The 72,089-nt window shown below is 35.0% G+C and overlaps 3 protein-coding genes and 3 pseudogenes across 3 annotated transcripts; all 6 read right to left on the bottom strand.

Annotated features, from left to right (window-relative positions):
* Positions 1-7,401: 7,401 nt before the first annotated feature.
* Positions 7,402-8,400, bottom strand: LOC126080178 (olfactory receptor 4A5-like). Its single transcript, XM_049891456.1, has one exon. It carries the CDS (start codon positions 8,398-8,400, stop codon positions 7,402-7,404), a length of 999 nt encoding a protein of 332 aa, XP_049747413.1.
* Positions 8,401-19,090: 10,690 nt separating this feature from the next.
* On the bottom strand, positions 19,091-19,998 carry LOC126080177 (olfactory receptor 4A47-like; annotated as a pseudogene).
* Positions 19,999-22,177: 2,179 nt separating this feature from the next.
* Positions 22,178-23,185, bottom strand: LOC126080176 (olfactory receptor 4A5-like). The gene has a single exon (XM_049891455.1). The coding sequence runs from the start codon at positions 23,183-23,185 to the stop codon at positions 22,178-22,180; it is 1,008 nt and encodes a 335-aa protein (XP_049747412.1).
* Positions 23,186-32,268: 9,083 nt separating this feature from the next.
* On the bottom strand, positions 32,269-33,186 carry LOC126080175 (olfactory receptor 4A15-like; annotated as a pseudogene).
* A 23,693-nt stretch (positions 33,187-56,879) lies between these two features.
* Positions 56,880-57,803, bottom strand: LOC126080174 (olfactory receptor 4A5-like). Its single transcript, XM_049891453.1, has one exon. It carries the CDS (start codon positions 57,801-57,803, stop codon positions 56,880-56,882), a length of 924 nt encoding a protein of 307 aa, XP_049747410.1.
* A 9,066-nt stretch (positions 57,804-66,869) lies between these two features.
* On the bottom strand, positions 66,870-67,587 carry LOC126080173 (olfactory receptor 4A47-like; annotated as a pseudogene).
* Between the last annotated feature and the right edge of the window lie 4,502 nt (positions 67,588-72,089).

Genomic DNA, 72,089 nt, shown 5'->3' with positions numbered 1-72,089 from the left:
TCTCACAGATAGGACCAGAACTTTTCAGCAATTCAGTCATTCAAAAAGCATATCCAAAGACCATTTCTTTCCTCACTAGAAGAATGCCCCTACATCTCCCCAACCTCAGTCCAGAAAATCATGACTTTCCGTAAATTCCAACAAGCAATGACAGATATGTATCAACAGAAAATATAACATGAAACCATCTACAGGACTAGATGCTAATTACAGAGAGTCTCCATCCTAGACAGGAATTTGAGTTTTCAGAAATCTCTTGGGTCATTCTATCAGGAAATAATTCTTCCGTTTATATGTGCAGACATAGTATGTGGCTTTTTATATCAATACTGTTTTAAATGAAAGATAATGCAAGTTCACTATAAATTAGATTGTTAGAATATTTGGAACAAATTCAAATGAAGTTACCTCTCCTGGACACTTTTCTTCCCTAGACAATCCCTAGAGGGAAAAGGCTTGAGTCTTGCCAAGAAAAGTAGTGGAAAGCCAAGTAATGTGAAATGTCTGTAATGAGAAGAGAAAATTCTAAAATAAAGTGAATAATAAATTATGAGTTTTATATTAGTAAATCTTTAGGTAAGGCAGATAATGTTTATTCCAAAATGACTGGAGAACAAGCAGCAGATTCTCTTGCCTAACCATATTCCTAGCAGAAGAAGGCCTTACTCTGACTGTTAGAGCCTCTATACCCAATAAACCCTATGGCTCAGAGGCAGAGAACATTGGGACTAGGTAAGTTACTGAAATTTACCTTCCAATTTTTGAAAAGGCAGATAATCACAGTTCTGCACTTCTGGATTAGAGCAGATGTTGTTGATCTAAGCCTGAATCTAGGTCAGCTGGAACCATAACGATTTATTTCTCAAACACAGTCAGCAGTTGTTTTCATGAATAGTCACAACATGATCCAAGAGGATGTATCTTAACTTAATCACTTTATTCTCAGTTGTATCAAGACTCAACTTGACTAGGACTTAAAACAGGTACCTTAACTTTGAGTGAGCTAAATTTTATTTGCGTGCATGGCTCTATTGCAGAAATCGATATACTCTATCAACTAACCCTGAAGCTTGCCATAACCTTGAAGTTTAAAGTTACCATGACCAATTAATAAGTACATTTATAGTTCAGAAAGTTTTTAGTTGAATTTTCTGTCATTTGCAACCAAAAGCCACCTAACTGAAACACCCCGATCTTAAAGGTGTGTATGAATTTAGGTTAGTTTATGTGTATGAGTGTGTTTTTTAAGCAGTATCACTTGATTTTAATTTTTACATCATAGCCTGTCTTATTAGCAACAACAGTTCATTAATCTTTCAAAATTTAAATGTATTTTCCATATTTTTCTGCTTCCAAATGAACTTTTAGAATTAGAGAAATGCTAGGCATAGTTATATGCAGAAAAAAGTGAACTATATATTTACATTTTTCCCCAAGGATTGACTTAGCATACTGTCACATTTTTGTGAGATAAAATCTACACACAATCCTGTTCAAACTTAATTCATTACATTCTTCTGACAATCCATGCTATATTAAATATCCTTTGCTAACGCCACAACTCGGATGTACTAATTCTCCTTTGTCTTCTTTTTTTTTTTTTGTACAGCTTTTGCATTAGAAAGACATAATCCTAGTGCTCAGATAACTTTGGAAATGTCTATTACATGAATATTTGCACATGGAGACACTGGCAGAAGCCTAATACTGCCACCCAGTGATGAACGCTAGGAGGCGGGATTAGTAAGTTCCCTGATACACTGGTAACATGCATGCTATTTGAAAGACAGCTAGTGTAAGGTCATTGGGTTTCATAGTGACACAAGGAAGTGCACCATGAGTGCCCTTATGTCATGCTTGATGTCAGAGGGTCATTCACTTAAAAATTAAGCAGCATAACAAAAGTCCTTAATAAAAACAAAATTGTACATACAGATATATGGCCAGGAATGAAGCTAGGGGGAAGTATATCATATTCATAAGTATAATTTGCAGAACAAATGAAACCTCTGTCAAGATTTCCATTTCTGATGTTGAGTGATATGAATGCAATGCTCACTTCCTGAAAGAAAAATTTTTTTTTTGCTTTCAAAAGAGAGTTCTTAAATAGAAGTATGTAATGTAGTAGTCAAAGAGTTCAGCTTCTAACCCCAAAATTCAGCATTTTGAATCTACCGACTGCTCCTTGGATACACAATGGGGCAGTTCTGCTCTGTCCTATACAGTGGCTATGAATCAGAATAGACTCAATGGTAATGGATTTGGTTTCTTTTGGGGGGGGGGACCAGGTATAAATAACATTAGAAATATTTGATTACTGAAATAGTGTGTGTTAGTGGCAGAGAAATAAACCAAAAAAATAAAAAAGTGGAAGAAAAGATTGATTATTTTAAAGATGTATAAAATGACATATTAACAGAAAAAAAAATTAAATTTGTACTTAAAATAATTAAACAGCTAGGCTGGCAGAATACTTTACCAATTTGGAGAAAATAGGTTTAAATATTCTCTCACCACAAATAAAAATAAATTCTAGATTGGTTGAAAACAGAATTATTTGAAAAGTTATTTATAATACAATACCAAATATAAAGATTAAAATGTATAAAGTCTGTGAAAGAAAACAGAATTCTCCGAGTAAATGAAGAAGTCAAAAAGTAAAAGAATTTTTAAATATAACATCTGTATATAAAAACACTCATAATTATAATATGAAAAACATGCTAAGGTAAACATTTGTAGCAAACATCAAAGAAAACTGGTACATATATGCAATATATAAAAAGTTCATCTGATTCCAATAGAATGAGAATTCAAAAAAAATTTTTTTTAGTTTCTGGTGTGAATTCTATATCCCACACATTGCACAAGCAAGAGAGAGCACAAAAATAATTAAACTTTCTACCTTCAGGTTACTTATAAATCAGCTATATTGAAGGCAAACATATGTACACCACCTTCTCCGAGGAAAAATTAGAGAAGACAATGAAGAAAAATTAAGAATTATGTGGGACACAATCAAGAGCAAAAATTTGCATGTGATTAGAGTTTCAGAACAGGGAGAGAAGGTGGAAAACACAGAGAAGGTTGTTGAAGATTTACTGACAGAAAACTTCCAAAATATCATGAAAAGAATATCAAGAAAACCTGACCATCTAATAAGCTCAAATAGCCCCATACATGATGAACTGCAAAAGAATGTCACAACAATACATCATAATCACACTTGCCAAAACCAAAGACAAAGAAAGAATCCTGAGAGCAGATCTAGAAAAACAAAAAGTCACTTATAAAAGGGAAAAATAAAATTAAACTCTAATTACTTGGCAAAAACAATGCAGGTAAGAAGGTGATGGGATGACATATATAAAACCCTGAATTGATAAAAATACAAACAAAGAATAACATATCCTGCAAGACTCTCCAATACAATTGTAAAATTAGTACATACCCAGATAAACAGAAATTGAGATAATTCTGAAAAACCAAACCAAACTTACAAGAAATATTAAAGGCAGACCTTATGTTAGAGAACTGGCAACATCAGACAACACCAGAGTCTAGGACATAGGTCAGCATCAGCCAGATACCAACCTAGGCAAAGAACTCTCAATATTAAAATAAAGCTAAAGACTTAAAAAGGAAAACAGAAATGTCAATCAGTAAATGATGACAGTGTCAAAACAATAAAAAGGAGAATAAATGGGGTAAACATAGAATTTTCAGATGGAGAGGAAGTCAAGGCAATATCAAGTAATAAACAATTGATTTTTTTTTTCAGACTTAGGAAGGTAAGGGTAAATTTCAAGAAAACCACAAAGAAAATTAACAAACCTAACCATCCAAATAAGAAAAAGAAGAAATACACAAAAATTCAGTAAACACAAAACCTACACAAACGAAAGAAAAGAAAATTCACAAAAAAAAGGAACTCAGCACAGGAAAGTAAGAGCAACAAAGAAAACATCAGCACCACAAAAGAAAAGCACAATATGAAGGCAGTAAATGCATACCTGTCTATCAATAGTCACACTGAATGTTAATGGCTTAAATGCACGCATAAAGAGGCAGAGAGTGTCAGAATGGATTTAAAAAAAATGATTCATCAATATGCTGTCTACAAGAGACATATCATTGACACAAAGACATAAACATAATAAAAATTAAAAGAAAGAAAAACTATATCAAGCAAGCAGTAACCAAAAAAGAGTAAGTGTAGCAATATTACTCTCAGATAAATAAGAGTTTAAGGTAAAATCGATCATCTAGACAAGGGAGGACATTACATAATGACAGAGGTGACAATCAACCAATAACACTTAACCTTAATAAACATCTATGCACTCAATGACAGGGTTCCAAAATACATACAAGAAATTCTAAGAGCAAGGAAAAAAGAAATGCTCAGTTCCACAATAATAATAGAAGACTTCAACACATCTCTAGGTAAAGGACAGAACATTTAGAAAGAAACTCAGCAAAAATACAGAACATCTAAAGGCCATGATCACCCAACCTGACCTCAGAGATATATGTAGAACACTCCACCAAACAGCAGCAGAGTGTGCATTTTTTCAAAGTATATGAAACATTCTCTAGAATAGACCACATTTTAGCACAAAACAAGCCTCAATAAAATCGAAAACATCAAAATAATACAAAACATTCTCTCTAATCACACCACCATAAAAGTAGGAATCAACAATAAGAAGAGCAAGGGAAAAATCAAATACGTGAAACCTGAATAACATCTTGCTTAAAAACCACTGGCTAATAGAAGAAATCAAGAGGAAATCAAAAAATTCCCAGAATCAAATGAGAATGTAAACGTATCCTATCGAAGCTTTTGCAACACAGCAAAGGCAGTGTTCAGCGGTCAACTCATAGCAATACACGCACTCATCAAAATAGGAGGACAAATCAAAATGAAAATGTTAGCACTATGACTCAAATAGAAAGAGAATAGCAAAAAGAGGCCAGAGGCAAGAGGAGAAAGGAAGTAATAAGGATTGGAGCAGAAATAAATGAAATATCAGGAAAAAAAAAAATAACCAACAAGACAAAAACTTCGCTCCCTGAATAGATCAAAAAATTCGGCAAACCATTGGACAAGCTGACAAAAGACAAACAGAAGAGGAAACCACCCAAATAAGATGAGATGAGAGACTTTACTACAGAAATAACTAAAATAAAGATCACACCAGAATACTATGAAAAATTGCACTCCAACAAATTTGAGAAACTAGAGGAAATGGACAAATTTCTAGAAACACACTACCTACCTAAACTAACAAAAACTGAGATAGAAAATCTGAAAAATGCATAACAAGAGAAGAGATAGAATGGGGTAAAAATAAAAAATTAAATTAAAAACTCCCAACAAAGAAAAGCCCTGGTCTGGACAGCTTCACTGGAGAATTCTACCAAACCTTCAGAGAAGAGCTCACACCAGTGCTATTCAAACTATTTCAGAGCACAGGAATGCAGGAAATCTCCCAAATTCATTCTCTAAAGCCAGTATAACCCTGATACCAAAGCCAGGAAAACACACAAATTTAAAAAATAAAAATACAGACCAATATCTCTCATGAACATAAAAGCAAAAATGCACAGCAAAATTCTAGCCAAAAGTATTCAGCATCACATTAAAAAGGTAATACACCCCTACCATGTGAGAGTCATACCAGGTATGCAAGGTTGGTTCAACATTAGAAAATCAATCAACATAATCCATCATATAAATAGAACAAAAGAAAAAGAATCACATAACACAATAGACATTTGATAAAGCTCAACACTTATTCCTGATAAAAACTCTCAATAAAATAGGAATAGTAGAGAAATTCCTCAACATAATAAAGGACATCTATGCAAAACCAAAAGCCAACATCATTCTCAGTGGAGAGAGGCTGAAAGCATTCCCTCTTAGAACATGCACAAGACAAGGAGGCCCTTTATTGCCACTCCTATAAATTTTTTTTTTTTTTTATTTAACATTGTGCTGGAAGTCCTAGCTAGAGGAACAAGGCAAGAAAAAGAAATAACGGCATCCAAATTGAAAAGAAATTGGCAAAACTATCCCTATTCGCAGATGATATGATCCTACACATAGACAATACCAAATTGTCCATAAGGAAACTACTGGAATAGGAAAATCTAAACAATATACATTAAGGATACATACATACATAATTAAACTATTTTTAATCGTGATTAAAAACTTAGGATTGGTATTACTTCTGAGAAGAGGTGGAGAAATGTCTTCAGAGAAGTGAAATCAGGTAGTTTCAATGATATTGATAATATACTAGGTAAGAGGCTACAAGATTTATAAATAATTGCATATGTTGCTGGATATACATGAAAAATTATACACTAAAATTTAAAAATAAGAAAAGTTCTAAAATCTTTCTTTTAGTTAAAAAGGTAAAATCTTGTTAAGAGTAGATTGTGTTCCATATTACATTAAGAAAATTTTTTCTGTTTTCTGGTTTGGGGATGTGTCTGGATGGGCTGTAGACTGAGAAAAACTTATTTTTTTTTTACATGAAAATGAAAAAACCAAAACATTATTTTTACCAAAACAAATCATTACTAAGTGTTTACATTAAAACATATTTAAATTTAATACAAAGAGAACATGCTGCTTATGTAAAATGACACATTTCTTTTCATAAATTCAATTTCATGGAGATAAAATCAGAACCTCTATCTAATCTTTTAAGAATTGCAAAAATGCACATAATTGCTAATGAGGAAAACATTGTTTATAACTTGGATTAATGTTATTTTCAAACCCACGTGAGCATACTATCTGTCCTCTAATCAAGAGCTAGAATGAGTTTTCTTCATCAACCACATCCTATCTACCAAAATTGCTCACCGATGGTGTCTCAAACCAAACACAATATCATGTCCCACTAAAATATGCAGAATTACAAATGCATGGGCATTGCCCAGAGGAATAGAAGTAATCTTAAACACAAAGTACATAGTGGAGCTTAAAAAAAACTGTTGTGCTAATAGAATAATGAACAGTAAAATTTTAAAACCGTACTTTTGGCCTCAGAAATTTGTTCTAAGTATTGGCCTAATTGTTTTCTCATTAATTTGAATAATACAAAATTTTCCAAAGTAGCTTGTTTTTACTCCTTTTGAAAAGAAAAAAAAAAATTCTTCAAAGTCTTGTTTCAGCATGTACTGAGAAAAATAAAATTACAATGTGAGCTTAGTTTTACTTTTATTTATAAAATAAAAAATACAAATGCTCTTCATCCAGCCTCCAGAATGCCTCTATTAGTTTAACTGTAATGTCAAAGAATAATTTATTCTACATTTTGGATGCCTTTCTATCAGTAAAGAGAAGTATTCCTAGAGAATCCACTGAATTGACTTAATCGTTCATTGAGATAATTTTTGCCTGTTTCTTGCTTTAGAACTAGCAATGATATTTTCAGTGTGGATGCAAATTCTTATTCTACCTGTGGTTAACTTTCTACTCCAGATTTTTTCCATAGCATTTTTCATCTCAGAATTTCTCAGGGTGTATATCAGAGGATTCAACATGGGAGTGATAACTGTATAAACCACAGTCATAGATTTGTCAATGGGAAAGTTGGAAACAGGTCTAACATACATGAAAATACAGGGAACAAAGAAGAGGACAACCACTGTGATGTGGGAGCTGCAGGTACACAGGGCTTTGTGCCTCCCCGCCTGACTGTGAGTCTTCAGGGAGTTTAGGATGACCCCATAGGAGGTTAGTAGAAGGATAAAAATTACCATACAGATGGCTCCACCATTGGCAACTACAATGAGGCCAATAAAATAGGTGTCAGTGCAAGCAAGTTCCAATAATGGGTACATGTTACAGCCAAAGTGATTAATGACATTGGGGCCACAGAAGGGGAGGCTGTACACAAAGAGAAGTTGAACCAAAGAGTGAAAAAAACCTCCAACCCAGGCCGCCACCAGCAACAGAATGCAAAACCGTTGATTCATGATGGTCAAGTAGTGCAGTGGCTTACAGATGGCCACATAGCGGTCATAGGCCATTGCCACCAGAAGAAAGACCTCAGAACCACTAAATAAGTGTTCTATAAAGAGCTGGCCCATGCAAGCTGGGAAGGAAATTGTCTTTTTTTCACAGAGTAAGTCTAGAATGATTTGGGGGGAAATGGCAGTGGAATAAACAGCATCCATGAGTGACAGATAGGCAAGGAAGAAGTACATGGGAGAGCCCAGGGAGGGGCTGACAATAACAGTCATGACAATAAGCAGGTTGCCCACCATTGTCACAATGTAGATGAGCAGAAACATGACAAATAACACTTTTTGGCCCTCAGGATCCTGAGTGAGTCCCAGGAGAACAAATTCTGTTACATTGTTAGTGTATCCCATTTACTCTTCTATAAGACCTGCTACAGAGATGAGAGCTCAGAAAAACAAGACCTGTAATGAAATCATGGACATCACTGTGAATACATGCATTAGGTCGTGGAGCTCTTCTTCACTCTTAATCTTGTACAGTGGCTAATTCACAATAAACATTTAGAAATATCTACTGAGCTTCTTTCAAAGATTCCAGTATGTCTTCACTTAAGAATTCTACTTATTCTCAGATGACTGGATTGGGCCTATGATTACGAGGTTCTATCTCTAAATCTTAGTGGACCTTCTATAGAGAAAATCAGAGGTCCAACAGTCTTTCATTCATTTACTACTCCTTTTTTAGAACATGACAGTGCTTGGCACAGAGATCAGCAATGACAAAGAGGGAAAGGATTTCTGCTCTCAAGAAACATTCTCTAGTGATGAAGATAAACTCTAAACAAATAAATTGACATAGAATCAGTACTTAGAGTTGGTAATATTTGTGGTGAGTCCCTTTACAATATGATCTATAAAAAAAAAAATTAGCACCAAAAATAACCCCTTTTCAGGAATATCTCACTAAATATTATGATATTCCACTCTTAGAAGTTTGGTCCTTTCTGCCTCAAATGTTTTTCTGTCTTTATGAATATCTCATTAAATTTGAAGGGGCTGGGATTTGAAATGTATCAGATAACTACGAAATTATTTAGGATATTATTCCCTGTACCAATTATTGGGCCATAGATTAAATGTCTCTTCTTAAGGATCCATAGCGCCTTCCATTTTCACTTTGGTTATCCCACAACTCCTAACACACTTCTGTACCCTACTGACATACAGTCAGTATCTTGAGTTGGTTGTATTTGTGGTGAGTACCCTTGCAATATACTCTATATTTTCAGCAAACATTTTTGAACTGAAGTTAACTGACATATAACAACTAACAACTAGTACCTTAGTAGCCAGCATTTTTCAAATCCATTGCATGTGAGCTGGGTAGCCATGGGGGAGAAAATAGATGCTGTAAAGAGAGGTAGAGGACAACGGGAGAGGGTTTAATATATAATACTTCTTAGGCACTGAGAGTGGTTAGAATTAGAACTTCAATATCCAGATTCCGAAAAGGAACATAGTCAAAGGAAAAATCCAAACTCAGTGTAAGAAGGTATGAGTTTTATTTATTTTCTGTATTAAGCCACAAATCTGTCTCAATTTACTCATTGAAAAATAAAGATTCAAACTAGATGATCTTAGAATCCTTTCTAGTCCAACTGTCTGTGACACTATCAGTGAAACCCCATCTTATTTTATTCTGCTGGATGCTTCTATTTATATATTTGTAACTAAACAACAATCTCCAAGCTCATCAATGTTACTTTAAAAAATGCTAGTCAGTGTTGGAATTGGATCATTCAAGTGACCAAATAATGGTTAGCTTTCTCACTCAGTGTGCGCCTGTTTAAGGCCCAGGACACCCTTGGAAAGAGCGCACAGCACAGTGAGGAATAATGCGTACTCTGGGGCAACACTGTCTGTGTTTGAATTCCACCTTCACCGCTTACTGTCTCTGTGACCTTGTGCAACTTCATAAACCTCTTTGTGCCTCAGTTTCATAATTTGTAAAATGGGAAACCAGTAGTACATATCTCTGAAATTTGTGTGTGTGTGTGTGTGTGTTTATATGTAAAGTGCCTAGAGCACTGCTGGATCCTGATAAAGAATCAATAAACAATAGCTTTTTATTATTGTCCTTGAATGTTTCTCTATGGACATTTTATCAGAATAAATCTTCTGGATCTTTTTCACATTAGGAATAAGCATACTACTTATAAAAATAATAGTGTATACCTGTAACTCACAGACACACATTTTTGGACATAGAATAAAACTGTACATTATAAGAACTATCTATTTTGTTGTATATGTGTCAATAATATCTACCTGTCATGGTATGTACATTGATGAATGTTAAGCAGAAAAAAAGGAAAAACTTGTACCCATGGATCAGATGGAGACCTAAAGAGTAGAAAATGAAAGAAAAGAAGACTCAAAACAGGAACCAGAGAAATTATATTTAAAAAAATAATATACACAGGAAATGGGGATATTAATGGGTTAAGTGGGGATAGCTTTCTAAAGAAATCTTCAGAAAGACTTCTTCTAGTGAAAGAGTGCTGGAAGGTCAACCTCTGAGGCTTCCTGAATTTATTCAGGAGGCTTTCTGGGAAGCCATTACAAATAAACACAGAGCCCATCCTAGAAAATAAAGAATAAAAAAGGAAAGGAAGGGGAAAAGGGAGACAAGAAAGAGTAAAACAAACAACAGAAAAAAGAAGAGCAGAGGATAGAATATGGGAGGGGAGGAGAGAAGGAAAGAGAAAGGAAGGGAAGGAAAAGAAGAAAAAGAAAAGAAAATTCAAAGGAAAAAAAAGAACATTGATCCCTCCGAGGACCTAGCACTTCTGGTTAAAGACATACTCAGATAAGACAGAACAGTACATATACAGATACAAACACAATCTCTAGGATTATTCATTCTTGCAGAAAATTGCCAAATTACTACTCCTCAAATGTAGACAAGCTGATTTCATTTATATTGATTTGGTTGAGGGGAAAGAACCTGTGCAGAAGAATTCTGAGCTTTCTTTTAGAAACCAGCTGTAACGAGCACTCTATATGTCTGGGTGATTCAGGAGTTCTATCATTTTTGAAGCTGTAGATTAATAAAAGCACAGCTATTGAAGAACATAATGGTAAAGATAGTTTATATCTAATTGTTTTTTAACTACTTATTTTCTGCAAGGTCTAGTGTCCTTAATGTTATTAATAATCAATGCTGGATTGCACTGAAATAAATATTCTATTGGCCAGCTAAATTATTTCCATGTAAAACAATCAGTATGTGAAGTATCCACTATAATTTCACTCCTCAAAGATTTGATACTATAAAGACTAAAATAATTACTAGGCTGTCAACTTGAACCACTAAGTTTACACCTTTCTAGACAAAAAATCATTTAACTTATTTTTATATGGACTTGGCTTTTTACAAATATTAATTACAATGCCATAGTAACAAAAATAACCTCTATAAAAAAGTAACAAAAATAACCTCTATAGTACATTACAATTACAGATTTATAAGTCTCTCTAAGCGGCAGTAGGCAAGGTACTTCCTGTTCACCAGTTTCTTTTAGTATAAATTTTTAAAAAAACATATATATATCATTATGGTTGTTGTCAAAATTTTGTATATATACAAAAAGATATACATATGTATATATAATATATACATATATATATATCAGGTTGTTGTCATCATTTAAAACATTCACACTTAAAAGCACATATCAAACTTCCAGACATAACAGACATTTTTTTACACCCTGACACACTTGATATAATACATAGTTTTAAATTTTCTAGTTCAAATATGGAGCCTTGGAGGTGCAGTGGTTAAGAGTATGGCTGTTAACCAAAAGGTCGGCCTTTTGATTCCACCAGCTGCTCTTTGGAAACTCTATGGGGCAGCTCTACTCTGTCCTTCAGGGTCGCTATGAGTTAAAATCCACTTGACAACAATGGGTTTGTTTTTTTTATTTATCTCAAATATATCTAAATTAATTATAAATCTTTATTAACATATCACATATCCTACGAACCAAGGTTACAAACCTACTGACTTCCTTTCAATGCACAGCATGCTTCTTTTGTTATCTGGCAAACGGACAGTAAATGTCTATCTGATAAAATACTAAAGCGAAATAGACTGTGTATGTTCTGGTTAATTTCTGTGTTTCTCTTGCTTAATTTTACCAATTAGCAATAAACCTAAATAGATATTTTTAAGAAACTACCTCTATTTCTATATATATATAAAAAAAATACCATGTAATATTTTTAATGAGTGTCCTCCTTCAGATGTTTCAAAATCTCACCTCTTGGTTCTTGTCCTTGGTCCTGAAAATCAGGACTTCTTTCATTGAGAGTAATTGTAGATACCTCATGTATTTATCTGAAATCACGGAACACATGGCAATGTGCATCTGATCAGTGGGCCCAGAAATAGTTCCAAGTGGTTACACTCTTCACACTTCCACACAAGCTGCCCATCATACCATTTTTTTTTTTCAGATAACTGTAGAAGTGTATATATAGATGTCTGGAAAATGAAGATATTTAAAAATAATAGTAAACAGTTTAACGTTCTCACCTGTTGGGAAAATGGGCTAGAAGAACAATGAGGATGCTATGTTTGCATGACTACGTAAAAACTGGGCAAATTAATGAAAATTAACCTGGCCAAGCTCGTTGTTTAGTGACACAAAGTAAAAATCACTGAAATTAGTTATTTGAATTTTTCTTTCTTAATCAATTATAGTGAAGCAAACAAAAGTTTTTGACTGAGGATTTAGGGTCATACTCATGTCTCCCTCCTCATTAATTCTGTACCTAGCAAGGCAAAGGCTGGGATTTAGCTTCCTGGAAAAGCCAACAAAAGAGCTTCTCACATATAGGAACAGAACTTTTCAGCAATTCAGTCATTCAAAAAGCATATCAAAGACCATTTCTTTCCTCACTAGAATAATGCTCCTACATCTCTCCAACTGCACTCCAGAAAATCATGACCTTCCAGGAATTCCTACAAGCAATGAGAGACATGTATCAAGAGAAAATATCACAAAAAACCATTTCCAGGACTAGATGCCAATTAAAGAGAGTCTCCAGCCTGGACAGGAATTTGAATTTTCGGAAATCTCTTGGGTCATTCTATCTGGAAATAATTCTTCCATTTATATGTGCAGACGTAGTGTGTGGTTTTTTACATCATCACTATTTTAAATGAAAGACAATGCAAGTTCATTATAAATTAGTTTATTAGAATATTTGGAACAAATTCAAATGAAATTTCCTCTCCTGGACAGTTTTCTTCCCTAGACATCCTAGAGGAAAAAGGCTTGAGTCTTGCTAAGAAAAAGTAGCAGACAAGCAAGTAATGAGAAAAGTCTGTAATGAGAAGAGAAAATTCTAAAATAAAGTGAATACTAAATTATGAATTTTATAGTAGTAAATCTTTAGATAAAATGTTGTTGTTGTTGTTAGGTGCCATCAAGTCGGTTCCGACTCATAGAAACCCAATGCACAACAGAACGAAACACCGCCTGATTCTGAGCTATCCCTACAATAGTTGTTACACCTGAGCTCATTGTTGCAGCCACTGCGTCAATCCACCTCCTTGAGGGTCCTCCTCTTTTCCACTGACCCTGTACTCTGCCAAGCATGATGTTCTTCTCCAGGGACTGATTCCTCCTGACAACACCTCCAAAGTATGTAAGACGCAGTTTCACCATCCTTGCCTCTAAGGAGCATTCTGGCTGTACTTCCAAATCAGGTTTGTTCTTTCTTTTGGCAGTCCAAGGTATATTCAATATTCTTCGTCAACACCACAATTCAAAGGCGTCAATTCTTCGGTCTTCCTTATTCATTGTCCAGCTTTCACATGCGTATGATGTGATTGAAAATACCATGGCTTGGGCCAGGCCCACCTTAGTTTTCAAGGTGGCATCTTTGTTCTTCAACACTTTGAAGAGGTCCTTTGCAGCAGATTTGCCCAATGCAATGCGTCTTTTGATTTCTTGACTGCTGCTTCCATAGCTGTTGATTGCGGATCCAAGTAAAATGAAATCCTTGACAATTTCAATCTTTTCTCCATTTATCATGATGTTGCTCATAGGTCCACTTGTGAGGATTTTTGTTTTCTTTGTGCTGAGGTGCAATCCATACTGAAGGCTGTGTTCTTTGATCTTCACTAGTAAGTCCTTCAAGTCCTCTTCAGTTTCAGCAAGCGAGGTTGTGTTATCTGCATAACGCAGGTTGTCTATGAGTCTTCCTCCACTCCTCATGCCCCGTTCGTCTTCCTATAGTCCAGCTTCTCGTATTATTTGCTCAATATACAGATTGAATAGGCTTGAAGAAAGAATACAAGCCTGACTCACACCTTTCCTGACTTTAAACCAATCAGTATCCCCTTGTCCTGTCCGAACAACTGCTTCTTGATCTATGTAAAGGTTCCCCATGAGCACAATTAAGTGTTCTGGAATTCCCACTCTTTGCAGTGTTATCCATAGTTTGTTATGATCCACACAGTCGAATGTCTTTGTATAGTCAATAAAACACAGGTAAACATCCTTCTGGTATTCTCTGCTTTCAGCCAGGATCCATCTGACATCAGCAATGATATCCCTGGTTCCACATCCTCTTCTGAAACCGGCCTGAGTTTCTGGCAGTTCCCTGTCGATATACTGCTGCAGCCATTTTTGAATGATCTTCAGCAAAATTTTGCTTGGGTGTGATATTAATGATATTGTTCTATAGTTTCCACATTTGGTTGGATCACCTTTCTTGGGAATAGGCATAAATATGGATCTCTTCCAGTCAGTTGGCCAGGAAGCTGTCTTCCATATTTCTTGGCATAGACAAGTGAGCACCTCAGGTGTTGCATCTGTCTGTTGAAACATCTCAATTGATATTCCATCAATTCCTGGAGCCTTGTTTTTCACCAATGTCTTCAGAGCAGCTTGGACTTCTTCCTTCATTACCATTGGTTCCTGATCATATGCCACCTCTTGAAATGGTTGAACATTGATTAATTCTTTAGATAAAGTAGATAATATTTATTCCAAAGTGAAGGGAGAACAAGTCCCAGATTCTCATGCGTTACTATATTCCTAGTAGAGGAAGGCCTTACTCTGACTCTTAGAGGGATTATACCCAATAAATCTTATGGCTCAGAGGCAGAGAACATTGGGACTAGGTAAGTTACTGAAATTTACCTTCCAATTCTTGAAAAGGCAGATAATCACAGTTCTGCACTTCTGGATTGGAGCAGATGTTGTTGATCTAAGCCTGAATCTAGATCAGCTGGAACCATACTGATCTATTTCTCAAACATCATCAGCAATTGCTTTCATGAATAGTCACAACATGAAGATTTAACTCCCAATCTAAGAGTATGTGTCTTAATCACTTCATTCTTTGTTGGACCAAGACTCAACTTGACTAGGACTTCAAACTGGCACCTTAACTTTGAGTGAGCTAAATTTTACTTGCATGCATGGCTCCTTTACACAAAATTGATACACTTTATCAACTAACTCTGAAGCTTGCCATAACCTTGAAGTTTATAGTTACGATGACCAATTATTAAGTACATTTATAGTTCGAAAAGTTTTTAGTTGAGTTTTTTGTCATTTGCAACCAAAAGCGTCCTAACTGAAACACCCTGATCTTAAATGCATATATGAATTTAGGTTAGTTTATGTGTATGAGTGTGTTTTTTGGGCAGTATCACTTGACTTTAATTTTACATTGTAGTCTCTGTTCTTATCAGCAACAGTTCGTTATATCTTCCAAAATTTTAATTGAATTTCCATCTTTTTCTGCTTCCAGATGAACTTTTAGAATTAGAGAAGTTTTTTTTAGGCATACTTATATGTAGAAAAAAGGTAAATATGTATTTACACTTTTCCCCAAGGATTGACTTAGAATATTATCACACTTTTGTGAAATAAAATTTAGACAGAATCATACTCAAAGTAAGTTAACTCATTACATTCTTCTGACAGTCCATGGTATTTTAAATATCCTTTGCTGACGCCACAATTCAGATGTACTAATTCTCCTTTTGTCTTCTTTTTTCTTTGTACACCTTTTGCATTAGAAGGCCATAATCCTAATGCTCAGATAGCTTTGGAAATGTCTGTTATACGAACATTTGTGCATGGAGACACTGGCAGAAGTCTAATACTGCCATCCAGTGATGAACACTAGGAGGCAGGATTCAATAGTTCCCTGATACACTGGTAACATGCATGCTATTTGAAAGACAGCTAGTGTAATGTCATTGGAATTCATAGGGACACAAGGAAATGACATCATGAGTACCCTTTACATCATACTTGATATCAGAGAGTCATTCCCTAAAAGACTGAACAGCATAACAAAACTCCTTAATAAAAACAAAATTGTACATACAGATACATAGCCAGGGATGTGGCTCAGGGGAAGTATACCATATTCATAAGCATAATTTTCAGAACAAAAGAAACCTCTGTCAAGATTTCCATTTCTGTTTTTGAGTGATATGACTGTGATGCTCACTTTCTGAAAGAAAAACAAAATCCTTTGTTTTCCAAAGAGAGCTCTTAAATAAAAGGGTGTGGCATAGTGGTCAAAGAGCTCAGCTGCTAGCCAAAAAGTCAGCATTTTGAATCTACCAGCTGCTCCTTGGAAACTCTATGGGGCAGTTCTGCTCTGTTCTACAGATTGGCTATGAGTCAGAGTAGAATCGATGGCAACAGATTTGGTTTCTTTTTTGGGGGGGACCAGGTATAAATAACATTAGAAATATTTGATTACTGAAATAGTGTGTTTTAATAGCAGAGAAATAAACCAAAAAAAGAAAAAGTAGAAGAAAAGATTTGATTCTTATAAAGATGTATAAAATGACATATTAACAGGAAAAATTTTTCAATTTCTACTTAATTAATAAGCTATGCTGGCAGAATATTTTACCAATTTGGAGAAAATAGGTTTAGATAGTCTCTTTCCAGAAATAAAAATAAATCCTAGATGGGCTGAAAACAGAATTATTTGAAAAGTTACTTACAAAACAAAACGAAAAAGATTAAAATGTATAGTCAATGAAAGGGAATAGAATTCCTCAAGTTTAAGTAAATGAAGAGTTCTAAAAGTAAAAAAAAAATTAAATAGAATGTATATAAAAAACCGTCATAATGATAATATGAAAAACATGGTATGCTAAACATTTCTAGCAAATATCAAAAAAACTAGCACATATATTTAATACATGGAGAGTTCATCAGTAAAATTCTGATTCCAATAGATTGAGAATTCAAAAATACAAATAATTTAAAAGTTTCTGGTGTGATTTCTATATCCCACACATTGCACAAGAAAGAGAGAGCACAACAATAATTAACTTTTCTACCTTCAGGTAACTTATAAATCAGTGAACATAAATAGATAACTAGAATTTTTATCTCTTTGCTTGAGATAACTATGCAAATTTTAAAATTGACAAAAGTGAAGGATTTAGTTATGTTAACTCAGACCAACCAAATGTTTGACATTATTTGATGAATTGTGTTAGGCTTAGGAAGGGTTGAGTTGGTATAAGGAATAGCCGTGTAATAATACTGGACATAAATACCAGGATACAAAGTCATGCATACAGTGTACTTTGCCAGTGAAATGGACCCAATCCCCCATCGCATTAGACCATCATAACACAGGCCTAAATAGGGGAGGCAGGGACCACGAGTGTCTTTGACCACAAGTTTCCTACTATCAAAGGGTAGATAATATTTTAACCCTGTTTCAATAGAGAAATGTTCACAAAAATGTAATGAATGAGGCCTCTGTCAAATAAAACAATATATTCCAATCTCTTTATTACCTAATAACCTGCATTTCCCTAGGAAGAGATGTGAGGATGGAAATGGCATGAATGGTCAGCATCTTTGTTGACAATGAAATCACACAAAATAATCCAGTGCCAAGTTCTGGAGTGTACACGTGAAGCTCATTGATTATGGATTTTGCTAATTTTCTAAGTGAAAGTCAGCCTTTTGGAAACCTTGGTGTCATAGTGGTTAATAGCTAAAGCTGCTAACCAAAAGGTGGGCAGTTAGATTCCACCAGGCACTCCTCGGAAACCCTATGGGGCAATTCTACTCTGTCCTACAGGCTCTCTATGAGTTGGAATCGGCAACAGGTTTGTTTCTTTTTTGTTGTTGTTGTTTAGGACCTTTTGGAAGACCATGAAACACTATGAGAAAGAAGGAGAAGGGATATTGAAAAATAACAAAGGCTCCATCAGGTATTTTAAATGATTTTGGAAGATGAATGCTTCATTTTTATGAAAATATAACACCAAACAAAGCTGCCCCACTTGAGGAGATGACTTCCCAATTTGGAAAACAAGCCAGATTGAGTCATTTTTCTGCTTATCTGCCTTGTTCATTCACATTCCTTTTGTATCTTTAGCCACCTTATGATTAATTTAGAATTCTGAAGCATTCTTTCTATAAACCTTAACATGCTAACCTATATAAGCAAAACTACATATTTAAAAGATCTTTCAGATATAAAAATAAAAATATAAAATTTTAATGTAATGTGACCTATCTCTGTATGGGGTGGAGTGAAACATATTTTTATGTCATATTTAAAAATGTATTATTCTGAAATAGGCAATAACACTATTAATTGTAAAAAAAAAAAGGATTAGTTTTACTTAAGAAAGAGACATTAGAGAATCTTCTATCATCTAAAATAAATTTCTGGCATCAGCTGTAGCATAAGTCATCACATGCAACATTAATCTATAGGCTCAACAGAACTATTCTACACCAAGAAAAAAAAGAAAATGTATATATTCCCAGGAAATGAAAATCTTAAAAATATATTTTCAACAAAAGAAATCATCGGAAGCATCCTAATAAATGTTTTACATCATGTACAATCATGATGACACGAGGAAATATTTACTACAGTTAAATAATTACACGCAGCTTCCCTGGAATTGACTGGATGGCAGTGGATTTCAGTGTTTTGTTTTGTTTTCCTGGTAGGGTGGTAGGGACAGTTTTTTTTTTTTTATTGAAAGTAGGTGATGCATTTGTTTAAGACCTCATTTTCTTTTTCTGGTCGAGAGCTTCTTCATGGTATTTTTCATCTCCGATTTTCTCAGAGTATAGATTAAGGGATTCAACATAGGGGTGAAAACAGTGCAAAACACAGTCAAGAATTTACAGTCAAGTAAGGTGGAAGGAGGTTTCACATACAGGAAAACACAAGGGGCAAAGAAGAGGACTACCATGGTGATGTTGGAGCCACGGGTAGGTAAGGCTTTGCACCTTCCTTCCGGACTAAGGTTCTTCAGGGAGTGCATAATGACTCCATTAGAGATGAGTAACAGCATAAAAATGACCACACATATTTCCCCATCATTGGCAACCACAGTGAGACATAGATGTCAGTGCCGGCAAGTTATAATAAGGGGTACATGTCACAGCAGAAGTGGTCAATGACATTGGTAGTACAAGAAGGAAGATTGTAAACAAAGAGAAGATGAAGTACAGCATGCACAAACCTCCAACCCTGGTCATCGACAGCAACAGAACATGCACCCGTTGGTTCATGATGGTCATCTAATGCAAGGGTGTGCAGATAGCCACATAGCGATCATAGGCCATGACCATCAGAAGTAAAACCTCAGAACCACCAAATAAGTGTTCTGCAGAAAGCTGGGTCAGGCAATCTTGGAAAGAAATGGTTTTCTTCTCATAGAGTAAGTCTATAATCATATTTGGATTAACTGCAGTAGAAGAAACAGCATCCATACATGCTAAGCAGACAAGACAGAAGTACATAGGGGCATCCAGTGTTGGGCTGACCACTACAGTCACACCAATAAATAGGTTGCCCACCATTGTCACAATATAGATGAGCAAGAACACAACAAATAATATTTTCTGACCCTGAAGACTGAGTGAGCCCCAAGAGGGCAAACTAGGTCACATTTTTCCTTTGTTCCATAAGTTCTTCTGTGTGTCCTTACTTCAGAGTTCAGGACAAATTTACATGTAATTATAATGACTAGTGACTTTATGAAATCCCCAGATAATCTATTTATTCATTCAACAAATAGGCATTATGATTATGTTTCAGCCCTGTACAATATTTTTAGAATACAAGGCTGATTAAAATATGACCCATAACCTCGGTGATCTTATCAAATAACGAAAGACAAAAATGTAATTAGAAACATAGGGGAAAGGCATAGATTATGAAATAAATAGGGTTACCACACTAACTGGCCACATCTGGTAGAAAATAAAATTGTGTATATATGGTTAGCGCTATTTATAAAAATAAAGTATAAATAGAATAAAGTTTAATATAAAAATAAAGGAAGATTTACTTAATAATTTCATGTTAGTAAATGGGATTATTGTCTACATTCTAGAAATGGTAGAATCTTTTTAACTAATAACTGAAATCCCCAATGGACATATTTCACAATTTCAAAAACTGGTACTGACTAAGTACTGCTGAGCAACAAATAAATAAGCATAAAACTATGTATAATACTACCATAAAACAAAATAAAAATAATTATATGAGCATGAATAGAACATGGAAAGATACAATTTTTGTTGTAAAAAGTTTACTTTTTTACTGGTGATGTGTGTGTAGGAGTGAAAGAGATGAGAGAAGAGATCCCAAGGAAAAAAGAACACCACACACACACACACACACACACACACAAACTATATAATAAATATCATCAACATTAACCAGCCCTGCTATCTCTTAAAATAATCCTAGTAATGATATCCAGTTACTCTTGAAATTTCTGTTGACATTTACTTCAATATCTGATGCCATAATTCTGCTGGACCTCTTCTTCACAGTACATGGATTTTCTGTTTCTATGGCTAAAACCTCTGTGTGTGCACTAGATCCCATCCTCTTTGTCACTCCTCCTCCTTTAAGGGTACATACATAGTTAAACTATTATTAAAGTATGATTAAAAATTTAGAATTGTGATTACTTCTGAGAGGAGGTGGAAAATGGCATCAGAGAAGTGAATCAGTAAGTTTCAATGATTTTGATAATATTCTTAGTAAGAGGCTACAAGTTTATAAATAATTGCATATGTTGCTGGATATTCATGAAAAATTACACATTAAAAATGAAAACTAAGAGAAGTTCTAAAATCTTTCTTTTAGTTAGAAAAGTAAACTCTTGTTAAGCATAGATAACGTTCCATGTTACCCTGAGAAAATTCTTTCAGCTTTCTGGATTTGGGATGTTCCAGGATGGGCTGTAGATGGAGAAAAACTTATGTTTTTTACATAAGATAGAAAAAAACAAAATTTTATTTTTACCAAAACAAATCATTACTAAGTGTCTACATAAAAAAGTAAGTTTAATACAACTTTTGGGAACATGCTGCTTGTGTAAAATAACACATTTCTTTGCAAATATTCAATTTCATGGTGATAAAATCAGAAGCGCTGTCTACTCATTTAAGAATCACAAAAAGTGCGTATACTGACTAATGAGGAAAACATAAAATATGTTTATAACTTAGATTAGTGTTATTTTCAAATTCAAACTGAAAGAATACTGTCTTCTAGTCAAGAAAACTAGAATGAGTTTTCTTCATCAACCACATCCTATCTACCAAAATTGCTCACTGATGGTGTCTCAAACCAAACACAATATCATGTGTCACTAAAATATGCAGAATTGCAAAGGCATAGACATTGCCCAGAGGAACACAAGTAATCTTAAACACAAAATGCATAGTGAGGTTAAAAAAAGCTCTTGTGTGAAGAGAATAATGAACAGTAAATTTTTTTAAAAGCACACTTTTAACCTCAGAAATTTGTTCTAAGTATTGGCCAAATTGTTTTCTCATTAATTTGGATGATATAAAATTTTCCATAGTAACTTGTTTTTTCTCTTTCTAAAAGGAAAAAAACAATTTCTTTGAAGCCCTTTTTCAGTATATACTGAGAAAAATGAAATTACAATGTTAGCTTAGTTTTATTTTTATTTATAAGAGAAAAAATATGTTTCCCTTTTATCCAGCCTCCAGAATGTCTCTACTAGATTAATTCTAATGTCAAAGAATAATTTATTCTACATTTTGGATGCCTTTTTGTCAACAAAGAGAAGTATTCCTAGAGAATCCATTGAATTGACTTAATCATTCATTGTGATCATTCGTTGCCTATTTCTTGCTTTAGAATTAGCAATGTTATTTTCAGTGTGGATGCTCATTCTTACTCTACCTGTGGTTAAATTTCTACCCCAGATTTTTTCCATAGCATTTTTCATCTCAGAATTTCTCAGGGTGTATATCAGAGGATTCAACATGGGAGTGATAACTGTATAAACCACAGTCATAGATTTGTCAATGGGAAATTTGGAAACAGGTCTAACATACATGAAAATACAGGGAACAAAAAAGAGGACAACCACTGTGATGTGGGAGCTGCAGGTAGACAGGGCTTTGTGCCTCCCCTCCTGACTGTGAGTCTTCAGGGAGCTTAGGACGACCCCATAGGAGATTAGTAGAAGGATAAAAATTATCATACAGATGGCTCCACCATTGGCAACAACAGTGAGGCCTATAAAATAGGTGTCAGTGCAAGCGAGCTCCAATAATGGGTATATAGCACAGCAGAAGTGATCTATGATGTTGGGGCCACAGAAGGGGAGGCTGTGCACAAAGAGAAGTTGAACCAAAGAGTGAAAAAAACCTCCAACCCAGGCCACCACCAGCAACAGAATACAAACCTGTCGATTCATGATGGTCAAGTAGTGTAGTGGCTTACAGATGGCCACATAGCGATCATAGGCCATTGCCACCAGAAGAAAGACCTCGGCACCACCAAATAAGTGTTCTATAAAGAGCTGGCCCATGCAAGCCGAGAAGGAAATAGTCTTTTTATCACAGAGTAAGTCTAGAATCATTTTGGGAGAAATGGCAGTGGAATAAACAGCATCCATGAGTGACAGATAGGCAAGGAAGAAGTACATGGGAGAGCCAAGGGATGGGCTGACAACAACAGTCATGACAATGAGCAGGTTGCCCACCATCGTGACAATGTAGATGAGCAGAAACATGACAAATAACACTTTTTGGCCCTCAGGATCCTGAGTGAGTCCCAGGAGGACAAATTCTGTTACATTGTTACTGTGTCCCATTTATTCTTCTGTAAGACCTGTTTCAGAGATGGGAGCTCAAGAGAACAAGCCTGTAATGAAATCATGAACATCACTATGAATATGTCCATTAGGTCATGGAGCACTTCAGTGTTAATCTTCTACAGTGGCTTATACATAATAAACATTTAAGAATGTCTACTGAGGTTCTCTTCCAAAGATCCTAATATGTCTTCCCTTAACAATTCTACTTCTTTTCAGAAGACTGCATTGGGCCTACGAATAACAAGTTCTATCTCTAAATCTTAGTGGACCTTCTGTAGAGAAGATCAGTCAGAGGCCTAACAGACTTTCATTCATTTAATATTCCTCTGTTAAACATGACCGTGCTTGGTACAGAGGTTAGCAAAATAATGACAAAGAGGGAAAGGGTTTCTGCTCTCAAGAAACTTATTCTCTGGTGGCGAAGGTAAACTCTAAATTAATAAATTGAAATAGAATCAGTACTTAGAGTTGATAATATTTGTGATGAGTACCTTTACAGTGTAATCTATATAAAACCAAATAATAGCACGAAAAATAACCCCTCTTCAGGAATATGTCGTACATATTATGACATTCCACTATTAGAAGTGTGGGCCTTCCTGCCTCAAAGGTTGTTCAGTCTTTATGAATCTCTCACTAAATTTGAAGAGCCTGGACTTTGAAATGTATCAGATCACTATAAAATTATTTAGCACACTATTCCCTGTAGCAATTATTTGGGTATAGATTGCTCTTTTCTTAAGCATCCATAATCTTTTCTATTTCCTCTTTGCTTATCCCACTACTCTTAACACATTTCTACAGTCTACTGTCATACAGTCAGCACTTTAAGTTGGTAGGATTTGTGGTGAGTACCCTTACAATACGATCCTTATTTTAAGCAAACATTTTTGAACTGAAGTTAACTGACACATAACAATTACCAACTAGTACATTAGCAGCCACTATTTTCATACCAATTGGGGGTAAACTGGGCAGTGATGGGGGAGAAAATAGACACTGTAAAGAAAGGTAGAAGACAGTGGAATGGGGTTTTGTATATAATGCTTCTTAGGCAATGAGAGTGGTCAAATTTAAGAACATCACTGACAAGATTCCAAAAAGGAACATACTCAAAGGAAAAGCCCAAACAGTGTAAGAAAGTATGAGCTTTAGTCATTTTCTAAATTTAGTCACAAGTCTGTCTCAATTTACTCATTGGAAAATAAGGGGTTTAAATAAGATGATCTTAGAATCCTTCCTAGACCAACTGTCTATGATAAATGATACTATCAGTGAAAGCCCATCTTATTTTATTCTGCTGGGTACTTCTATTTGTATATTTGGAATTAAACAACAATCTCCAAGCTCGTCGATGTTACTTTAAAAATGCTAGCCAGTGTTGGAATTGGATCATTACTGTGACCAAATATTGGGTAAGGTTTCTCACTCAGTGTGCACCTTTGTACAGCCCAGGGCTTCCTTGAGGAGAGAGCACAGCACAGTGATGACTAATGTGCACTACAGAGCAACACTGTCTGTGTAGGAATTTCCCCTTCACCAATTAATATCCCGGTGACCCTGAGCAACTTCATAAACTTCTTTGTGCCTCAGTTTCATAATTTGTGAATGGGGGAACCAATCGTACCTATCTCTTAAGTTTTTGTGTGTGTTTGTTTACATGTAAAGTGCCTAGAGCACTCCCTGGATGCTGATAAAGGATCAATAAATAATAGCTTTTTATTATTGTTCTTGAATGTTTCTCTACGGACATTCTATCAGAACAAATCATCTGGATCTTCGTCACATTAGTAATAAAAATATTACTTATAAAAAGAATATTATATACCTATAACTACAAGCACACAATTTTGGACATAGGATAAATTGTACATTATTAGAATTATCTATTTTATCGTATATGTGTGGTAATATCAACCTGTCACGGTGTGTATATTGGTGGAAGTTAAGCAGAAAAAAGGAAAAACTTGTACCCATGCATCAGATGGAGGCCTAAAGAGTAGAAAATGAAAGAAAAGAAGAACCAAATCAGGAAGCAGATAAATTATATTTAAGAAATTAATATACACAAGTAATAGGGATATTAATGTGTTAAGTGGGGATAGCAGAATGATTTCTTTTAGTGAAAGAGAGCTGAAAGGCCAACCTCTGAGGCTTGCTGAACTTACTCTTCTTGGGAAGCCATTAGAAATAAACACAGAGCCCATCCTAGAAAAGAAATAATAAAAAAGAAAAGGAAATGAAAGCAAAAGAAGGGGAAACCGGAGAAGAGACGAAAAGAAAAAAAAGACAAGAGGACAAGAGAGATGATGGGAGGAGAAGAGAGGAGGAGAGAGGAAAGACAAAGGAAAGGAAGGAAAAGAAGATAAAAGAAAAGAAAATCCAAAGGAAAAAAAAAAAGAACATTGAATCCTCAGAGTTCCTAGCACCTATAGTTAAAGACAAACTCAAGAGAGAAGAGTACATATGTAGATTCAAACACAATCTTTAGGATTATTCATTGTTACAGAAAATCACTGAATTACTAAACCTCAAATGTAGACAAGCTGATTTCATTTGTATTGATTTGGTTGAGGGGAAAGAACATGTGCAGAAGAATTCTGAGCTTTCTTTTAGAAACCAGATGAAATGAGCACTCTGTATGTCCAAGTGATTCAGGGGTTCTATCATTTTTTGAAGCTGTAGACTAATAAAGGCACAGCTGTTGGAGAACATAATGGTAAAGATAGTTTATATCTAATTGTTTTTTAACAACTTATTTTCTGCAAGGTCTAATGTCCTTAATCTTAGTAGTAATCAATGCTGGATTGCACTGAAATAAGTATCCTATTGGCCAGCTAAATTATTTCCATGTAAAACAATCAGTATGTAAAGTATCCACTATAGTTTCAGTCCTCAAATATTTGATATTATACAAACTAAAAGAATTACTAAGCTTTCAACTTAAACCACTAAGTTTACACCTTTATAGAAAAAAAAATCCTTTAACTTATTTTTATAAGAACACGGTATTTTACAAAGAGAAATTAAAATACCATTGTAACAAAAATAAAATAACCTCTAAACCTCTATAAAAAACCTCTATAGTACATTACAATTACAGTTTTATAAGTCTCTCTAAGTGACAGTAGGCAAGGTACTTCATGATAGTTGCTTTCTTTTTGTATATATAAAAAGATACATATATATAAATATGGTTATTGTCATAATTTTGTATGCACACAAAAAGGACACACAGTATAAAGTTATCATAATTTTAAAATATTCACACTTAAAAGCACATATCACATTTCCAGGCATAACAGGTATTTTTTCTTTACACCTTGACACATTTGATATAATACACAGTTTAAAATTTTCTAGTTTAAATACGGAGCCTTGGTGGTGCAGTGGTGAAGAACATGGCTGCTAACCAAAAGGTCAGCAGTTTGAATCAACCAGCTGCTCCCTGGAAACTCAACGGGGCAGTTCTACCCTGTCTTATAGGGTCCCTATGAGTTGGAATCCACTTGACTCGACAGCAATGGGTTTGGATTTTTTATTTAGTTCAAATATATCTAAATTAAGTATAAATCATTATTAACATATCATATATCCTATGAACCAAGATGACAAACCTATTGACTTACTTGTAATGCATAACATACTTCTTTTGCTACCTGGTAAAAGGACAGTAAACATCTATCAGGATAAAATACTAAAGCAGAATAGACTGTGTATGTTCTGGTTTATTTCTGTGTTTTTCTTGCTTAATTTTACAAACTCAAAATTAATATAAAGGAAATATTTAAGAAATTAGCTCTATTTCAATATATCATGTAAATTTTTAATAAGCGTCCTCTGTCAGATGTCTCAAAAACTCACCTCTTGGTTCTTGTCCTTAGGCCTGAAAATCAGGGCTTCTTTCCTTGAGAGTGACTGTGATACCTCATGCATTTATCTGCAATCACAGAACACATGGCAACGTGTGGGTGATCAGTGGATCTAGAAATAGTTCCAAGTGGTTACACTTTTCATACTTCCACACAAGCTGCCCATCATATCATTTTTTTTTTTTTCAGGTAACTGTAGAAGTGCGTATGTGGATGACTGGAACATGAAGATATTTAAAAATAATAATAAACAGTTGAAGGTTCTCACCTGTTGGGAAAATGTGCGGGAAGAACAATGAAGATGCTGTGAGTACATGACTGTAGATACTGTGCAAATTAATGGAAATTAACCTGGCCAAGACTGTTACTTAGTGACACAAACAAAAAAAACAGAAAAAAAATCACTCAATTTAGTTTATTGAAATTTTCCCTTTTTAATCAATTTTGATGAAGTAAGCAAAAATTACTTTATTTTGACTGAGGTTTTAAAGTAACACTCATATCCCTAGTCATTAAATCTGTACCAAACAAGGCAAAGGCTGAGATTTAACTTCCCAGAAATGCCAATGACAGAGCTTCTCACAAATAGAAGCAGAACTTTTCAGCAATTCAGTCATTCAAAATGCATATCCAAAGATCATTTCTTTCCTCATTAGAAGAACGCCCCTATATCTCTCCAACCACGCTCTAGAAAATCGTGGCCTTCCATAAATTCCTACAAGCAACGGGAGGTACGTATCAATGGAAAATATAACAAGAGAATATCTACAGGATTAGATGCCAGTTAAAGAGAGTATCTCCAGCCTCAACAGGAATTTGAGTTTTAAGTAATCTCTTGGGTCATTCTGTCAGGAAATAATTATTCCATTTATATGTGCAGAGGTAGTGTGTGGCTTTTTACATCATCACTGTTTTAAATGAAAGACAATGCAAGTTCCTTGTAAATTAGTTTGTTAGAATATTTGGAACAAAGTCAAATGAAATTACCGCTCCTGGACACTTTTCTCCCCTAGACATCCCTAGAGGAAAAAGACTTGGGTCTTGCCAAGAAAAAGTAGCAGACGACAAAGTGATTAGAAAAGTCTGTGATGTGAAGAGAAAATTTTAAAATAAAGTGAATAATAAATTATGAGTTTTATATTAGTAAGTCTTTAGATAAAGTAAATAATATTTATTCCAAAATGAAGGAAGAACAAGCCCCAGATTCTCTTGCCTAACCATATTCCTAGCAGAGGAAGGCCTTACTCTGACTATTAGAGGGTCTAATACCAAAAACCCTTATGGCTCAGAGGCAGAGAACATTGGGACTAGGTAACTTATTAAAATTTACTGTCCATTTCTTGAAACGGCAGATAATCACAGTTCTGCACTTCTGGATTAGAGCAAATGTTGTTGCTCTAAGCCTGAATCTAGGTCAGCTGGAACCTTAAAGATCTATTTCTCAAACACAGTCAACAATTGCTTTCATGAATAGTCACAACATGAAGATTTAACTCCTGATTCAGGAGGATGTCTCTTAACTTAATCACTGTTTTCATTTGGACCAAGACCCAACTTGACTAAGACTTCAAACTGTTACTTAACTTTGCATAAGCTGAAATTTTACTTGCATGCATGGCTCCTTTACACAAAATTGATATACTTTATCAGCTCATCCTGAACCTTGTCATAACCTTGAAGTTCATGGATATGATGGCCTATTAATAAATACCTTTATATTTCAAAAAGGTTTTAGTTGAGTTTCCTGTCATTTGTAACTAGAAGCATCCTATCTGAAACACCTCGAATTTAGGTTAGCTTACATTTATGAGTGTGTTTTCTGAGCATTATCACTTGATTTTGATTTTTACGACATTAGAATCTGTCATATTATCAACAACAGTTCATTGCTTTTTCAAAATTTGATGCAATTTCCGTATTGTTCTGCTTCCAAATGAGCTTTTAGAATTAGAGAAATGTTATTTGTGGAAAGAAGTGAATATATATTTACATTTTTCTTCAAGGATTGACTTAGCATACTCTCACAGTTCTGTGAGATAAAAACTTAGACATGATCATACCCAAAGTATGTTAATTCATTACAATCCTCAGGCAGTCCATAGTATGTTAAATATCCTTTGTTAACACCACAATTCAGATGTATCAATTCTTCTTTGGTCTTTTTTCTTTGTTCAGCTTTTCATTAGAAAGCCGCAATCCTAGTACTCAGACAACTCTGGAAATGTCTATTATATAAACATATGCAGACGGTGACACTGGCAGAAGCCAATACTGCCACCCAGTGGTGAACACTAAGAGGTGGGATTCAAAAATTCCCTGATACAGTGACAAGATGCATGTTATTTGAAAGACTACTAGTGGAAGGTCATTGGGCTTTCAGAGAGACACAAGAAGATCACATCATGAGTGCCCTTTAGTTCATGGGTGATGTCAGAGGGTCATTCACTAAAAGACTGAACAGCATAACAAAACACTTTAATAAAAAAAAAAATACTACATACAGATATACGGCAAAGAATGTGGCTCAGGGGAAGTCTATCATTTAGGTATAATTTTCAGAACTAAATGGAGCCTCTGGAAAGATTTCCATTTCTGTTGTTGAGTGATATGAATGATGCAACTTTCACCTCCTGAAAGAAAAACAAAATTCTTTATTTTCCAAAGACAGTTTTCTAATAGAAGGGTGTGGCTTAGTGGTTAAAGAGTTTTGCTGCTAACTAAAAAGTCAGCACTTCGAATCCATCAGCTGCTCCTTGGAAACCCTACAGGGCAGCTATAGGGTGACTATGAATCAGAACAGACTTGATGGTAACAGATTTGGTTTCTTTCTTTTTTTTTTTTTTTTTTTGACCAGGTATAAATAATGTTAAAAATATCTGATTACTGAAATAGTGTGTGTTAGTGCCAGAGAAATAAGCCAAAAGAAAAAAAAAGTAGAAGAAAAGATTGACACTTTTAGATGTATGAAATGACATATTAACAGAAAAAAGATTAAGTTAGTACTGAAAACAATTAATAAACTATGATGTCAAAATATTTTACTCATTTGGAGAAAACAGGTTTAGGTTCCTTCACCACAAACGAAGATAAACTCTAGATGGTTGAAAGCAGAATTATTTCAAAAGTTATTTACAAGACAGAAAAAAAAGGTTAAAGTGTATAAAGTCAATGAGAGGGAATGGAATTCTCCAAGTATATGTAAATGAAGAAATCAAAAAGTAAAAGAGTTCTTAAATATAACATTTGTATATAAAAAAGCCCGTAATTATAATATGAAAAACATGGTACAGTAAATATTTACAGCAAATATTAAAGAAAAGTGGTACATGTATTTAATACACAAAAAGTTCATCAAAATTCTTCAGTAAAAATTCTAACTCCAATAGATTGAGAATTCAAGAATACAAATAATTGACAAAGTTTTTGAGGTGAATTCTTTATCCCAGACATTGTACAAGAAACAGAGAGCACAAAAATAATTATCTGCCTTCAGGTAACTTATAAATCAGTGAACATAAATAGGCAATTAACTAGAATTTTTATCTCATCACTTGATATAACTACACAAATTTGAAAATTGACTAGATAGCCAAAAGCAGAGCATTTAGTTATACTAACTCAGAACAACCAAATGTTTAATATTATTTGATGAATAGTGTTATGCTTAGGAAGGGTTGAAATGGTATAAAAAATAGCGGTGTAATAATACTGTAGATAAATACCAGGATACAAAGTCAAGCATACAGAATGCTTTACCAGTGTAATGGACCCAACACCCCAACACATTAAAAAAAAAAAATTTTTTTTTTTTTAGTCCTCGTGAAATAACACTAAACAGGGGAGGCAGGGACCATGAGTGCCTTTGACCACAAGTTTCCTACTATCACAGGGGCAGATAATATTTTAAGCCTGAGTCCAAAGAGAAATGTTCACAAAGATGTAGTGAATGAGGCCTCTGTCAAATAAAACAATATATTCCGATCTCTTTATTACCTAATAATCTGCGTTCCACTAGGAAGAGATGTGAGGATGAAAACAGCAGGAATGGTCAGCATCTTTCTTGACAATGACATGATGCAATATAATCCAGTGTCAAGATGTGGACTGTGTATTTGAAGTTCATTGATTATGGATTTTGCTAATTTTCCATATGAAAGGCAGGGTGTGGGCCCTTTTGGAAACTCTGCTGGCATAGTGGTTAAGAGCTACAGCTGTTAACCAAAAGGTCAGCAGTTTGATTCCACCAGGCACTCCTTGGAAATGCTATTAGGCAATTCTACTCTGTCCTACAGGGTCGCTATGAGTTGAAATCGGCAACAGGTTTGGTTTTCTTTTTTTTGGTTTAAGACCTTTTAGAAGACCATGAAACACTATGAGCAAGAAGGAGATGAGATATTCAAAAACAACAAAGTCTTCATCAGATATTTTAAATGACCTTGAAAGATGAATACATCATCTTTATGAAAATACAACACTGAACAAAGCTGCTCCACATGAGGAGATGATTAGCCAACTGGGAATAGAAGCAAGATTGAGTCATTTTTTGGCCTACCTGTCTTGTTCATTCACATTCTTTTTTGTATGTTTAGCCTCCTTATGGTTAATTTAGAATTCCGAAGAATTATTTCTCATAAACCTTAACATACTAGCCAATATAAGTGAAACTACATATTTCAAATATTTCGCAGATACAAAAATAAATATATAAGCTTCTAAGTAACATGAGCTATCTCTGTATGGGGTGAAAGGAAAGATTTTTATATTTCAAAAAGTATTTTTCAGAAATCGGTAATGACCGCTATTAATTGTGAAAAAAGGATTAGATTAATTTAAGAAAGAGAAATTAGAGAATCTTCTATCAACTAAAATAAAATTATGGCATTAGCTGTAGCATAAGTCATCACATACAACATAAATCTATAGACTCAACAGAACTATTCTACACCAAAAAAGTATGTATATTTTCTAAGGAAAAGAAAATCTTAAAAATATATTTTCAACAAAATTTATCACTGGAGATATCCCAATGTATGTTTTTCATCAGACACAAACATGATGATTTGAGGAAATATTTACCACAATTAAATAATTACATACAACTTCCCTATAATCAACGGGATGGCAAAGGATTTCAGCGTTTTGTTTTGTCTTGTTTTCCTGAAAGGGACAGTTCTTTATTGAAAGTAAGTGATGCATTTGCCTGTCACCTCATTTTCTTTTTCTAATTGAGAGCTTCTTCATGGCATTTTTCATCTCCGCATTTCTCAGAGTACACATTAAAGGATTCAACATAGGGGTGAAAACAGTGCAAAACACAGTCAAGAATTTTTGTCAATGGGCAAGGTGGAAAGAAGTTTCACATACAGAAAAATACAAGGGACAAAGAAGAGGACCACCACGGTAATGTGGAAGCCACGCATGGATAAGGCTTTGCGCCTCCCTTCCTGATTGAGGTTCTTCAGGGACTGCATAATGACTCCATAAGAGATGAGTAACAGCATAAAAATGACCACACATATTGCCCCATCATCAGCAATCACAGTGAGACTACTGACATAGGTATGAGTGCAGGCAAGTTTTAATAAGAGATACATGTCACAACAGAAGTGTTCAATGACATTGGGACCAGAGTAGGGAAGATGGTAAACAAAGAGAAGGTGAGCTATAGCATGCACAAAACCTCCAACCCAGGTCACCAGCAGCAGCAGAACACGCACCTGTTGGTTCATGATCATCATATAATGCAGGGGTCTACAGATAGCCAAGTATCAATCATAGGCCATGACCACCAGAAGTAAAATCTCAGAACCACCAAATAAGTGTTCTACAAAACCTGTGTCAGGCAACCTTGAAAAGAAATGGTTTTCTTCTCATAGAGTAAGTCTATAATCTTATTTGGGGTAGCTGTAGTAAATAAACAGCATCCATTACTGATAAGTAATTAAGAAAGAAGCACATAAGGGAATCCAGTGTTGGGCTGACCATAACAGTCACGCCAAAAATTAGGTTGCCCACTATTGTCACAATGTACATGAGCAAGAACACAACAAAAAATATTTTCCGACCCTGGAGACTGTGAGTGAACCCCAAGAGGACAAATTCAGTCACATTGTTCCGTTGTTCCATATGTTCTTCTGTGTGTCCTTATTTCAGAGTTCAGGACAAATTTACCTGTAAATATAATGGCAACTAGTCACTTTATGAAATCTCCAGATAATTTATTTATTCATTCAACAAATAGGAATTATGACTTATTATGTTTCAACACTGTACAATATTTTAGGAATATAGGGCTGATTAAAATATGGTCGATAACTTCAGTAATCTTATCAAATAATGAAAGACAAACAAATAATTAGAAACTTAGGGGAAAAGAGAAGATTATGAAATAATTAAGGTTACCACACTAAATTGTCACATCTGGTAGAAAATAAAATTCTGTATATATAATTAATACTATTTATAAAAATAAAATCTAAATAGAATAAGTTTTAATATAAAATGAAGATTTACTTAATATTCACCCTCATGTTAATAAATGAGATTTTTTTTCTGCATTCTATGAATGGCAGAACCTTTTTAACTAATAACTGAAATCCACAATGGACATATTTCGTAATTTTAAAAATTGTTCCTGACAAGGTACTGTTGAACAACAAAGAAATAAGCATAAAATTATGAACAATACTATTATAAAAAATAAAAAAAATATGAGCATGAATAAAACATGGAAAGATACAATTTTTGTTGTAAATGGTTTACTTTTTTGCTGGTGATGTGTGTGCAGGAGTGAAAAAGATGAGAGAAGAGATTCCAAGGAAAAAATGAAAAAGAAGACAGCACACACACACACACAGGCACACACAGAAACTATATCATAAATATTTTCAATATTAACCAACCCTGATTTCTCTTAAAATAATCCTAGCAATGATACACTTGAAATCCCTATTGACATTTGCTTCAATATCTGACATCATAATTCTGCTGGACCTCTTCTTCACAATGCATGACTTTTCTGTTTCTATGACCAAAACCTCTGTGTGTGCACTAGATGCCATCTCTTTATCACTCTTAAAATAGTCCTCCTGTAATTGTTTCCTCCATTTCCTGCAGTCATTACTTTCCTCTTTGTTTTTCTACAGTGTTCTATCTCCATTGTTTAAAATATTAATCCATCTACTCCACATCTATTTCAAGCACACAGCCCAATTCTGTGCTCTTCTTTATAAAAACACCTTCTATTTGGTAAGTCTACTGAACAATTTCAGTCCTCTTCTTACCCAACCTATCACTCCTGTGAATTGAAGTAAAAACCTGCTTTCATAAGTATCATCTAAGGTCTTTGAAAGTCACTCATTCAAGGTTTAAAGATTTACATTATACTGTAATTATTAACAGATTACAGAGCACTTCTGTTGATCCTATATGAGATTTGCAAATCTCTGTCCATTAAAATAACCCCCACATACTTACCCTTTAAACTAGTTTCTAAGAATATTGATGTTACAGGAGGTAAATATACTCTATATATGTACAGTATGAAAATATCCAAAAGGATATTACAAAATTAAGTCAACCCCCATATTTTTTATAGACCACAAAGGTTCTCTAACATGGCTGATTAACAAAATAACTCTGGAGAACTTTTAAAAGACTACGATTTTCCAAATCACACTACCAATGTACTCTTGCATAATATAAACCCTAGTGAAGACTCTTATGTGTAAAAACACTTTCTGAGTTTCCTGCATAATGAAACAGTCACTCAGTCCAAGTTCTGGATTGTTCTTCCTTCTCCCATGTCTTAAAAGACAACAGCCTCATACACTGATGCAATCTCTGTGAACACAGACAATAAGATAGTACATGTACCATCACCTGAACTAGAAATGTTTCTCTGTGGCCAAACTTTCCATGCTTCAGGAAGTCTGTCTCAACCTTTCATAAAATTGTTACCTTTTAAATTATTGGGGCTTCTAACACAAATATCAAAAATGTCCTCTAGAAATAAAGAAATTCATAGAATGCAACGCGACTGAAAACACTTCCTATCAAAATCTCTGGCACACAGCGAAATCAGTGTTCAAAGGTCAATTTATTTCAATAAATGCACACATACATAAAGAAGAAAGAGCCAAAATCAGAGAACTGTCCCTACAACTTGAACAAATAGAAAGCGAGCAACAAAAGAATCCATCAGCCACCAGAAGAAAACAAATAATGTAAATTAGAGCTGAACTAAATGAATTAGAAAACAGAAAAACAATTGAAAGAATTCACAAAGCCAAAAACTGGTTCTTCGAAAAAATTAACAAAATTGATAAACCCTTGGCCAGACTGACTAAAGAAATACAGGAAAGGAAACAAATAACCCAAATAAGAAAAGAGATGGGCCATATCACAACAGACCCAACTGAAATTAAAACAATCATATCAGATTACAACAAAAAATTGTACTCTAACAAATTTGAAAACCTAAAAGAAATGTATGAATTCCTAGAAACACACTACCTACCTAAACTAACACAAACAGAAGTAGAACAACTAAAGAGACCCATAATGAAAGAAGGGATTGAAAAGGTAATCAAAAAACTCCCAACAAAAAAAAAAGCCCTGGCCCGGACAGCTTCACTGCAGAGTTCTACCAAACTTTCAGAGAAGAGTTAACACCACTACTGCTAAAGGTGTTTCAAAGCAGAGAAAAGGACGGAAAACTCCCTAGCTCATTCTATGAAGCCAGCATATCCCTGGTACCAAAACCAGCTAAAGACAGCACAAAAAAAGAAAATTACAGACCTATATCCCTCATGAACATAGATGCAAAAATCCTCAACAAAATTCTAGCCAATAGAATTCAACAACATATCAAAAAAATAATCCACCACGACCAAGTGGGATTTATACCACGTATGCAAGGTTTTTTTTTTATGCAAGGTTGGTTCAATATTAGAAAAACAATTAATGTAATCCACCACAGAAATAAAACAAAAGACAAAAACCACATGATCTTATCAATTGATGCAGAAAAGTCATTTGACAAAGTCCAACACCCATTCATGATAAAAACCCTCAGCAAAATAGGAATTGAATGAAAATTCCTCAACATAATAAAGGGCATTTATACAAAGCCAACAGACAACATCATCCTAAATAGTGAGACCATGAAAGCATTTCCCTTGAGAATAGGAACCAGACGAAGATGCCCTTTATCACCACTCTTATTCAACACTGTGTTGGAGGTCCTAGACAGAGCAATTAGGCTGGATAAAGAAAAAAAGGGCATCCAGATTGGCAAGGAAGAAGTAAAATTATCTCTATTTGCAGACGACATGATCTTAGACACAGAAAACCCTACGGAAATCTCCAGAAAACTACTGAAACAAATAGAAGAGTTCAGCAGAGTATTAGGTAACAAGATAAACATAAAAAAATCAGTTGGATTCCTCTACATCAACAAAAAGAACATCGAAGAGGAAATCACCAAATCAATACCATTCACAGTAGCCTCTAAGGAGGTAAAACGCTTAGGAATAAGTCTTACCGAAGATGTAGAGGACCCAAACAAAGAAAACTTCAAGGTACTACTGCAAGAAACCAAAAGGGACCTACATAAGTGGGAAAACATACCTTGCTCATGGATAGGAAGACTTAGCATAGGAAAAATGTCTATTCTACAAAAAGCCATCGATACATTTAATGCAATTACAATCCAAATGCCAATCACATTTTTTAATGTGATGGAGAAACAAATTACCAACTTCATATGGAAGGGAAAGAAGCTCCGGATAAGTAAAGCATTTCTGAAAAAGAAGAACAAAGTGGGAGGCCTCACTCTACCTGGTTTGAGAACCTATTATACTGCCACAGTAGTCAAAACAGCCTGGTACTGGTACAACAACAGGCACATAAACCAATGGAACACAATTGAGAATCCAGATATAAATCCATCCACATATGAGCAGCTGATATTTGACAAAGGCCCAGTGTCAGTTAATTGTTGAAAAGATAGCCTTTTTAACAAATGGTGTTGGCATAAATGGATATCCACCTGCAAAAAAATGGAACAGGACCCATACCTCATACCATGCACAAAAACTCCAAATGGACCAAAGACCTAAACATGAAGTCTAAAATGATAAAGATCATGGAAGAAAAAATAGGGACAACATTAGGAGCCCTAATAAAAGACATAAGCAGAATACGAAACATTACTAAAAATGCTGAAGAGAAGCCCGATCACTGGGAGCATCTAAAAATCAAACACCTATGCTCATCTAAAGACTTCAATAAAAGAGTAAAAAGACCACCTACAGACTGGGAAAAAATTTTCAACTATGACATCTCCAACCAGCACCTGATCTCTAAAATCTACATGATTCTGCTAAAACTCAACCACAAAAAGACAAACAACCCAATTAAAAATTGGGCAAAGAATATGAACAGGCACTTCACCAAAGAAGACATTCAGGTGGCTAACAGATACATGAGGAAGTTTTCTCAATTATTAGCCATTACAGAAATGCAAATCAAAACTACAATGAGATTCCATCTCACTCAAAAAAGTCTGGCATTAATTCAAAAAACACAAAAGAATAAATGTTGGAGAGGCTGTGGAGAGATTGGAACACTTCTACACTGCTGGTGGGAATGTAAAATGGTACAACCACTTTGGAAATCCATTTGTCACTTTCTTAAAAAGCTAGAAATAGGACTATCATACTTTCCAGAAATCCCACTCCTCGGAATATATCCTAGAGAAATAAGAGCCTTTACACGAACAGATATATGCACACCCATGTTTATTGCAGCACTGTCTACAATAGCAAAAAGATGGAAGCAACCAAGGTGCCCATCAGTGGACGAATGGATAAATAAATTATGGTATATTCACACAACAGAATACTAATCAACAATAAAGAACAGTGAGGAATCTGTGAAACATTTCATAACGTGGAGAAACCGGGAAGACATTACACTGAATGAAATTAGTCAGTTGCAAAAGGACAATATTGTATAAGACCACTATTATAAGATGCTGAGTAATGGTTTAAACTGAGAACACATTCTTTTGCGGTTAGGAGAGTGAGGAGGGAGGGAGGGTGGGAGAGGGATATTTACTAATTAGTTGATAAGAACTATTTTAGATGAAGGGAAGGACAACACTTAATACAAAGGAGGTCAGCACAACTGGACTAAACGAAAAGCAAAGAAGTTTCCTGAATAAACTGAATGCTTCGAAGGTCAGTGAAGCAGGGGCAGAGGTTTGGGGACCATGGTTTCAGGGGACATCTAAGTCAATTGGCATAATAAAATCTATTAAGAAAACATTCTGTATCGCACTTTGAAGTATGGCGTCTGGGGTCTTAAATGCTAGCAAGCGGCCATCTAAAATGCATCAGTGAGTCTCAACCTACCTGGACCAATGGAGAATGAAGAACAGCAAGGACACAAGGTAATTACAACCTCAATAGACAGAAAGGGCTGCATGAACTAGGGACTACATCATCTTGAGACCAGAAGAATTAGATGGTGCCTGGCCACAACAGATGACTGCCCTGACAGGGAACACAACAGAGAACCCCTGAGGGATTCAGTGGGATGCAGACTCCAAATTCTTATAAAAAGACCAGACTTAATGGTCTGATTGAGACTAGAAGGGCCCCAGTGGTCATGGTCTCCAAACCTTTTGTAGGCCCAGGACAGGAGCCATTCCCAAAGCCAACCCATCAGACATGGATTGAACTGGACAACGGGTTGGAGAGAGATGCTGATGAGGAGTGAGCTACTTGCATCAGTTGGACACTTGAGACTAGGTTGACATCTCCTGTCTTTAGGGGAGATGGGACAGTAGAGGGGGTTAGAAGCTGGCAAAATGGTCACGAAAAGAGAGACTGGAAGGAGAGAGTAGGCTGTCTCATTAGGCAGAGAGTAATTGGAAGTATGTAGTAAGGTGTACATAAGTTTACATGTGAGAGACTGACTTGATTTGTAATCTTTCACTTAAAGCACAATAAAAATTATTAAAGAAAAAAAAAAAGGTCCTCTAAAAGAATTCCGAATCTTCATTATAAGCAAAGAGAGTCAAAACCCCAATCTTGGCAAAATTTGTTCTAAAAAATCAAATGTTACATAAGTCGTATGAGGTTAAAAAAATAAAAAGTAAATTTTGTGGAAGAGAGAACTGTGAATAGTTTAGACAAACATTTTGCATTTTGTGGTTTAGAAGTGAAGTAGCCCTTACAACATTTTGATGCTCAATCTGTTATACTGGCCTGACTTCTTACAACACAGTTAAACTTTGGTATGCATGAAGGATGGAGAATAATTGCATTTTAATATTTCATTATGCTTTGGCTCCAACATTTCAATTCCTAAAACAACCAGTCATGTAAATACTCACATAGGTAAGCACTCTCTGGGGTAATGTAAGAACCTTTGGACATTTTATTTACATTTGAAGTACTAAAAATATTGTTGAGTCATTTAATTGATGCATCTCAAAGGGTGACATTTCCATCATTAAATTTATTGGGACCTTAATCATAATTTGGAGAGTAGAGTCTGCATCTCCAGAGATGCTACAAGAATAATCACCCATGTAAAATAGGATTTACAGACCCAGGTCTTCAGGGGGAAAAAATCCCAAAAGTATAACCTGATTGGGGAGAATTTAAATGTGTAGAAATTCTCTTTTTTTAAATCATGACCTCCAAAATAGGCAAAGCTTTCAAACGTGTAATTTTAGGTTATACCTATCAGCTGACATCTGAACTCGCTCCCACTGGACCAAGAATACTGATTTCAGAACAAATCATTGAAAGTTTAATTCAAATACATATAAAGCCGGGTTCTCACCTGTTACGGATTGAATTGTGTCCCTCACAAACATAAGTTGAAGTTCAAACCCCTGTACTTATGAATGTGACTCTGTTTGTAAATAGATTCTTTGAAGATGTTATCAGTTAGATTAATATGAGATTTCACTGGAGTAGGGTGGGTCACACTGGTGATCTTATAAAAGAGAAGATACACACAGAGACAAAGAGAGAGAGATGAAGGATGCCATGTGATGCTGCAGTAGAAACTCAGGAATTCCTGGAGCTATTAGGAGCTAGGAGAGGAGTAGAACAGATCTGCATCAAAGCCTCAGAAAGAATCAACACAGTTGATACCCTGATGCTGAACCTCTGACTCCAGAACTGAGACTAACTTTCTGTTGTTTAAAGCCACCTATTTTGCAGAATTTTCTTATCGCAACCCGAGGAAACTAATATTTCACACTAGCAGTAAGAGTCTTGAGTTTTTCATGAAAAGAGTTTTCAGACAGGCAAACTGGTAAAATCTGTATTGAACATGAAAATAAAGGAAGAATAAAAAAAATTAAAGGAGTAGCTTGAAAATCTAGGAATTCTAAGTCTTATCACACAGCCCTTTCTGAGGAAAACACTACCAACTGTTTCTTTTTACAAAAAGCTTCAAGGAACTCTGTTTCTGTGGGAGAAGGAAATTCTATCACTTGGAAATAGTCATAAAGAGAATGAAAATTTGTAGGAATTGCAGAGTTCTGGTTGCCTTCTTTATATTTTCTGCTCCCACCACCTTAGTGTTATACCTTATATTTCCAGGGAACTCAATAGTCCCAGGTTTAAAAAAAATTAAATTTCCCAGCATTCTTTGAAAATTAATGTGGCCTATAAGATACAAGTTAAAGTCATTAAGTGAGACATACAGGAAGTGAGATGATTCAATTGGAAGCCAAACTCCGTTTTACCTTCCTCTTTGATGTTTCTCTAGATCTCAGATAAAATGTTCAGAGCTCCAACAGCCATCCTGTGATCATAATCATACCACAAGAATGGAAGTCAAGAGATTAGAAGTTGAGAGTCCTTCTACTCTGTTCCTTTTCAAGATGCTTAAGCAATTAAGAGCCCTTGGCAGTTCCATGCACATTTGAGGATTGATTTTTCCATTTTTGTAAAGAAAGCTGTTGGAATTTTTTGGGAGAGGAATTTCCTTGAATTTATAAATTGCTTTAGGTAGTATTGACATCTTGACAATACTGAGTCTTCCAACCCATGAGCCTGAAATGTTCTTCCATTTATTTAAGTCATCTTTAATCAATTTAGTACCTTTTGCACCATTCTCTACACAAGTCTTTCTAAGATTATTCCTAGGGATTATATTCTTTTAGATGATATTGTAAAAGGGAGTTTTTTTTTCTTTGTTTCCTCTTTAGTATGTTCATTGCTGATGCAGAAAAACTCAAATTACATGCATGAGCACAAGAAAATTTTTCCCAGAAACACTCTTAAAGTTTTAAATCTTAAAGTTTTAAATCTTAAAGTTTTAAATCTTAAACCAAAACTATCCCCTGAAGTCTTCTTTGAACTAAAAAATAGATTATTTTAATTAGTAAATTACCTCTGCTCTGAGCATTCTACTCTTTTTTTTTTAATAACTTTTATTAAGCTTCAAGTGAACGTTTACAAATCCAATCAGTCTGTCACATTTAAGTTTACATACATCTCACTCCCTACTCCCACTTGCTCTCCCCCTCTTGAGTCAGCCCTTTCAGTCTCTCCTTTCTTGACAATTTTGCCAGCTTGCCTCTCTCTCTATCCTCCCATCCCCACTCCAGACAAGAGTTGCCAACACAATCTCAAGTGTCCACCTGATATAATTAGCTCACTCTTCATCAGCGTCTCTCTCCCACCTGCTAACCAGTCCCTTTCATTTCTGATGAGTTGTCTTCGGGGATGGTTCCTGTCCTGTGTCAACTGAAGGTCTGGGGAGCATGGCCGCCGGGATTCCTCCAGTCTCAGTCAGACCATTAAGTTTGGGCTTTTTATGAGAATTTGGGGTCTGTATCCCACTGATCTCCTGCTCCCTCAGGGGTCCTCTGCTGTGCTCCCTGTGAGGGCAGTCATCGATTGTGGCCGGGCACCAACTAGTTCTTCTGGTCTCAGAATGATGTAGGTCTCTGGTTCATGTGGCCCTTTCTGTCTCTTGGGCTCTTAGTTGTCGTGTGGCCTTGGTGTTCTTCCTTTTCCTTTGCTCCAGGTGGGTTGAGACCAATTGCTGCATCTTAGATGGCCACTTGTTAGCATTTAAGACCCCAGACGCCACATTTCAAAGTGGGATGCAGAATGATTTCATAATAGAATTATTTTGCCAATTGACTTAGAAGTCCCCGCAAACCATGTTCCCCAGACCCCCGCGCTTGCTCCGCTGAGCTTTGAAGCCTTCATTTTATCCCGGAAACTTCTTTGCTTTTGGTCCAGTCCAATTGAGCTGACCTTCCATGTATTGAGTGTTGTCTTTCCCTTCACCTAAAGCAGTTCTTATCTACTGATTAATCAATAAAAAACCCTCTCCCACCCTCCCTCCCTCCCCCCCTCGTAACCACAAAAGTATGTGTTCTTCTCAGGTTTACTATTTCTCAAGATCTTATAATAGTGGTCTTATACAATATTTGTCCTTTTGCCTCTGACTAATTTCGCTCAGCATAATGCCTTCCAGGTTCCTCCATGTTATGAAATGTTTCAGAGATTCGTCACTGTTCTTTATCGATGCGTAGTATTCCATTGTGTGAATATACCACAATTTATTTACCTATTCATCCATTGCTGGTCACCTTGGTTGCTTCCAACTTTTTGCTATTGTAAACAGAGCTGCAATAAACATGGGTGTGCATATATCTGTTTGTATGAAGGCTCTTGTATCTCTAGGGTATATTCCTAGGAGTAGGATTTCTGGGTTGTATGGTAGTTCTATTTCTAACTGTTTAAGATAGCGCCAGATGGATTTCCAAAGTGGTTGTACCATTTTACATTCCCACCAGCAGTGTATGAGAGTTCCAATCTCTCCACAGCCTCTCCAACATTTATTATTTTGTGTTTTTTGGATTAATGCCAGCCTTGCTGGTGTGAGATGGAATCTCATCGTAGTTTTAATTTGCATTTCTCTAATGGCTAATGATCGAGAGCATTTTCTCATGTATCTGTTGGCTGCCTGAGTATCTTCTTTACTGAAATGTGTGTTCATATCCTTTGCCCACTTCTTGATTGGGTTGTTTGTCTTTTTGTGGTTGAGTTTTGACAGAATCATGTAGATTTTAGAGATCAGGCGCTGGTTGGAGATGTCATAGCTGAAAATTCTTTCCCAGTCTGTAGGTGGTCTTTTTACTCTTTTGGAGAAGTCTTTAGATGAGCATAGGTGTTTGATTTTTAGGAGCTCCCAGTTATCGGGTTTCTCTTCATCATTTTTGGTAATGTTTTGTATTCTGTTTATACCTTGTATTAGGGCTCCTAGGGTTGTCCCAATTTTTTCTTCCATGATCTTTATCGTTTTAGTCTTTATGTTTAGGTCTTTGATCCACTTGGAGTTAGTTTTTGTGCATGGTGTGAGGTATGGGTCCTGTTTCATTTTTTTGCAAATGGATATCCAGTTATGCCAGCACCATTTGTTAAAAAGGCTATCTTTTCCCCAGTTAATTGAAACTGGTCCTTTGTCAAATATCAGCTGCTCATACGTGGATGGATCTATGTCTGGGTTCTCAATTCTGTTCCATTGGTCTATGTGTCTGTTGTTGTACCAATACCAGGCTGTTTTGACTACTGTGGCTGTATAATAGGTTCTGAAGTCAGGTAAGGTGAGGCCTCCCACTTTCTTCTTCTTTTTCAGTAGTGCTTTGCTTATCCGGGGCTTCTTTCCCTTCCATATGAAATTGGTGATTTGTTTCTCTATCCCCTTAAAATATGACATTGGAATTTGCATCGGAAGTGCGTTAAATGTATAGATGGCTTTTGGTAGAATAGACATTTTTACTGTGTTAAGTCTTCCTATCCATGAGCAGGGTATGTTTTTCCACTTAAGTAGGTCCTTTTGAATTTCTTGTAGTAGAGCTTTGTAGTTTTCTTTGTATAGGTCTTTTACATCCTTGGTAAGATTTATTCCTAAGTATCTTATCTTCTTGGGGGCTACTGTGAATGGAATTGATTTGGTTATTTCCTCTTCGGTGTTCTTTTTGTTGATGTAGAGGAATCCAAGTGATTTTTGTATGTTTATTTTATAACCTGAGACTCTGCCAAACTCTTCTATTAGTTTCAGTAGTTTTCTGGAGGATTCCTTAGGGTTTTCTGTGTATATAATCATGTCATCTGCAAATAGTGATAACTTTACTTCTTCCTTGCCAATCCGGATAACTTTTATTTCTTTGTCTAGCCTAATTGCCCTGGCTAGGACTTCTAGCACGATGTTGAATAAGAGCAGTGATAAAGGGCATCCTTGTCTGGTTCCCGTTCTCAAGGGAAATGCTTTCAGGTTCTCTCCATTTAGAGTGATATTGGCTGTTGGCTTTGCATAGATGCCCTTTATTATGTTGAGGAATTTACCTTCAATTCCTATTTTGGTAAGAGTTTTTATCATGAATGGGTGTTGGACTTTGTCAAATGCCTTTTCTGCATCAATTGATAAGATCAGGTGGTTTTTGTCTTTTGTTTTATTTATGTGATGGATTACATTAATGGTTTTTCTGATATTAAACCAGCCTTGCATACCTGGTATAAATCCCACTTGATCAGGGTGAATTATTTTTTTGATGTGTTGTTGGATTCTATTGGCTAGAATTTTGTTGAGGATTTTTGCATCAATGTTCATGAGGGATATAGGTCTATAATTTTCTTTTTTTGTAATGTCTTTACCTGGTTTTGGTATCAGGGAGATGGTGGCTTCATAGAATGAGTTGGGTAGTATTCCGTCATTTTCTATGCTTTGGAATACCTTTAGTAGTAGTGGTGTTAACTCTTCTCTGAAAGTTTGGTAGAACTCTGCAGTGAAGCCATCCGGGCCAGGGCTTTTTTTTGTTGGGAGTTTTTTGATTAGCGTTTCAATCTCTTTTTTTGTTATGGGTCTATTTAGTTGTTCTACTTCTGAATGTGTTAGTTTAGGTAGGTAGTGTTTTTCCAGGAATTCCTCCATTTCTTCCAGGTTTTCAAATTTGTTAGAGTACAATTTTTCATAATAATCTGAAATGATTCTTTTAATTTCATTTGGTTCTGTTGTGATGTGGTCCTTCTCATTTCTTATTCGGGTTATTTGTTTCCTTTCCTGTATTTCTTTAGTCAGTCTAGCCAATGGTTTATCAATTTTGTTAATTTTTTCAAAGAACCAGCTTTTGGCTTTGTTAATTCTTTCAATTGTTTTTCTGTTCTCTAATTCATTTAGTTCAGCTCTAATTTTTATTATTTGTTTTCTTCTGGTGCCTGATGGATTCTTTTGTTGCTCAGTTTCTATTTGTTCAAGTTGTCGGGACAGTTCTCTGATTTTGGCTCTTTCTTCTTTTTGTATGTGTGCATTTATTGATATAAATTGGCCTCTGAGCACTGCTTTTGCTGTGTCCCAGAGGTTTTGATAGGAAGTATTTTCATTCTCGTTGCATTCTATGAATTTCCTTATTCCCTCCTTGATGTCTTCTATAACCCAGTCTTTTTTCAGGAGGGTATTGTTCATTTTCCAAGTATTTGATTTCTTTTCCCTAGTTTTTCTGTTATTGATCTCTAGTTTTATTGCCTTGTGGTCTGAGAAGATGCTTTGTAATATTTCGATGTTTTGGACTCTGCAAAGGTTTGTTTTATGACCTAATATGTGGTCTATTCTAGAGAATGTTCCATGTGCGCTAGGAAAAAAAGTATATTTTGCAGCAGTTGGGTGGAGAGTTCTGTATAAGTCAATGAGGTCAAGTTGGTTGATTGTTGTAATTAGATCTTCCGTGTCTCTGTTGAGCTTCTTACTGGATGTCCTGTCCTTCTCCGAAAGTGTTGTGTTGAAGTCTCCTACTATAATTGTGGAGGTATCTATCTCGCTTTTCAATTCTGTTAAAATTTGATTTATGTATCTTGCAGGCCTGTCATTGGGTGCATAAATATTTAATATGGTTATGTCTTCCTGATCAATTGTCCCTTTTATCATTATATAGTGTCCTTCTTTATCCTTTGTGGTGGATTTAAGTCTAAAGTCTATTTTGTCAGAAATTAATATTGCTACTCCTCTTCTTTTTTGCTTATTGTTTGCTTGATATACTTTTTTTCCATCCTTTGAGTCTTTGTTTGTGTCTCTAAGTCTAAGGTGTGTCTCTTGTAGGCAGCATATAGATGGATCGTGTTTCTTTATCCAGTCTGTGACTCTCTGTCTCTTTATTGGTGCATTTAGTCCATTTACATTCAGGGTAATTATAGATAAATAAGTGTTTAGTGCTGTCATTTTGATGCCTTTTTATGTGTGTTGTTGACAATTTCATTTTTCCACATACTTTTTTGTGCTGAGGCGTTTTTCTTAGTAAATTGTGAGATCCTCATTTTAATAGTGCTTGACTTTATGTTAGTTGAGTCGTTACGTTTTTCTTGGTTTTTATTTTGAGTTATAGAGTTGTTATACCTTTTTGTGGTTACCTTATTATTTACCCCTATTTTTCTAAGTAAAAACCTAACTTGTATTGTTCTATATCGCCTTGTATCACTCTCCATATTGCAGTTCAATGCCTCCTGTATTTAGTCCCTCTTTTTGATTATTGTGATCTTTTACCTATTGACTTCCATGATTCCCTGTTATGTGTATTTATTTATTTTTTTAATTAATCTTAATTTGTTTGTTTTTGTGATTTCCCGATTTGAGTTGATATCAAGACGTTCTGTTTTGTGACCTTGTGTTGTGCTGATATCTGATATTATTGGTTCTCTGACCAAACAATATCCTTTAGTATTTCTTGTAGCTTTGGTTTGGTTTTTGCAAATTCTCTAAACTTGTGTTTGTCTGTAAATAACTTAATTTCGCCTTCATATTTCAGAGAGAGTTTTGCTGGATATATGATCCTTGGCTGGCAGTTTTTCTCCTTAAGTGTTCTGTATATGTCGTCCCATTCCCTTCTTGCCTGCATGGTTTCTGCTGAGTAGTCAGAACATATTCTTATTGATTCTCCCTTGAAGGAAACCTTTCTTTTCTCCCTGGCTGCTTTTAAAATTTTCTGTTTGCCTTTGGTTTTGGTGAGTTTGATGATAATATGTCTTGGCGTTTTTCTTTTTGGATCAATCTTAAATGGGGTTCGATGAGCATCTTGGATAGATATCCTTTCGTCTTTCATGATGTCAGGGAAGTTTTCTGTCAGGAGTTCTTCAACTATTTTCTCTGTGTTTTCTGTCCCCCCTCCCTGTTCTGGGACTCCAATCACCCGCAGGTTATCCTTCTTGATAGAGTCCCACATAATTCTTAGGGTTTCTTCATTTTTTTTAATTTTTTTGTCTGATTTTTTTTCAGCTATGTTGGTGTTGATTCCCTGGTCCTCCAGGTGTCCCAGTCTGCATTCTAATTGCTCGAGTCTGCTCCTCTGACTTCCTAGTGCGTTGTCTAATTCTGTTATTTTATTGTTAATCTTTTGGATTTCTACATGTTGTCTCTCTATGAATTCTTGCAACTTATTAATTTTTCCACTATGTTCTTGAATAATCTTTTTGAGTTCTTCAACAGTTTTATCAGTGTGTTCCTTGGCTTTTTCTGCAGTTATCCTAATTTCATTTGTGATATCATTAAGCATTCTGTAAATTAGTTTTTTATATTCTGTATCTGATAATTCCAAGATTGTATCTTCATTTGGGGAAGATTTTGATTCTTTTGTTTGGGGGGTTGGAGAAGCTGTCATGGTCTGCTTCTTTAAGTGGTTTGATACGGATTGTTGTCTCCGAGCCATCACTGGGCAACTAGTTTTTCCAGAAAATCCGCTGCGTCCAGTCCAAATCCCTGCAGCACGGTTCCCCGGCTCGGACACTGCTCTTTCTGCTCCAAGACCAGTCACTGCCTCCTGGGGACTTCTCCTACCAGCTGCGTCCCACGCCACCCGTGGAACCGGCTGGTCCCCCTCCCGGGGTTAGTTCAGGGGGGTGGAGCAGCTCTCTGTGCTTGTGCCGTACCTGACTGGTACGCTGGCTCCAGGCTCTGGAAACAATCGCTGCTTCCCCGTATTAGTTCGTTCTCCGTCTCTAAATCTGTGTTTGTTGTTCAGGGTTCGTAGATTGTTATGTATGTGATCGATTCACTTGTTTTTCTGAGTCTTTGTTGTAAGAGGGATCCAAGGTAGCGTCTGCCTAGTCCGCCATATTGGCTCCGCCCCCCGCATTCTACTCTTTTAAAGAATTATCTTTGTGAGATTAAATTTAGAAATGGCAACTCAAAACATTGTATAGGAAACTTAGGCAGCAGTTAGTTTAAGATAATGATGGTAGAATAATGTGGTAAGGTAACTAGCAAAGTGGTGGCACAATCTGAATAATGTAACCAATGTCACTGAAATGTACACGTAGAAATTATTAAAATGATGTATCTTTGGCTCAGTATACTTTCCCCAAAATAAAGAAATTAAAAAATAATAATAACATGGAAATCAAGAGTTAATAATTACTGAGTAGAAGAATTTGGTGTCCATAAGCTTTTGGGACTCAATTCAGTCAACTTACTCTGTGTTTCTTTCATAAACAGAAAATCAAAACTCTACCTTGTTAAGGCCACAGTTCTTTTAGATCTTTGTTACTATCAGCCCGCAAACCACCTTAATTACACTTCGAAATGTATGCTGAAGGATTCTGTGGCATATCCCAGTTCTCCTTCAGGCAGCTCAGTCTTGACAGAAATGAAAATTGTTACATACATCGATGGTTCCCCACTGCCTAATTTTCCTGTGTATTCAATGCCTATTGTCAAAAATCACAGAAGTGTTCTATTTACAAGTCAAAACACATACCTCAATTTTTTTTAAAACATTTCATACAATTTTGCTTGCCAATATCCATTAAACTGTGCTTAAATTAACAATTACTATATTTCATTCTGAAGCAATTTTTAGAAATAAATATTTCTAGACTGGAATATAATTATAGATATAAATTTCATTTTGGAATTCATTTTAAGGAAATGATTAAAAATTCACTGTAATTTATACTGCAAGAAGAATTGTATACAATTATCTCAACATTAAATCTGATTATAAAACTCAGTGCAAAATTCCTATAATAATTCTAAAATAAGAAGTTATACTTTGTAGAATAAAATGCTGGGTAGTGATCATCGGAGTCTAAAGCTTTATAAAAACAAAAAAATTATAGTAAACCAATGAAGACAAAAGTAAGGTAACGGTATGGCAATAGAGAAGAGAAAGGAAATGTGGGACTTTTATTTATGACAAAGTCCTCATGGAACATTCACCAAAATAGACAATATTCTAGCACAAAATAAGCTGCAATACATTTCAGAGGACTTATATCATATGGAAATATGTATGATAATATTAACATTCAGCTAGAAAATTTGAATAAACAAGTAACTATACACTCCCCAATCATTTACAAATTAAACGACACAGTTCTTAATAAGTTATGGATCAAAGAAAAAATCACAATGAAAATTAGAATATATTGTCTACAGTAATATAGTAAAAAAACTAAAATTCATTGGATGCAGCTTAGATAGTGCTTAGAGAGAAATATATATCTTTAATTGTCAATATTAGAAAATAGGAAAGATTATTAAAAAATGAACTAGCTTCTATCTCAAGAAGTTAGAAAGGAAAGAGTAAAATTAACCCAGAGAATATTGTAGAATTGAAACAGTTAATATAAAAGAAAAATCATTAACATAGAAATTAATCTAACAGTAGAGAAACTATATAAAACTAGGAGTTGCTTTTTGACAAGACTAATAAAATGAATGTGTCTAGCAAAATGGATTTAAAAAAAAAAGAGGAAAACAGAGATTTGCTAGAGAAAAAAGTGCCATCACTGCACATTCTGTATATTCTAAAAGGATAATAAAAGGATATTATAAGCAAATACGTGCCAATATTTTTGCCAACTGACAAGAAGTGGAGGAAAACTTTGAAAAATACAACTTTCTGAGCACAAATATACAAAATTAAAAAAACATAATAACATGATGCCTGTTAAATGACACTTTAATATCTCCTCTCCCCCCCCAAAAAAATCTATTCACATATAGCTTTATCAATGAATTCTACTCACCATTTCAGCAAAAGATACTTTTGGAGAAAAGAAAATTAAAATACTTTCAAACTCATTTTGTGTAACAGCATAACTCTTAAGCAAAGATGAAAAAAGGAGTTATGAGGTTTTGTAAAAATTCATCAACATAGCCACAAAATTTCTCAAGTATTATTTAGCAATTCAAATACAGCCATATATTTAAAAAATCTAATATGACGAAGTAGGTTTTATTTTAAGAATAAAAGCTGGGCTAATGTTTGAAATAAATTGATGTAATTCAACTGACTACAGTAAGCACCGTAGCCTTTCTCTTGCCACTCTTCTGAAGAGTAGTGTCTATTTTGGTTATCTTGCATTCCCTCCCATTGTATGTTGTGTGTGTGAAAGAGAGAACATGACTCCAGTTCATATATCTTTAAATACAGAAAAACAATAATTTAGGAGCCGTAAGAAATTAACTATATCCAAGGAGCCTCATCCATACCTGATATGGATTTAGAAATTGAATTCTTGAACTTCAAGCTGATGCCATGGTGAGATAAGATGTTGATAAAGAGGATGAATGTACCTGCCTGTGTGAGTATGTGTGTTATTGTGACCATAGGTAAACCGGTATAAATTGTATTTCTAAAGGTGGACACAATATCTTCTATCTTATGCTTTTCTTCATGTTATATTAATGCTGCCCAAAGATATGGAGTCAATTTCTTCACCCTTATCAATCTGGACAATTGTATGGTTGCCTTGATCTCTAGAATATGACAGAACATTGAGCCATTTGGGGGGATAGCCCTTACCTAGCATGGCAGCTTCTGCCTTCTCCCTCTGAGAGGCATGAGTAGCCATTTTAGGATTCTAACAAGGTTGCTGGAGAAACCTTATCTACATAGGTCTACATGGACTACGAAACAAATGTAATTAACACTCTGTTACGCTGTTGCACAATTAGACAAATACTTGAACAAAATTGAACACAGAGTCTAGAAATAGAACCACACATACATGCTCATGTATTTTCAACAAAGTTTCATTAAATTCAATACAGAAGAGAAAGACTTTCAAGGAATGGGTATTCGAACAACTGGATATGCATATTAAAAAAAGAATCATGTGAATCCAGCCTACATTACATCCTAGACAGATGAACCATGCCATCTCTCTGAAGAAAAGACACAAAAAACTAAGTAAAACAGACACAAATGTCAATCCTGGAACTTCAACCATCAAATGAAGGAATAAGGAATCAGGTCAAATACTGAATGAAAGAAAATACTGACAGAAAACGGAGAACTAGGAAAGACATAAAGTGAAGGTCCCCTGTCAACTAATATGGAACAGTGCTGCCACCTCGAAGCATAGCCAACAATGACCCCAGGCAGAGAAGACAGGAAGGAACTTCATGGAGCTCACAACAGGATACAAAATACTTTATAACCAGAAAAACAAGCTTTCCCACACCTCACTCTTCTGCCCCATATGCTACTTCCTACCATTTATCTGGACACCCTCCCAGCTGCCAAGGCCATAGCATCCCTGATACTCAGGCACACCTCCACCACAGACTCCCATTGCACATGTCTTCCCACCAATTGACAAACAGCTGAATGGTGGTAAGTAAGCCTGGACCACACCACTTTTGAAACCCCCACCCATCTGGTGAGAAGCTGTGAATGCTAACACAACTCTGGACCAATATTGGAAGGCAAATAGCATGCATCCAGGCCACCTGCACCCACCTCACCAAATCAGTGTGGAAAGATGTGGCCTTCCCCTGACTGTTGTTGCTCTGCCCACCAGACAAAGTGGTGAGAGCTATCGTTATCACAACAAGCAAGCAGCAAGCAAGTCCAGCCCACCCATCATGACATCAAAACAAAAGAGAAAAACAGGATGAAACAAACAAATATACAATCAATAAATAAAGAAAAAAAGACCCTAATGTCTCAGACACAGCAGGAAAAGAGGGCTTCAGCAAGTGACCAAAATAAAGAATCAGATGGAGTTCTGGTAGAGGAAAAAGCAGTGGAACTACCTGATAATTCAAAATAGTAATATTTAGAGCTCTCCAAGGCATTAGGAAAGAGATACAGAAAAAAACACAAGGAAAGAAATACACAAAATCATCAAAAAAAAAAAAGAACAAAAGAAAACATAGCCTAAAAAAGGGAAAACACAGACAAAAACATGGAAGAATTCAGGAAAATAATACAAGAATAAAACAATCACACTAAATAAACAATTAGAAATCGTGAGAAAAAGGCAACTAGAAATCAGAAAGATAATAAAATTTCAGAAATAGACAACTTAATAGAGGGCTTAAGAAGCAAATTTGAAACAATGGAAGACAGAATCAGTGATATTGAAGACAAATATATGGATACGACTTTGAGGAAAAATTAGAGAAGACAAAGAAGAAAAATTAAGAATTATGTGGGACACAAGAGGAAAAATTTGCATGTTATTGGAGTTCCAGAACAGGGGGAGAATGTGGAAAACACAGAGAAGATTGTTGAAGATGTGCTGACAGAAAACTTCCAAAATAGCATGATAGAAGAAAAAGTGATCATCCAGTAAGCTCAAAGAAGCCTATATAGGATGGACTCCAAAAGAAGTTACCGTGATATATCATTACTACACTTGCCAAAACCAAAGATAAAGAAAGAATCCTGAAAGCAGCTCCAGAAAAAAACAAAAAGTCACTTACAAAGGGGAAAAATAAGATTAAACTATGATTACTTGGCAAAAGTAATGCAGGCAAGAAATTGATGGGACGACATATATATATATAAAATTGACAGCCGAGAATAATATATCCTACAAAACTCTCCAATAAAATAGCAAAATTAGTACTTATCCAGATAAAAAGAAATTCATGGAATTCTAAAAAAAAAAAAAAAAAAAACTTACAAGAAACATTAAAGGGAGACCTTTTGTTAGAGAACCAACATTAAACAACAACCGGAGTCTAGGACATAGGTAAGCATCAGCCAGATACCAACCTAGGTAAAAACTCTCAATACTAAAATAAAGCTAGACTCAGAAAGTAAAACAGAAGCGTCAATCAATAAATGATGACAATGTCAAAACAATAAAAAGGAGAATAAATGGGTAAGTATAGAACTTTCAGATGGAGAGGAACTCAAAGCAATATCAAGTAATAAACAACTGATTCAGACTAAGGAAGATAAGGGTAAAATTCAAGGAAACCACAAAGAAACTTAATAAACCTAACCAGCCAAATAAAATAATAATAATAATAAAGAGTAAACACAAAATCTACCGTAACGAAAGAAGAAAAGAAAATCCACAAACAAAAGGAACTTGGCATGGGAAAGTAACAGGCACAAAGAAAACGTCAGCACCACAGAAGAAAAGCACAGTATGACAGCAATAAATTCACACCCATGTATCAATAATTACACTGAATGTAAATAGCTTAAAAGCACACATAAAGAGACAGAGTGGCAGAATGAATTAAAAAAAAAATTCATCAATATGCTGCCTACAAGAGACATAACATTGACAAAAACACATAATATACTCAAAATTAAAAGACAGAAAAAATATATCAAGCAAACAGTAACTGAAAAAGAGTAGGACTGGCAATATTACTCTCAGGTAAAGTTTAAGGCAAAATTGAACAGAAAGACAAGGGAGGACATTATACAATGATTAAAATGACAATCAAATATCTATACACTCAATGACAGGGTTCCAAAATACATAAAACCAACTCTAAGAGCATGGAGAAGAGAAATACTCCGTTCTACAATAATAGTGGAAGATTCAACACACCACTGTATAAAAGACAGAACATCTAGAAAGAAACACAACAAAAATACAGAAGATCTAAAGGCCATGATCACCCAACTTGACCTCGGAGACATATATAGAACACTCCACCAAACAGCAGCAAAGTGAATATTTTTTACAACACACATGAAACATTCTTCAGAATAGACCACATTTTAGGCCAAAAAATGCCCTCAATAAAATCCAAAATATTAAAATAATACAAAACATTCTGTCTAATCACAACACCATAGAAGTAGAAATCAACAAAAAGAAGAGCAAGGGAAAAAATTAAATACATGAAACCTGAATAACATCTTGCTTGAAAAGCACTGATTAATAGAAGAAATCAAAGAGGAAATCAAAAAATTCCTAGCATTAAATGAGAATGTAAGGATATCATATCAATGCCTTTGAGACAGTGTTCAGAGGTCAATTTATAGCAATAAATGCAAACATCAAAATAGAAGAACACACCAAAATAAAAATGATAGCTGTATGAGAATAACAAAAAGAGGCCACAGTCAACAGAAGAAAGGAAATAACAAGGATTAGAGCAGAAATAAATGAAATATCTGGAAAAAAAAAAAAAAAAAAACCAGAAAGAATCAACAAGACCAAAACTTTGTTGTTTGAAACAATCATAAAATTCAGTAAACCACTGGACAAACTAACAAAAGAAAAATAGGAGAGGAAACAAATAACCCAAAGAAAATAAGAGAGACATTACAACAAACCTTGCTAAAATAAAGATCATAACAGAACACTACGAAAAATAGTACTCCAACAAATTCGAGAAACTAGAGGAAAGAGATAAATTTCTAGAAACACATTACCTACCTAAATGAAGAAAAACTGAGATAGAAAATCTGAAAAATGCATAACAAGAGAAGAGATTGAATGGGGTTAAAAAAAAAAAAAAAAAAAGAACTCCCAACAATTAAAAACCCTGGCCTGGACGGCTTCACTGAAGAATTCTACCAAATATTCGAGAAGAACTCACACCAGTACTATTCAAAACTATTTCAGAGCAAAGAAATGAAGGAAATCTCCCAAAATTCACTCTATAAAGCCAGTAAAACTCTGGTACCAAAGCCAGGAAAACACACAAATATAAAAAATAAAACATAAAAGCAAAAATGCTCAGCAAAATTCTAGCCAATAAAATTCAGCATCATATTAAAAAAGTAACACAATGCTACCAAGTGGGATTCATACTATGTATACAAGGATAGTTCGACATTAGAAAATCAATCAACATAATCCATCATACAAAAAGAACGAAAGAAAAAAATCTCATGATAATGCCAATTGACAATTGATAATGCCCAACACTTATTCCTGATTAAAAAAACCCTCAGTAAAATAGGAATAGTAGCGAAATTTGAGGAACATCTATATAAAACCAGAAACCAGCATCATTCTCAATGGATACAGGCTGAAAGCATCCCCCTGAGAACACAAACAAGACATGGAGGCCCTTATCATCACTCCTATTTAACTTTGTGCTGGAAGTCCTAGCTAAAGCAATAAGGCAAGAAAAAGAAATAATGGCACCCAAACTGAAAAGGAATTGGTAAAATGATTCCTGTTCACAGATGATATGATCCTACACACAGACAACACCAAATATTCCTTAAGGAAACTACTGGAATAAGAAAACCTAAATAATATTCTTTAAGGATACACACATACATAGTTAAACTATTTTTAACTATGATTTAAAAATTAGGTTTGGGGTTACTTCTGAGGAGGGGTGAAGAAATGGCATCAGAGGAGTGCAATCAGGTAGTTTCAACGATATCAATAATATTCTAGGTAAGAGGCTACAAGATTTATAAATAATTGCACGTTGCCAGATATACATGAAAAAGTACAAACTAAAATCTAAAAATAAGAAAAGTTCTAAAATCTTTCTTTTAGTTAGAAAAGTAAACTCTTGTTAAGCATAGATAATGTTCCATATTACACTGAGAAAATTCTTTCTGCTTTCTGGTTTTGGGATATTCCTGGATGGGCTGTAGACTGAGAAAAACTTATTTTTTTTTACATAAAATTGAAAAACAAAATTTTGTTTTTACCAAAACAAATGATTTCTAAGTCTCTATGTAAAAATGTATTTTAGTTTAATACAACTTTTAGGGAACATGCTGCTTATGGAAAATAACACATTTCTTTCCATATCTTCAATTTCATGGCGATAAAATCAGAAGCTCTAATATTCTAAGAATTACAAAAAATACACATAATAACTAATGAGGAAAACAAATGTTTATAACTTAGATTAATGTTATTTTCAAATACAAAGTGAAAGAGTAGTATCTGTCCTCTAATCAAGAACTAGATTGAGTTTTCTTCACCAATGACATCCCATCTACAAAATTGCTCACTGATGGTGTCTCAAACCAAACACAATTTCATGTCCCACTAAAACAGGCAGAATTATAAATATGTAGACATTGTCCAGAGGAACAGAAGTAATCTTAAACACAAAATGCACAGTGGAGCTAAAAAAAGCTGTTGTGCTCATACAATAATGAACAGTAAAATCTTAAAACCGCACCCTTGGTCTCAAAAATTTGTTCTAAGAACTGGGCAAATTGTTTTCTCATTAATTTGAATGATAGAAAATTTTTGAAAGTAACTTGTTTTTTTCTATCTTTAAAAGGAAATAATTTTTTTTTTCTAAGCCCTGTTTCAGTATATTCTGAGAAAAATAAAATTACAATGTTAGCTTAGTTTTATTTTTAATTATAACAGGAAAAATACTTATGGATTTTATCCAACCTCCAGAATGTCTCTATTACTTTCATTCTAACGTCAAAGATAATTTATTCTACATTTTGGACGTCTTTGCATCAATAAAGGGAAGTTTCCTAGAGAATCCATTGAATTGACTTAATTGTTCATTGTGATAGTTTATTGCCTATTTCTTGTTTTAGAATTAGCAACGATATTTTCAGTGTGGACACAAATTCTTATTCAACACGTGGTTAACTTTCCACTCCAGGTTTTTTCCATAGCATTTTTCATCTCAGAGTTTCTCAAAGTGTATATCAGAGGATTCAACATGGGAGTAATAATTGTATAAACCACAGTCATAGATTTGTCAATGGGAAAGTTGGAAACAGGCCTAACATACATGAAAATACAGGGAACAAAGAAGAGGACAACCACTGTGATGTGGGAGCTGCAGGTAGACAGGGCTTTGAGCCTTCCCTCCTGACTGTGAGTCTTCAGGGACTTTAGGATGGCCCCATAGGAGACTAGTAAAAGGATAAAAATTACCATACAGATGGCTCCATTATTGGCAACAACAGTGAGCCCTATAAAATAGTTTGCAGAGCAAGCAAGTTCCAATAATGGGTACAGGTCACACAAGAAGTGATCAATGACATTGGGGCCACAGAAGGGGAGTCTGTGCACAAAGAGAAGTTGGATCACAGAGTGCAAAAATCCTCCAACCCAGGCCACCACTAGGAACAAAATGCAAACCTGTCGATTCATGATGGTTAAGTAATGCAGTGGCTTACAGATGGCCACATAGCGATCATAGGCCATTGCCACCAGAAGAAAGATCTCAGCGCCACCAAGTAAGTGTATTATAAAGAGCTGGCCCATGCAAGCTGAGAAGGAAATAGTCTTTTTATCACAGAGTAAGTCTAGAATCATTTTGGGTGAAACGGCGGTGGAATAAACAGCATCCATGAGTGACAGATAGGGAAGAAAGAAGTACATGGGGGAGCCCAGGGAGGGGCTGACAACAACAGTCAAGACAATGAGCAGGTTGCCCACCATTGTCACAATGTAGATGAACAAAAACATAACAATTAACACTTTTTGACCAACAGGATCCTGCCTGAGCCCCAGGAGATCAAATTCTGTTACATTGTTACTGTGTCCCATTTACTCTTCTATAAGACCTACTTCAGAGATGAGAGCTCAGAAGACCAAGACCTGTAATGAAATCATGAACACCACTGTGAATATGTCCATTAGGTCATGGAGCTCTTCTTCATTATTAATCTTGTTCAGTGGCTTATTCATAATAAACATTTAGAAATATCTACTGAGTTTCTCTTTCAAAGATCCCAGTATGTCTTCCCTTAACAATTCTACTTTCTCTCAGATGACTGGATTGGGCCTATGAATAAGAGGTTCTACCTCTAAATCTTAGTGGACCTTCTATAGAGAAGATAAGTCAGAGGTCCAACAGTCTTTCATTCATTTAATACTCCTTTTATAAAACATGACAGTTCTTGGCACAGAGGTCAGCAATGACAAAGAGGGAAAGGATTTCTGCTTTCAAGAAACATTCTCTAGTGGCGAAGATAAACTGTAAACAAATGAACTGACATGGAATCAGTACTTAGAGCTGGTAATATTTGTGGTGAGTCCCTTACGATATGATCTACATACCACCAAAAATAACCCTTCTTCAGGAATATCTCACGAAATATTATGATATTCCACTATTAGAAATTTGGTACTTCCTGCCTCAAATGTTTTTCAGTCTTTATGAATCTCTCATTCAATTTGAAGGGGCTGGACTTTGAAATGCATCAGATAACTACAAAATTTTTTAGTACATTCTTACCTGTAGCAATTATTTGGACATAGATTGTCTGTCTCTTTTTAAGGGTCTGTAATGCCTTCCATTTTCTCTTTGCTTATCCCACAACTCCTAACATACTTCTATACTCTATTGAAATACAGTCAGTACTTTGAGTTGGTAGTATTTGTGGTGAGTACCCTTATAATATGATCTATATTTTCAGCAAACATTTTTGAACTGAAGTTAACTGACACATAGAAATTAACAACTAGTACATTAGCAGCCAGCATTCTTCAAATCCATTGCAGGTGAGCTGGGTAGCCATGGGGGAGAAAATAGAGGCTGTAAAGAGAGGTACAGGACAACGGAAGAGGGCTTTATATATAATACTTCTTAAGCACTGAGAGTGGTCAGAATCAGAACTTCAATCTCCACATTCCGAAAAGGAACATAGTCAAAGGAAAAATCCAAACTCAGTGTAAGAAGGTATGAGTTTTAGTTATTTTCTAGATTTAGTCTCAAATCTGTCTCAATTTACTCATTGAAAAATAAAGATTCAAACTAGATGATCTTAGAATCCTTTCTAGTCCAACTGTCTATGATACTATCAGTGAAACCCCATCTTATTTTATTCTGCTGGATGTTTCTATTTACATATTTGTAACTAAACAACAATCTCCAAGCTCATCAATGTTGCTTTAAAAAATGCTAGCCAGTGTTGGAATTTGATCATTCAAGTGACCAAATAATGGTTAGCTTTCTCACTCAGTGTGCGCCTGTTTAAGGCCCAGGACACCCTTGGAAAGACCGCACAGCACAATGATGAATAATTCGTACTCTGGGGCAACGCTGTCTGTGTTTGAATTCCACCTTCACCGCTTACTGTCTCTGTGACCTTGTGCAACTTCATAAACCTCTTTCTGCCTCAGTTTCATAATTCGTAAAATAGGGAAACCAGTCATACATATCTCTGAAATTTGTGTGTGTGTGTTTTTACATGTAAAGTGCCTAGAGTGCTGCTGGATCCTGATAAAGAATCAATAAACAATAGCTTTTTATTATTGTTCTTGAATGTTTTTCTGTGGACCTTTGATCAGAACAAATCATCTGGATCTTTGTCACATTAGGAATAAGTATATTACTTATAAAAAGAATGTTATATATCTATAACTCAAAGATACACATTTTTGGACACTGAATAAAACTGTACATTATAGGAATTATCTATTTTGTTGAATATGTATCATAATATCTACCTGTCACGGTATGTATATTGATAAAAGTTAAGCAGAAAAAAAGGAAAAACTTGCACCCACGCATCAGATGGAGACCTAAACAGTAGAAAATGAAAGAAAAGAAGAATTAAATCAAGAAGCAGAGAAATTGTATTTAAGAAATTAATATACACAGGTAATGGGGATGTTAATGTGTTAAGTGAGGATAGCTTTCTTAAGAAATCTCCAGAAAGACTTCTTGTACTGAAAAAGTGCTGGAAGGTCAACCTCTGAGACCCTGAACTTAGGACGCTTCTTGGGAAACCATTACAAATAAACACAGAGCCCATCCTAGAAAATAAAGAATAAACGATGAAAGGAAAGGAAGGGGAGTAGGGAGACGAGAGTAAAAGAAAAAAAAAAAGAAGAGCAGAGGAGAGAAGATGGGAAGAAAGGAGAGAAGGAAAAAGAAAGGAAAGGAAGGAAAACAGGAAAAAGAAAAGAAAATTCAAGGAGAAAAAAAAAGAAGAACGTTGATCCCCCAGAGGCCCTAGCATTTATGGTTAAAGACAAACTCAAATAAGAGAGAATAGACATATACAGATAGAAACACGATCTTTAGGGTTATTCATTCTTGCAAAAAAATTGCTGAATTGCTACTCCTCAAATGTAGACAAGCTGATCTCATTTTATTGATTTGCTTGAGGTGAAAGAACCTGTCCAGAAGAACTTTGAGCTTTCTTTTAGAAACCAGCTGTCCTGACCACTCTGCATGTCTGGGTGATTCAGGAGTTCTATCATTTTTGAAGCTGTAGATTAATAAAGGCACAGCTGTTGATGAATATAATGGTAAAGATAGTTTATATCTAATCGTTTTTTAACTACTTTTTTTCTGCAAGGTCTAGTGCCCTTAATGTTATTAATAATCAATGCTGGATTTCACTGAAATAAATATATTATTGGCCAGCTAAATTATTTCCATGTAAAACAACCAGTATGTAAAGTATCCACTATAGTCTAAGTCCTCAAAGATTTAATACTATAAAGACTAAAATAATTACTAGGCTGTCAACTTAAACCTCTAAGTTTACACCTTTCTAGAAAAAAAATCTTTTAATTAGTATTTAAAAGAACATGGCTTTTTACAAATAGAAATTAAAATGTCATAGTAACAAAAATAACCTCTACATTGCATTACAATTGCAGTTTCATATGTTGAATCAATTTGATGGCACTGGATTACTGGGTATGTCTAAGTGGCAGTAGGCAAGGCACTTCCTCATTACCAGTTTCTTTTTGAATAAATAAAAAAAGGTATATATATGTATACCTCATTATGGTTGTCATAATTTTTTATATATACAAAAAGATATATGTATGTATGTATCTGTGTGTATATATATATATATATAAAGTTTGTTGTCATAATTTAAAATATTCATACTTAAGAGCATATACCAAACTTCCAGACGTAACATTTTTTTTTACACCCTGACACACTTGATATAATACATAGTTTTAAACTTTCTAGTTCAAATACAGAGCCTGGGTGGTACAGTGGTTAAGAGTATGGCTGTTACCCAAAAGGTCGGCCCTTTGAATCCACCAGCTGCTCCCTGGAAACTCTATGGGGCATTTCTACTCGGTCCTTCAGGGTTGCTATGAGTTAAAATCCACTTGACGGCAACGGGTTTGGTTTTTGATTTAGCTCAAATACATCGAAATCAATTATACATCTTTATTAACATATCACATATCCTATGACCCAAGATTACAAACCTACTGACTTCCTTGTAATGCATAGCATACCTCTTTTGTTATCTGGCAAATGGACAGTAAACGTCTATCTGATAAAATACTAAAGGGAAATACACTGTGTAGGTTCTGGTTAATTTCTGTGTTTCTCTTGCTTAATTTTACAAATTAGCAATTAATCTAATGAAATATTTTTAACAAACTAGCTCTATTTCTGTATATCACATAAAATTTTTAATGAGTGTCCTCTGTCAGATGTTTCAAAATCTCACCTCTTGGTCCTTGTCATTAGTCCTGAAAATCAGGGCTTCTTTCATTGAGAGTAATTGTAGATATCTCATGTATTTATCTGAAATCACAGAACACATGGCAATGTGCATCTAATCAGTGGGCCCAGAAACAGTTCCAAGTCGCTGCACTCTTCACACTTCCACACAAGCTGCCCCTCATTCCATTTTTTTTTCAGATAACTGTAGAAGTATATATGTGGATGCCTGGAACACGAAGATATTTAAAAGTAACAGTAAAAAGTTGAACGTTCTCACCTGTTGGGAAAATGTGCTAGAAGAACAATGAAGATGCTATGTTTGCATGACTATGTAAAAACTGGGCAAAATAATGGAAATTAACCTGGCAAAGCCTATTGTTTAGTGACACAAAAAAAGGAAAAATCATTGAGATTAGTTATTTGAATTTTTCTTTTTTTAATCAATTACGATGAAGCAACCAAAAATTACTTTACTTTGACTGAGGATTTAAGGTAATACTTATGTCCTTAGTCATTAATTCTGTACCTAACAAGGTAAAGGCTGGGATTTAACTTCCTGGAAAAGCCAATGCCAGAGCTTCTCACAGATAGGAACAGAAATTTTCAGCAATTCAGTCATTCAAAAAGCATATCCAAAGACCATTTCTTTCCTCATTAGAAGAATGCCCCTACATCTCTCCAACCTCACTCCAGAAAATCATGACTTTCCAGATTCCTACAAGCAAGGAGAGATATGCATCAAGAGAAAATATGACAAGAAACCATCTACAGGACTAAATGCCAATGAAAGAGAGTCTCCAGCCTGGACAGGAATTTGAATTTTTAGAAATCTTCTGGGTCATTCTCTTAGGAAATAATTCTTCCATTTATATGTGCAGACATAGTGTGTGGCTTTTTACATCATCACTGTTTTAAATGAAAGACAATGCAAGTTCATTATAAATTTGTTTGTTAAATATTTGGAAGAAATTCAAATGAAGTTACCTCTCCTGGACAGTTTTCTTCCCTAGACAATCCCTAGAGGAAAAAGGTTTGAGTCTTGCCAAAAAAAAGTAGCAGACAAGCAAGTATGAGAAAAGTCTGTAATATGAAGAGAAAATTTTAAAAGTGAATGATAAATTATGAGTTTTATATCAATAAATCTTTAGATAAAGTAGATAATATTTATTCCACAATGAAGGGAGAACAAGTCCCAGATTCTCTTGACTAACCATGTTCCTAGCAAAGGAAGGCCTTACTCTGACTGTTAGAGGGATTATACCCAATAAACCCTATGGTTCAGAGGCAGAGATCATTGGCACTAGGAAAGTTACTGAAATTTACCTTCCATTTCTTGAACCTGCAGATAATCACAGTTCTGCAGTTCTGGGCTGGAGTAGATGTTGTTGATCTAAGCCTGAATCTAGGTCAGCTGGAGGCATGATGATCTATTTCTCAAACACAATCAGCAATTGATTTCATGAATAGTTGCAACATGAAGGTTTAATTCTTGATCCAAGAGGATGTGTCTTAATCACTTTGCTCTCAGTTGGACCAAGACTCATCTTGACTAGGACTTCAAACTGGAACATTAACTTAGAGTAAGCTAAATTTTGCTTGCGTGTATGGCTCCTTTACACAAAATTGATACACTTTATCAACTAACCCGGAAGCTTGCCATAACCTTGAAGTTTATAGTTATGATGACCAATTAATAAGAACATTTATAGTTGAAAAAGTTTTTAGTTGAGTTTTCTGTCATTTGCAACCAAAAGCACCCTAACTGAAACACCCTGACTTTCAATGCATATGTGAATTTACGTTAGTTTATGTGTATGAGTGTGTTTTTGAGCAGTATCACTTGATTTTAATTTTTACATTATAATCTGTCTTATTATCAACAACAGTTCATTACTCTTTCAAAATTTAACTGCAATTTCCATACTGTGCTGCTTCCAAATGAACTTTTAGAATCAGAGAAATGTTAGGCATAGTTATATGTGGAAAGAAGTGAAATATATATTTACATTTTTCCTCAAGGATTGACTTAGCATACTGTCACAATTCTGTGAGATAAAATTTAGACATGGTCATACTCAGAGTAAGTTAATTCATTACAACCTTCGGGCAGTTCATAGTATGTTAAATATCCTCTGCTAACACCACAATTCAGATGTATCCATTCTTCTTTTTCTTTGTACAGCTTTTGCATTAGAAAGCCATAATCCTAGTGCTCAGATAACTTTGGAAATGTCTGTTACATGAACATTTGCACATGGAGAGACTGGCGGAAGTCTAATACTGTCACCCAGTGATGAACACTAGGAGGCAGGAATCAGAAATTCCCTGATACACTGGTAACATGCATGCTATTTGAAAGACAGCTAGTGTAAGGGCATTGCGTTTCATGAGGACACAAGGAAATAACACCATGAGCGCCCTTTACGTCATGCTTGATGTCAGAGGGCCATTCACTAAAAGACTGAGCAGCATAACAAAACTCCTTAATTAAAACAAAATTGTACGTACAGATGTATGTCCAGGGATGTGGCTGAGGGGAAGTATATCATATTCATAAGTATAATTTTCAGAACAAATGAAACCTCTGGCAAGATTTCCATTTCTGTTGCTTAGTGATATGAATGCAATGCTAACTTCCTGAAAGAAAAACAAAATTCTTTGCTTTCAAAAGAGAGTTCTTAAATAGATGGGTGTGGCATAGTAGTCAAAGAGCTCAGCCGCTAACCCAAGAGTTGGTATTTTGAGTCCACCAGCTGCTCCTTGGAAACTCTATGGAGCAGTTCTGCTCTGTCCTATAGAGTGGCTAGGAGTCAGAATAAACTCGATGGCAATGGATTTGGTTTCTTTTTTGGGAGGAGCAGGTATAAATAACATTAAAAATATTTGATTACTGAAAGGGTGCATTTTAGTGGCAGAGAAATAAACCAAAAAAAAAAAAGTAGAAGACAAGGTTAATTCTTTTAAAGATGTATAAAACAACATATTAACAGAAAAAAATTAAATTTGTACTTAAAATAATTAATAAGCTATGCTGGCAGAATATTTTAGCAATTTGGAGAAAGTAGGTATAGATATTCTTTTTCCGCAAATAAAAATAAATTCTAGATGGCTTGAAAACAGAATTATTTGAAAAGTTATTTACAAAACAAAGCAAAACAAAAAAAGATTTAAATGTATAAAGGCAATGAAAAAGAATGGAATTCTCCAAGTATAAGTAAATGAAGAATTCAAAAATTAACAGAATTTTTATTTAGAACATCTGTATATAAAAACACTCATAATATGAAAAACATGGTAAGATAAACATTTGTAGCAAATATTAAGGAAAACCGGTACATGTATTTAATACATGAGGAGTCCATCAAAATTCATCACTAAAAATTCTGATTCCAATAGATTGAGAATTCAAAAATATAAATAATTTACAAAGTTTCTGGCATGAATTCTATATCCCACACATTGCACAAGAAAGAGAGAGCACAAAAATAATTAACTTTTCCATCTTCAGGTAACTTATAAATTGTGAACATAAATAGGTAATTAACTAGATTTTTATCTCATCACTTGATATAACTATGCAAATTTGAAAATCGACTGAATAACGAAAAGTGGAGGGTGTAGTTATGTTAACTCAGACCAAACAAATGTTTGATATTATTTGATGAATATTGTTAGGAAGGGTTGAGGTGGTATAAGAAATGGCCATGGAATAATACTGGAGATAAATGCCAGGATACAAATTCATGCATACAGTGTGCTTTACTGTGAAATGGGTCCAATCCCTATCATCGCATTAAACCATCATAAAATAGGCCTACATAGGGGAGGCAGGGACCACGAGCGTCTTTGACCACAAGTTTCCTACTATCTCAGGGGCAGATAATATTTTAAGCCTGATTCAAATAAGATATGTTCATTAAAATGTAATGAATGAGGCCTCTGTCAAATAAAACAATATATTCCAATCTCTTTATTACCAAATAATCTGCTTTCCTGTAAGAAGAGATGTGAGAATGGAAACAGCATGAATGGTCAGTATCTTTCTAGACAATGAAATCATGCAAAGTAATCCAGTGCCGAATTCTGGAGTGTATATTTGAAGATCAGTGATTACGGGTTTTGCTAATTTTCCATGTGAAAGGCAGGGTCTAGGTCCTTTTGGAAACCCTGGAGGCATAGAGTTTAAGAGCTAAAGCTGCTAACCAAAAGGTAGGCAGTTTGATTCCCCGAGGTACTCCTGGAAACCCTATGGGGCAATTCTACCCTGTCCTATGGGCTTACTATGAGTCAAAATTGGCAACAGGTAGGTTTTTATTTTTTTTGGTTTAGGATCTTTTAGAAGACCATGAAATACTACGAGCAAGAAGGAGATGGGATATTGAAAAATAAGAAAGGCTTCATCAGATATTTTAAAAGATATTGGAAGATGAATGCATCATCTTTATGAAAATATAATACCAAACAAAGCTGCTCCACTTGAGGAGATGATTTCCCAATTGGGAAAAGAAGAGCAAGGTTGAGTCATTTTTCTGCCTATCTGCCTTATTCATTCACATTCCTTTTGTATGTTTAGCCTCCTTATGATTAATTTAGAATTCTGAAGCATTTTTTATATAAACCTTAACATGCTAACCAATATATGGAAAACTACATATTTAAAAGATCTTACAGATACAAAAATAAAAATATAAAATTCTAATATAATATGAGGTATCTCTGTATGGGGTGGAGTGAAACATAATTTTATGCCATATTTCAAATATGTATTATTCTGAAATCAGCCGTGAACACTATTAGTTGTGAAAAAGGATTAGATTTATTTAAGAAAGAGACATGAGATTAACTAAAATAAATTTCTGGCACTAGCTGCAGCATAAGTCATCACATGCAACATAAATCTATAGACTCAACAGAATTATTCTACACCAAAAAAGTATGTATATTTTCCCAAGGAAATGAAACTCTTAAAAATATATTTTCAAAAAATCATTGGAAGCATCCTAATAAATGTTTTTCATCATGCCCAGTCATGATGACGTGAGGAAATATTTACTACAATTAAATAATTACATGCAGCCTCCCTGGAATTCACTGGATGGCAGTGGATTTCAGTGTTTTGTTTTGTTTTCCTGGTAGGGACAGTTTTCTCTCGAAAGTAGGTGGTGCATTTGTCTAAGACCTCATTTTCTTTTTCTGGTCCCAAGCTTTTTCATGGCATTTTTCATCTCTGCATTTCTCAGAGTATAGATTAAGGGATTCAACATAGGGGTGGAAACAGTGCAAAACACACTCAAGAATTTTTCAATTGTTAAGGTGAAGGAGGTTTCATATACAGAAAAATACAAGGGACAAAGAAGAGGACCACCACGGTAATGTGGGAGCCACATGTAGATAAGGCTTGGTGCCTCCCTTCCTGACTAAGGTTCCTCAGGGATGCAGAATGACTCCATAGGAGATGAGTAACAGCATAAAAATGACCACACGTATTGCCCCATCATTGACAATCACAGTGAGACCAATGGCATAGATGTCAGTGCAGGCAAGTTTTAATAAGGGGCACATGTCACAGCAAAAGTGGTCAATGACATGGGGACCACAGAAGGGAAGATGGTAAACAAAGAGAAGATGAAGTATAACATGCAGAAACCCTCCAACCCAGGTCACCAGCAGCAGCAGAACGCACACCCGCTGGTTCATGATGGTCATAGAATGCAAGGGTTTGCAGATAGCCACATAGCGGTCATAGGTCATGACCATCAGAAGTAAAACCTCAAAACCACCAAATAAGTGTTCTGAAAAAAGCTGGGTCAGGCAAGCTTGGAAAAAAATTGTTTTCTTCTCATAGTGTAAGTCTATAATCAGGTTTGGAGTAACTGCAGTAGAATAAACAGCATCCATAAAAAAAAAAAAAAAATTTTTTTTTTTCATGATAAGTGCCCAAGAAAGGAGTACACAGGGGTATCCAAAGTTGGGCTGACCACTACAGTCATGCCAATAAGTAGGTGGCCCACTATTGTCACAATATAGATGAGCAAGAACACAACAAATAATATTTTCTGACCCTGGAGACTCTGAGTGAGCCCCAAGAGGACAAACTCAGTCACATTTTTCCTTTGTTCCATATGTTCTTCTATGTGTCCTTATTTCAGAGTTCAGGACATATTTACATAAAATTATAATGACTAGTGACTCTATGAAATACCCAGAAAATCTGTTTATTCATTCATAATAGGCATTATGATTTATTATGTTTCAGCTCTGTACAATATTTTAAGAATACAAGGCTAATTAAAATATGGCCCATAACCTCAGTGATCTTATCAAATAACGAAAGACAAAAACGTAATTAGAAACATAGGGGAAAGGAGTAGATTATAAAATAAATAGGGCTACCACACTAACTTGTCACATCTGGTAGAAAATAAAATTGTATATAGTGGGTTTTATATGGTTAATGCTATTTATAAAAATAAAATATAAGTAGAATAAAGCTTTAATATAAAAACAAAGGAAGATTTACTTAATACTCAATTTCATGTTAGTAAATGCGCTCATTTTCTACATTCTAGGAGAGGTAGAATCTTTTTAACTAATAACTGAAATCCCCAATGGTCATATTTCACAATTTCAAAAACTGGTACTGACAAAGTACTGCTGAGGAACATAGAAATAAGCATAAAAGTATGTATAATACCATTATAAAACAGAAATAATTATATGAGCATGAATAACACATGGAAAGATTCAATTTTTGTTGTAAACAGTTGACTTTTTTACTGGTGATGTGTGTGCAGGAGTGAAAGAGATGAGAGAAGAGATCCCAAGGAAAAGAAGAAAAAGATCACACACACTCACACAAAGCTATATCATAAATACCATCAATATTAACCAGCCCTGCTATCTCTTAGAATAGTCCTAGTAATGATATCTAGTTACTTTTAAAATCTCTGTTGACATTTACTTCCCTATCTGACATAATAATTCTGCTGGACCTCTTCACAGTACATGGATTTTCTGTTTCTGCTAAAACCTCTGTGTGTGCACTAGATCCCATCCTTTTTGTCACTCTTCCTCCTGTAATTGTCTCCTCCATTTCCTACAGTAACAATTTTCTTCACTATATTTATACAGTATAGTATCCTCATTGTTTAAATTATTAAGGCTTCTACTCCACGTCTTTTTTAAAACAAGCAACCCAATTCTCTGTTCTTCTTCATAAAAACACCTTCTATTTGCTAAGTCTACTGATCAATTTCAGTCCTCTTCTTACCCAACTTATCACTCCTATGAACTGAAATAATAACCTGCGTGGATAAGTATTATCTTAGGTCCTTGAAAGTCACTCATTCAAAGTTTACAGATTTACATCATACTCTAATTATTAACAGATTACCGAGAACTTCCATTGATCTTTTATGAGATTTACAAATCTCTGTCCATTAAAATAACCCCCAAATACTTACCTTGAAATTAGTTTCTAAGAGTATTGATGTTAGAGGACGTAAATATACTCTAGATCTTTACAGTATGAACATACCCAAACGGGTATTACAGAGTTAAGTCAATCCCCATATTTTTATCGACCACAAAGGTTCTCTAATACGGCCGATTATCAGAATCACTCAGGAGAACTTTTAAAAGACTATGACTTTCCAAGTCACACTACCAATGTACTCTGGCATGACATAAACCTCAGTGAAGACTCTTATGTGTCAAGACACTTCCTGGGTTACCTGCATAATGAAACACTCATTCAGTCCAAGTTCTGGATTGTGGTGCCTTCTCCCTTGTCCTAAAGGATAACAGCCTCATACACTGATGCCGTCTCTGTGGACACAGACAGTAAGACAGTACATGCACCATCAGCTGGACTAGAAATGTTCCTCTCTATCCAAACTTTCCATGCTTCAGGAAGTCTGTCTCCTCTCAATCTTTCATAAAATTGTTACCTTTTCAATTACTGGGACTCCTAATACAAATATCAAAAATGTCCTCTAACCAAAAGAAGTCTGAATCTTCATTATAACCAAAGAGAGTCGAAAAACCCAATACTTGCCTAATTTGTCCTAAAAAAATCAAATGTTAAATAAGTGGTATGGGGTTAAAAATAAATAAATACAAAGTAAATTTTGTGGGAGAGAGAACTGCGAATAGTTTAGAAAAATATTTTGCATTTTGTGGTTTAGAAGTGAAATAGCCTTTACAACATTTTGATTCTCAATCTGTTATACTGGCCTGATTTCTTCCATAGTTAAACTTTGGTTTACCTGAAGGATGGAGAATAATTTCATTTTCATATTTTGTTACACGTTGAGTCCGACATCTCAGTTCCTGAACAAAGTCATGGAAATACTCATATAGATAAGCACTCTCTGTGGTGACATAAGAGTCTTTGGACCTTTTATTTACATTTGAAATACAAAAAATATTGCTGAGTCATTTCAGTGATGCATCTCAAAGGGTTACTCTTCCATCATTAAACTCATTGGGACCTTAATCATAATTTTGAGAGTAGGTTCTGCATCTCGAGAGATGCTACAAGAATAATTACCCACATAGAACAGGATTTACAGGACCAGGTACTCAGGGGAGAAAAATCACGAAAGTACAACCTGAGGTCAAACCATCCAAAGGGAAGAGTCCAGAATGGAAAGAATTTGAATATGTAACAATTCTCTTTTTTAAATCATGACCTTCAAAATAGGCAAACCTGTTGAATGTGTAATTTTAAGTTATACCTTTGCAAATGACATCTGAACTACTCCCACTGGACTAAGAAGTTAATTTCAGAACAAATCATTGAAAGCTTAATTTAAATGCATGTAAAGCAGGGTTCTCACCTCTTATGGATTAAGTTGTGTCCCTCACAAACATATGTTGAAGTCCAAGCCCCTGTACTTGTGAATATGACTGTTTGTAAATAGGGTCTATGAAGATGTTATCAATTAGATTAATATGAGATTTTACTGGAGTAGGGTGGGTCACACTGGTGCTCTTATAAAAGAGAAGACACACAGAGACAAAGAGAGCGAGATGAAGGATGCCATGTGATGCTGCTGTAGCAACTCAGGAATTCTTGGAGCTACTAGAAGGTAGGAGAGAGGAGTAGAACAGATCTCCATCAAAGCCTCAGAAGAAATCAACAGAGTTGACATCCTGATGCTGAACCTCTGCCTCCAGAGCTGAGACTAACTTTCTGTTGTTTAAAGCCACCTACTTTGCAGGATTTTGTTATGGAAGCCCTAGGAAACTAATATATCACACTAGCAGTAAGAGTCTTGAGTTTGTCACAAAAAGAGTCACAGACAGGCAAATTGGTAAAATCTATATTGAACATAAAAAAAAAAAAAATAAGTATAAAACATTTAAAGGAATACCTTGAAAACCTAGGAATTCTAAGTCTTATCACACAGCACTTTCTGAGGAAAACATTACCAACTGTTTCTTTTTACACAAAGTTTCAAGGAACTCTGTTCCTGTGGGAGGAGGAAACTCCATTGCTTGGAAATGGGCATAAAAAGAAAGAAAATTTGTAGAAATTGTAGAGTTCTGGTAGCCTTCTTTATATTTCTGCCCCTCCCTTTACCTTAGTGTTAGACCTTATATATCCAGGGAAAGCAATAGTCCCAGATTTTAAAAAATTAAATTTCCCAGCATCCTTTGAAAATTAAGGTGGCCTATAAGATAAAAGTTAAGTCATTAAGTAAGACATGCAGGAAGTGAGATGATTCAACCGGAACCCAAACTCCCTTTTACCGTTCCTTTTGATGTTTCTCTAGATCTCAGACAAGTTGTCTAGAGCTCCAACAGTCATCCTGTGACCTTGGTCATATCACAAGAATAGAAATCAAGAGATTGAAAGGTGAGAGTCCTCCTCTTCTGTTGTTTTTTCAAGGTTGCTTAGGCTGTTTGAAGCCCTTGGCAGTTCCATATACATTTGGGAATTGATTTTTTTCCATTTCTGTAGAGAAGGCTGTTGGAATTTTGAGGGGGATTTCCTTAAATTTATTAATTGCTTTAGGTAGTATTGACATCTTGACAATATTGAGTTTTCCAATCCATGAGCATGAAATATGTAGATTCAAACACAATCCATTTATTTAGGTTATCTTTAATTTCTTTTAGTACTATTTTACAGTTTTCTGTGTAGAAGTCTTTCACTTCCCTGCTAAAATTATTCCTAAGAATTTTATCCTTTTAGATGCTACCGTAAAAGGGATTTTTTTTTCTTTGTTTCCTTTTGAGCATGTTCACTGTTGATGCAGAAAAACTCAACTTATGTGTGTGAGCACAAGAAACTTTTTCCCGGAGATAATCTTTAAACTTTAAACCTTAAACCAAAAATATCACCTGAGGTCTTCTATGAACCAAAAAATAGATTATTTTAATCTGTAAATTAC

This window comes from Elephas maximus, chromosome 7, assembly GCF_024166365.1.
Source record: "Elephas maximus indicus isolate mEleMax1 chromosome 7, mEleMax1 primary haplotype, whole genome shotgun sequence".
Taxonomy (NCBI): Eukaryota; Metazoa; Chordata; class Mammalia; order Proboscidea; family Elephantidae; genus Elephas; species Elephas maximus.
The sequence above is the reverse complement of the archived record's forward strand: the minus strand, read 5'-3'. Positions and strand labels throughout refer to the sequence as shown.

Excerpts from the sequence above, each read along its gene's own strand:
- LOC126080176 (XM_049891455.1), bottom strand. The coding sequence starts at position 23,185 with ATGGGACACAGTAACAATGTAACAGAATTTGTCCTCCTGGGACTCACT.
- LOC126080178 (XM_049891456.1), bottom strand. The coding sequence starts at position 8,400 with ATGGGATACACTAACAATGTAACAGAATTTGTTCTCCTGGGACTCACT.
- LOC126080174 (XM_049891453.1), bottom strand. The coding sequence starts at position 57,803 with ATGGGACACAGTAACAATGTAACAGAATTTGATCTCCTGGGGCTCAGG.